The following is a 72,089-nucleotide window of genomic DNA, read 5'->3' as shown; positions in this document are numbered from 1 at the left end:
TGAACTCCTCTGCCAAGTGTCTGGAGACTTTTCTTTAATATAAAACAAAGGATATATCAGAAACTTAAAAATGGAAAAGAAAATGTGTCCTGAAGATGAGAAAATATGATTATGTTTTTCAAGAATTTTGCCCAAACAATTCAGTGAAAAAAAGGAAACTTCATGATCTTAGAGTCTTAGATTCCTTGTTTAATCATAGTCATTTAAGTCTTTAATATTATAATCACAGTTAAGTTAAATATGAATATTTAAATATAAAATTTTGGCCATATCACCAGAACTCCTAGAATTTAAACATCTCTGGATAAAAGGAACATTGCTCTGATAAAGTGCTCTCTCAAAATGCGATTTGAGAATAGAATTACATATTCTTGAACTAGAGTAATACAATTTTCCCCAAATAAGAAAATAATTATTTATAATTGATTTCAAAATAAGATTGTTAGTTCCACATTTGTTGATAGAGATAAGTACTTCTTAAACTATCTATGCTGAAAAGGACCGATTTCTTTGTGTAATTTGTAATCTCTCAAGAACACCTTTGTAAAACACAATAAAAACAAATTTCTAGAAAAAAATCACATGCTTTTATGTCACAACAAAGTCAAATTTCTTTAAAAGTTTCTAAATGCTTATGTTCCATTTCTACACTTATATTGCCATGAACTGGGAACAAATAATTTGCAGACTGACACCATACAACACTTAGTGCTGGTTTGTTACAGTTGTTGACCAAAGAACATTGATGATCCTTACAGATTTTTTGTTATTATTGTCACATTTGTGTTGTTTCTTGAAAATAAAAATATACAATAGGCGATGATTCTTTCCATGGGAATCTATGAGGTAAAATGTATGGTTATTTTGTCTCAAAAAGCTGTACAGCAAACAATCAACACAATGAAAAGGCAACCAACAAAATGAAAGTAAATATTTGCAAAAGTTAGGATAGCCAATATCAAAAGAATTAAATAAGTGAATTTAATATGGCAAATATTTGGAGAAATTGGAACCCTTGTGCGTTGTTGGTGGAAATGCAAAATGGTTCAGTTGCTATGGAAAAGAGTATGGAGGTTCCTCAAAAATTAAAAATAGGGCCTCCCTGGTGGCGCAGTGGTTGAGAGTCCGCCTGCCGATGCAGGGGATACGGGTTCGTGCCCCGGTCCGGGAGGATCCCATATGCCGCGGAGCGGCTGGGCCCGTGAGCCATGGCCGCTGAGCCTGCGCATCCGGAGCCTGTGCTCCGCAACGGGAGAAGCCGCAACAGTGAGAGGCCCGCATACCGCAAAAAAAAAAAAAAAAAAAAAAAAAAAAAAAAAATTAAAAATAGAATTATTGTATAAGCCAGCAATCCTAACTCTGGGTATTTATACAAAAGAATTTAAATCAAGATCTCAAAAAGATATTTGCACTCCTGTGTTTATTGAAGTATTATTTACAACAGTCAAGATATGGAAGCAACCTAAATGTCCATTGACAGATGAATGGATAAAGAAAATGTGTTATATAGATACAATGGACTATTCTTCAGTCTTATAAAGGAAATCATGTCATATTCAACAATGTGGATGAAACTTGAGGACAGTAAGCTAAGTGAAATAAGCCAGTCCCAGAAAGACAAATACTACATAATCCACTTATAGGAGGTAGCTAAAATGGTCAAACTCATGAAGGAAAAAGTACAATGATGGACGCCAGGGTTGGGAGAGGGAGAAGTGAAAAGTTGCTGTTCAGTGCATATAAAATTTCAGTTATGCAAGATGAAATGGTTCTAGAGATCTGCTATACAACATTGTGCTTATAGTTAAATAATACTGTACTGTAGACTAAAAAATTTATTAGGAGGTTGTATCATATTATTTCTTTTACCACAGTTTAAAAAATAAAACCATTATCAGTAATACAAAAAAAAAAAGATTCAGAATAGAAGGGGTAAGAAGGAGCCTTGACTTTCAACTCTATCATAATCTTTGAATTGATATTTATCCTTAATGATAAACAAATAAAAAGAAAAAAGAATAAGAAGAACATTGAAGAATCCTTTGAAAAATACACTTCCTGTATTTAGGAAGGTGGAAGAAATTATGAACATGTTAAAGAAAGAAATGAAAAATATATTTTTTAAAAGACACAAAAAGAATTCCAAGAAATAAAATATATCTGAAATAAGAAATATGTAGGTTTAACAACATATTAGAAAAGGAAAAATAAAATATCACTGAACTTGAATGTATAACAACAAAAACCATAAAAAATATAGCACAACGAGAAAAAAAGAGAAAATGAACAGAGTTTAGTGACATGCTTGACAATATCAAACAGACTAATGTACATACAAATGGGATCCCAGGAGGAGAGAAGGTGTAGGGACAGGACAAATATTTGAAAAATTTCAAAGACCTGTTCCAAACTCTATGAAAAGGATAAACCCACAGGCCGAAAATGGTCAACAAACCACAAGCAGAATAAAATGTAAAGAAAATCACACTAAGGCACATCACAGATTGCTGGAAAACAGTAAAAATTCAAACATCTTAAAAGCAGCCAAAGGAAAACAATGTATTAGGTACAGAGAAACAAACATAAGAATGACAGTAGAATTTCTCATTTTATTTTCATGAACAGTACTAACAACTAGCTGGATCTAATTGATAATCAAAGAACACTCAGTCCAACAAGAGCAGAACATGCATTATTTTCAGCTATACACAAAACAATTACTAAGATAAAACATATTTTAAGCCATAAAATAATTCAATAAATTTCTAAGTATTGAAATTATAAAATAATTGTCATAAACATAGCAGAATTAATTTTTTTAAGATATTTGGAAAATAACCCATTATTTAGAAATTAAACAAAAAAAACTTCTGAATAACCCACAAATCAAAAAAGAAATCAGAGGAGAAAATAAAATATAGTTTAGGCAGACCTAAGTTTTTTTTTTAAGTCTAACAAAAGTTGGCAGGTGCTCCAAAAGCAGTGTTCAGAGGGAAAAATTATTGCATTAAGTGCTTTTATTATAAGAAAAGAGAAAGATCTAAAAATCAATGGTAAACACTTCTTTCTTAAAAAAACTTGGGGAAAAAAAGCAAATTAATACCAAAGTAAGCAGAAGAAAGAAAATAAGAGCAGTAACTGATTAAATTTAAAAGACAGGAGAAACTCAATGAAATCAAATGCTGGCTTGTAAAGATCAATAAAATTCATAAACTTCTAACCAGAGTGATAAGGGAGAAGAGAGAAGACAAAAATCACCAATATCAATGAGAGAGGTGATCACTATATATTCCACAGATGTGAAACACATAACAAGAAATTATTATGAAAACTTTATGCCAATATTTTTGACAGATGAAATGGGAAAATTTCTTAAAAGACATAAACTACCAAAGCGTAAACAAGAAGATACAGTTAACCTGAATAGTCCTATATCTCTAAAGGAATTAAATTTCTACTTAGAAACATCTCCACAAAGAAAACTTCAGACGAATTCACTCATGAATTCCACCAGATATTTAAGGAGAAAGTAATACTAATTCTACAAAGCTCTTCCAAAAAAATTAAGAGGAGATAACACTTTCCAACTCATTCTGTGAGGCCACCTTTAGTAATTAGACAAAGTAATTACAAGAAAAGAAAACTACAGAGTAATATCTATCATGACAATAAATGCAAAAAATGTTTAATAATGTTTAACAAGTTCAGCCCATCAATGTATAAAAAGTAACACATCCAAATGCCCATATGGGACTTATCCAAGGAACGGTTTAACAGTGAAAATCAATGTAGTTTGCTATATAAACAAATTTTAAAAGAAAACCATATAATCATCTTAACAGAAGAAGCAAAGGCTTGAGTCCTGGTCCTGGAAGATCCCACATGCCGTGGAACAACTAAGCCCCGTGCGCCACAACTACTGAGCCTACACTCTAGAGCCCATTCTCCACAACAAGAGAAGCCACCACAATGAGAAGCCTGCACACCTCAACCAAGAGTAGCCCCCACTCACTGTAACTAGAGGAAGCCCACACACAGCAACAAGGACCAAACACAACCAAAAATAAATAAATAAAATAAACAAATTTTTTTAAATCTTAAAAAAAAAAATCCTCAGCAAACTAGGAATGCAAACGAAGTTTCTCAACATGAAAAACTTCCATCACTTAATGTTAACAGTTAATGATACTGACTGAGTGTTTGCCTCCTAGTATAAGGAACAAGGCAAGTTCTATTCAACATTGTACTGGAAGATCTCGCCAGTGCAATTGGGCAAGACAAAGGAAAAAAAAAAAAAGATACTCATACTGGAAAGAAAAAGTAAACCCTCTTTACAGACAACATGATTGCATGTATACAAAATCCAGTGGAATCTATAAATAAACTAAAGCTAATTAGCATGTTTACAAGGTGTTAAATAATTACATACAAAAATCCAGTTTATTTCTATGTACCATTAATAAATAGTTAGAAATTGAAATTTGAAAAATATAACTTACAATAACATCCAGAAATATTAAATACTTAGGAATCTGATAAAAGATGTATGGTATATGCACACTGAAAATGATAATACATTGTTTAAAAATTTTAAAATACTCAAATGGAGAAATATGCTGTGTTCATGAGTCAATAATGTGAAAATGTCAATTGTCCCTAAATTTATCTACAAAGTCAACCCTAATTAAAAATGCTAGCGAGTACTATTTTTGGTAGAAAATAAATTGATTCTAAAATTCATATGGAAATGCAGAGGACCTAGTATGACTGAAACAACTCTGAGAAAAGAACAAAGTTGGAAGACAAATACTATCTGATTTCAAAACATATAAATCTACATAATAGAGAAAATGTGATATTAGTGTAAAGACAAGTATATCAATGAAAACAGAATAAACAAACCCACAGATATATGGCCAACTGATTTCTGACAAAAGTACTGAGTAAATAATGTTTGTGGAGAAATAATGTTCTTTTTAGCAAATGGTGTTGGAAAAATTATATATCTATATGCAAAAAAAAAGGACTTTGATACTCAGCACCAAATACAAATAGTAACCCAAAATGGATCATAGACCTAAATGTAGAAATAAAACCTTTGAAAAATGTTTTATGAAACATAGGAGAAAATTTTTGATTTTGGCATTCAAGACTTCTTGGATACAACATCAAAAGCATGAGCCATAAAAGAAAAAAACTAGTAAGTTTTATCAGTTTAGAAAACTACTTGTTTAATATGATTAAAGTTAAATTTTATTTTAAATCTGCTCTCTTTATTTCCTTCTAGGAAACTATATATCAGACAGCACAGAAGAGGCAAGGTGCATAAGTAAATATTTAATCTCTTTTCTACAATATCAATGTCTAAAGTTCACAAATGGTGAAATGGGTTTACTATTGCATATTTGGTAATCAATAAGCTCACAAGAGCCTAGGCTCAATTTAATCCTTTTACTCTTAACTAAAAATCTCCTAATTAACTCATCCTTTATTGCATAAACCATTCCCATGAACTTCCCCAGAACTCTGTCCAAGGGGGAAGAATTAAACATCTGCACTTGTCTCAAATGCTTTCATTTTCACATGCTTTTTACAGTCTACACTTATGATGAAAATTAATTCTATGGTCAAGGCTACTGAGTTGTTCTCTGTTAGATCAAACATAGACTGTGTTTCTTGTTAGTTCTGCCCTTGTAGTGGTAAGAGTTCAAATATTTTGCAGTCTTCTTATTTAGTTTGTTTACATAAGATCTTGCTAATTTGTCCACATTCCTTGAACTTGCTAACTTCACACACTCTAATTCTACCAAAATCTTCTTGTGCCACTCCCTTTTCCAATTCTGCCGTATCTTCTACTAGCATTTTGATTGAGGCTACAGTGAATTTATTGCTCAAATTCCAGAGATAAATATGTTTAGACTACTGAATGTCCTAATCAATAAACATTCCTTAATTTACATAGGTCATCTTTCTCTCAAATAGTAAGAAACTGATATTTAAGATATTGTAATAGTGTTGTTTTCTAAACATTCGTTGCTGACATGTCAAAGTATAATGGATTTTTTGCATGTTGATCTGTAAAAAGTATCCTTGTTAGAGACATTCTAATAATGCATATATAATAATAATTCATATGTAGATACTTATGTTTTTATGTACAAAATTATATCTTTGAACACTAAGTTTATTTTGTTTTTGTGTATTATTCCTTTTGTTTAAATTTCTTGATTTATTGCACTGGTTAAACCTTCAGTACAATTACTTAACAGAAAGGGTGATAGCAAGCACTCATCTCCCTTTTTTTTTTAATTGAAGTATAGCTGATTTACAATATTATATTGGCTTCAGGTATGTGACATAGTGATTCAATATTTTAATAGATTGTAACCCATTTAAAGTTATTACAAAATAATGGCTATGTTTCCCTGTACTATACAATATATTCTTGTTATTTATTTTATACATGGTAGTTTGTATCTCTTAATCCCATATGCTTATCTGATATCCCCTATCTCCCCTCATCCCACTACTAACCACTAGTTTGTTTTCTATATCTGTGAGTCTGTTTCTGTTTTGTCATATTCATTCATTTATTTTTTTAGATTCCACTTATAATTGATAAAATATAGTATTTGTCTTTCTCTGACTTATTTCACTAAGCATAATACCCTCTAGGTCCATCCACGTTGTTGCAAATAGCAGAATATCCTTCTCTTTATGGCTGAGTAATACTCCACTGTGTATATTATATATATATGTGTGTATATTATATATATGTATATATATGCATTCCACATCTTCTTTATTTGTTCATCTATTGATGGACACAGGTTGCTTCCTTATCTTGGTTATTGTAAATGATACTGCTATGAACATTGGGGTGCATGTATCTTTTTGAATTAGTGTTTTTATTTTCTTTGGATATACTCCCAAAAGTGGAATTGCTGAATCATATAGTTGTGTTTTTAGTTTTTTCAGGGACCTTCATACTGTTTTCTATGGTGGCTGCACCAATTTACATTCCTACCAACAGTGTACCAAGGTTTCCTTTTCTCCACATTCTCACCAGTATTTGTTAGTTGTAGATTTTTTGATGATAGTCCTCTGACAGCTGTGAAATGGTATCTCCTTGTGGGTTTGATTTGCATTTATTTAATAATTAGCAATTGAGCATTTTTCATGTGCCTGTTGGCCATTTGTATGTCTTCTTTAGAGAAATGTTTATTCAGGTCTTCTGCCTAGTTTTTAATCAGGTTGTTTGTTTTTTTGATATTGAGTTATATGTGCTGTTTATATATATTTTGGATATTAATCCCTTATTGGTCATATCATTTTCAAATGTTTTTCTCCCATTCAGTAGGTTGTCTTCTCATTTTGTCAATGGTTTCCTTTGCTGTGCAAAAACTTTTAATTGGGTCCCACTTGTTTATTTTTGCTTGTTTTTCCTTTGTCTTAGGAGACAGATCCCAAAAAAATATTGCTATGATTTATGTCAAGGAATATTCTACCTATGTTTTCTTCTAGGATTTTTATAGTTTCAGTCTTACATTTAGGTCTTTAATCCATTTTAAGTTTATTTGTATATGGTGAGAAAGTGTTCTAATTTCATTCTTTTAAATGTAGCTGTCGGTCTTCCCTGGTGGTGCAGTGGTTAAGAATCTGCCTGCCAATACAGGGGACTTGGGTTTGAGCCCTGGTCCAGGAAGATTCCACATGCCACAGAGCAACTAAGCCTGTGCCCTGCATACTGAAGCCTGTGTGCCACAACTACTGAAGCCTGTGCACCTAGAGCCTGTGCTCTGCAATGAGAGAAGCCGCCACAATAAGAAGCCCACACACCGCAATGAGGAGTAGCCCCCACGCACCACAACTGGAGAAAGCCCACATGCAACAGCGAAGACCCAACACAGCCAAAAATAAATAAAATACATTTACTAAAAATAAATAAATGTAGCTGTCTAGTGTTCCCAGCACCACTTAAGGAAGAGACTGTCTTTCCTCTATTGTATATTCTTGCCTCATTTGTCATAAATTAATTGACCATGGGTGCATGGGTTTATTTCTGGGCTTTCTATCTGGTTTCATTGATCTGTATTTTTGGTTTTGTGCCAGTGCCATACTGTTTTGATTAGTGTAGTTTTGTAATATTGACTTCAAGTTCCTTTTGGGGTAATGGCACATGATACCTCCTGTTCTGTTCTTCTTAATATTGTTTTGGCTACTCGGGGTCTTTTGTGTTTCCATATAAATTTGAAATTTTTTTCTAGTTCTGTGAAAAGTGTCATGAATATTTTGATACGGTTTGCATTAAATCTGCAGATTGCTTTGGGCAGTATGGACGTTTTAACAATATTAATTCTTCTAATCCATGAACATGGATATATTTCCATTTCTGTGTATCACCTTAAATTTCCTTCATCAGGGTTTTATAGTTTTTAGAGTATAGGTCTTTCACATCCTTAGTTAACTTTATTCCTAGGTATTTTCTTATTTTTGAGGTTATATTAAACAGGGTTGTTTTTTGATTTCTCTTTCTGATAGCTTCTTCAGAAAAATCACTGATAGCCTTATGGGTGTTCCCTTTCATATAATTCTTTATTTTTCTCTTTCTGCCTTTAGAATTATTTTAACTTTTGCCATTCTAATTATGATATGTCTTGATGTGAGTCTGTTTGCATTCATCTTGTTTGAGACCCTCTGTGCTTCCTGTACCTGGATCTCTTTTTCCTTCTTCAGGTTCAGGAAATTTTCATCCATAATTTCATCTTATATATTTTCTACCTCTTTCTGTCTCTCTTCTCTTTCTTGGATCCCTGTAATAAGAATGTTGGTATGCACAATGTTGTTGCAGAGGTCCCTTAAACTTTTCTCATTTTTTTTATAATTTGCTTTTCTTTTTGCTGTTCTGATTGGGTGATTTCCATTATTCTATATTCCAGATCACTTATGCTTTCTTCTGTATCACCTAGTCTGCTGTTAATTTCTTCTAGTGTGTTTTTCATATGTTATTTTATTTTTATATCTGATTGGTTCTTTTTTATATTTTCTAGTTCCTTGTTAAAATTCCTTCTGTGTTCATCTATTCTTTCCCTGATTCAGTTAGCATTCTTATTACTAATGCTTTGAACTCTTATCTGGTAAGTTATTTGTTTCATTAGTTATTTTTTCAGGGTTTTTCTCTTGTTCTTTCAATTGCAACAACTTCCCATCTCTGTGAAATTAGGTAAAACTGTTACAGTTTTGGTCTTGAAGAGGGTGTTCTTGTGTGAGTGTCCTTATACAGTCTGCATGTGCTCACTGGCTTTGGTGGGAGAGTTGGATCTGATGTGAGCATGAGTCATGTCTTCCTCTAGGGTGTGCTGGCAGCTATTATCTTGGGAGGTTGTGGGGCTAGAGATGAAGGGGCTAGAGCCAGAGCCAGAGCCAGGTGTGAGCTGGGGCTTCTCTGATCAGTGGCCAACTCCATCAGAGTTGGGATCAGGTCACAAGTTGCTGCAGTAGAAGCCCTGAGGGTCAGGTCCATGCTGGCTCCATTCCCTTTAAGTATGTACTCTCCCCGTTCCCAGCACCAGAACCCTTGTCCCAGAGAGTAGCAGTGCTGGAACAAGATGGGCTGGAGCTGGCACTCGGCATGGGTCTGGGTGTGGACTGTGGAATCCAGGACCACTTCTGATGTGCTGCTTATGTAATATGTGCTTCAGTAATGCTTGCCCCTGCTCCATTCATAGGCTGGGCTCCATTCTGGGTCTGGGCTGGCACCATCCCTCTCAACTGAGCACTCCCCTGGGCCACAGCAGCCCTCGCCCTAGTGTGGATATGTATAATGAAGCTAGCAGGGTGGAGCTGGCACTCAGCTCAGGCTGGAGCACACACAGGAGCAGTTGTGGGAAACCAGCCAGAGTTTTGGGCAGTCTCAATTTGTTTCTTCTGCCTTGTTTCTGGAGTAAGCATGTGTGTTCATGCTCTTCACAAGTAGAGTCTAGGTTTCCTACTGCCTTCTTGTTAGTTCCACTGGTTTCCTAACCAGCTAAGGGAACTCCCCTCCCTTCTGTGTCCCCTTCCAAGGGCACAATTCCTGACCTCAATTCTTCTCCTCCCTTTCTACCTGGTACCATGTGGATTTTTCTTACAGCCTTGGTTGTACAGGAGTCTTTCTGTCAGTCTTCAGTTTTCAGTGAGAATTCTTCCACATATGGATAGATGTGTTTTTGGCGTGTCCTCGGGGGGAGGTGAGTTCTGCATCCTCTTACATCACCATCTTGATTTATTCCCACTTGTCCCATTCTTTATAACAGAGAAAAAGCTTTGTGTATGATTACTTTTTCTTCCTTAAAAGTTTGGTATAATTCTCAACATAATCCTTGAATCTTATTTGGGAAAAGTTTTTAATTTTGGTTTCTTCTTTTAATAATTAGCAAGGAATTCAGTTTTTATATTTTTTCTTATGTGAGTTTTGATAACTTGCATGTCCTTATACATATTTGGGGAATTTTCTATTTAAATTTATTAAGAAAAATTGTTTACAATAACTGCTTTAATTAATTTAAATCCCAAAGATTTTGTGGTTATCTCCCTTTTTCTTCCTTACATTTATAATCAGTGCCTTCTTTTTTCTTTATCAATCTTGTGAATAGTTTATTAATATTATTTATCTTCTGGCTTAAAAATTTTTTTTCTATCCCTCCAACTCTGCCTGTCCTTAGGGACATATTTAGGAACACATTATTATTTCATCATATGCATGAGAACAGCCCTTGGTTTCTTTGACTTTCCATTGCTATGGAGATACTATCACTCTATTTACGGTCCTGATAAAACAAGGAGAAACTCCTTACTGAAACTTTGATTTGTTATTAACTAACAGCATATACTTTTTATAGAAAAAACTGTCTTAGGGGCTTCCCTGATGGCGCAGTGGTTGAGAGTCTGCCTGCCGATGCAGGGGACATGGGTTCATGCCCTGGTCCGGGAAGATCCCACATGCCGCAGAGCGGCTGGGCCCGTGAGCCATGGCTGCTAAGCCTGTGCATCCAGAGCCTGTGCTCCACAACGGGAGAGGCCACAACAGTGAGAGGCCCACGTACTGCAAAAAAATAAATAAATAAAATAAAGAAAAAACTGTCTTAAAAATAATTTTCACAAAATTTGCACATTTTGACCCAATTGTCTCATTATTTTCTATAGTCTTTGGTTTAGATTTTCTCTTTGCATGAAGATAAGTTGAAGTCATTTGGCAACAGATGAGAATTGGGATGTGTATTAGTCCTGATATGCTAAGTTATGCTATGATAACAAACCTAAAAATCCTAATGGATTAAAATAACACAGGCTTATTTTTTGATCATGTTATATGTCCTTTTCTGGTCAGGAGGGGACTTTGTTCATCTAATTGATGACAGATTCAAATCAGTGAAACATTAATTTAAATGCTGTTTGCTGTGGTGGTTGGGAAAATAACTCTGTGGAGGGTCGCTCATTTACAAATAAATGATCTGGTTTTATAATGACATACATCATTTCTGATCATAACTATTTGCTCAGAACTTTCTCAAATATGATCCCATCTGACTAAAGATAAACAGAAGGTGAAATACTCCCAAATGCTCAGAAGTGAGGAGAACCAAAATTATTTGGCAAACAGTACTTGTTGGTTCAAAGGGGTACACTTTTGTTTCCAACCAGAAAAGACATTGAGGAGATAAGAAAAAATAAAGTTCTCACCAATTAATAACTGTGATCTATATTTATATTTTTGTAAAAATGATCTGTATATGTGATTAAGAGAAAAATGGAAGTTAGCAACCATTGCATTATTAATAATTATTTCTGTCAAAGATATCAATGATTTTTTTTTTTTTTTTTTGCGGTATGCGGGCCTCTCACTGTTTTGGCCTCTCCTGTTGCGGAGCACAGGCTCTGGATGCTCAGGCTCAGTGGCCATGGCTCACGCTCCTAGCCACTCCGGGGCATGTGGTATCTTCCCGGACTGGGGCACGAACCTGTGTCCCCTGCATCGGCAGGCGGACTCTCAACCACTGCGCCACCAGGGCAGCCCTCAATGATTTTATATACATACACACACACACACAATACACACACACACATATTAGGTGTTTTTCCAAAATTTTATAATAAATACATTAATTTTTTAAAATAAAGTTAAAATAATAAAGTTGACAGTGAAATTAAGTGTTAAGTTTTTCTGCATATATCTCCATTTTTCTCCTTTCATCATCCTGACTTTAATAAATTTTAACCACTGGGGTGAATATGGCGTAGAGGAAACCCTCAGGCATAGATTCAAAAACAATCAGTGGTCAAGATAATAAAAATTCACTTTCAGTTAAAATTCACTTTCCACCATTACACACAAAGAATATTTGAAAGAAAATACTTTGCTCTATTTCAAGTACACAGAAGGCATTTATAATTGAAATTTGAATTGATATGAGCTCAGGAGAAACATCAAGCATTTTGAATATAATTCATAGTAAAAATTGAGAACTAAAAAGAAATTGAGCTCATGTCTTACATTTGAATGGAAATTGTTATTGATCAACTGCTGCTTAATGAGTAGTTAACACTGTTATATTAAAATTTGGATTTACAGATTTGTCCTTTAATTGCTGACTGAATTATAAATAGTGGGGATTTTCATTGACCCAAATGCACATTCTGTGGGATGACTTTGGAAATTGTGTGACAACGTAATATATGAGCTTGCTCAAAAGAGTGTTATTCTGAAATACAGTAACACAATGCACTAATTTCATAGAAAGTCATATATAGTTGGTCCCTCAAACAGTGGGGGTTAGTGGTGCCCATCCTCCACATGGTTGAAAATCAAAGTATAACTTTACAGTCAGCCCTCCCTATCTGCCACTCCTCCATATCTGCAGTTTCACATCCTCGGATTCAACCAACCTTGGATCATGTAGTACTGTAGTAGGGGTTTGTTGAAAAAATTCTACATGTAAGTGGACCTGTGCAGTTCAAATCCACATTGTTCAAAGGCCAACTGTACCTTTTAATTTTTTAAGGAAAATATTAAATAGTTCCTTCCACACTCAGCTAGTTTTATTCAACTTTCACCTTAACATTAAATTCTGCACCCCTGACAAATATTTCCAAATATCCATCTGATGAAATAAAAATTCACATTTAAGGCAAGACAAGAAAAATTTAAACAGAAAACTTTTTCCCTGCCCATTGGCCTACTCCCTTCCCTCTAGTGTGCTTTGTTCATCTGTACTATGAATTAACCAGACCTCCTCAATGGCAGAAATACCTGCTCAACCATAAAGATCAATTTTCTTCTTCTGGCACCAGCCATGTAACTCCTTAGGAGATAACATTCCTTTCTCAGTCCTCTAAGGGGTCTTTTACATGCAAACATCTTTGATAAACTTTATGTAAAATACCAGTATATCATTATCCTTAAAGATAGCATCTGGTGCACAATAAATTAGTCAGATGACCTGGGGAGATGCTGGGCCACACCTAATGGAAGTTCTTAGCTTAATACTTACTTATGACCTTATTAATGTTACTAGTTATATTTCTTGTATTCTGCCTATTTTATAAGATTACTGTTTCTTGCATTACCAAATGTGTGACTGAGCCTCAGATAAAATGAATGATGATAGCTGACTTGAAACAACTGACCAAATATACAGTCCTATATGATAATTGATTGTAAAAGTATAACTCTAGACATGGGAAGAGGCAACAAAAGGGAACCATTTCCTGGCCATAACAGACTAGGAAGACAGGTAGTCCAGAAGTTTTGGCTACTGTTAACAGGGCCTAGTCCAGTAAAACACATTGAGTGTCCTGTCAATTAAATCTTCACCTGATCTGGGAATGAGCATTCCTAGCACCATGGGACAAAATGGTCATGAAATTCTCCCAAACATTGGTCAAAATTAAGACCAAAATGTAAAGAATTAAAAGATAAAGAATAATGTCCACTATCCAGTTCTATAAGAATCAGATCACTAGCCACTACAGTCACCGACCTACAGTACACCCTGAAAGGTATTCAGGTGAAGGTCAGGATGAAGCACTCTGTGCTCTGAAGAAACTGGCAGAACAGACCTTCAGATAGACAGACATTTTCAGAAGAAATTTTTTTGTGAACCTGTATTCTTACACTTTCCCATACTTAGAAAAGCACTACAGCCATTAATTAAGATTTCTGTTCCTCATGACTAGAAGCAACTTTCAACCAAGGTGTGTGCTTGACTGCACGTACCCCCTTTACTAAGATCACATAGATACTGGCCTCCCCCTTTCCCTCTTCACAGCAGTTCTCAGAGCTCTCTGAGAGACTGTCTCCCAGGTAATAGTCCTCAGTTTGGCTCAAATAAAATAATCCATTTCTTTCTCAGATTGACTATTGATTAAGTTTTCTTCATCTAACCTTTTGGCAAAACAAGCTGGAGCTAAAGCCAGTTAAATCAGTAAGATAGGCTTTAGCCTCTTCATTTCCTTTAATTATTATTTTGTTTTGTGCGTGTATGCATGTATATGTGTGAAATTAGAGAGAATTTGAGTTTACTTATGAGACTGGAATGTTTATTACTGTTTGGAAGTTCATGGACTTTCCTACCTGTAGTCTCTATGACTATATCAAACAGATTTGGATTCAGGTCCTCTGGCTCAGTATCTTACAACCTAGAAAAAGTTACTTAACTTCTTAAAGTCTTATAAGGGAAAAGATACCTAATCTGTTTCATTGATTTGAAAATATCAACATAAAATATATAACATAGCTAACATGGTACCTAAAACAGATTAAGTTGACAATAAATTTTATCTATATATTACCAATAAAAATAATTTTTTATTAATAGGCTGAAAAATGTTCTTAGTGGCTTCTACTGAAGCAAAGAAGATATGAATTTTTTTCAGTCCATTAATATTTACCTTGATTAAAGAACAATACTTAGAAGTCTCAAGTTTCTTTTTCAGAGAAAATGATTGCCAATATATGGCATTAGTTTTTTTTTTTTTCTTTCTTTTTTGGTAGGTAATAAAACTAAGTTTTGATTGGTTTTTTCCACTCTATCTCTGGTGAATAAGGATGTCTACAATATTTCCCTATTTTAAACCATATTTATTAAGTGACTGCACAAATGGCTTATAAAGACATTTTTAAGGCACACTCAAGAAAATTTATGACTACAGCTGCTACTTTGGTTGCATGTGGAAAGAGTCTAAAAAAATCCATTACTGACCAGGGAAAACTTGTCCTGAAATAGAATATTCAAAACTGATTTAGGGGAGGACCTTAAAGATGGTGGAGGAGTAAGACATGGAGATCACCTTCCTCCCCACAAATACATCAAAAATACATCTACATGTGTAACAACTCCTACAGAACACCTACTGAACACTGGCAGAAGACGTCAGACTTCCCAAAAGGCAAGAAACTCCCCACGTACCTGGGTAGGGCAAAAGAAAAAAGACACAAAAGAATAGGGACAGGGCCTGCACTTCTGGGAGGGAGCTGTGAAAAAAGAAAAGTTTACACACACTAGGAAGACCCTTCACTGGCGGAGAGGGGGGCGGGTAGGGGGGAAGATTCAGAGCCATGGAGGACAGCACAGCAACAGGGGTGCAGAGGGCAAAGTGAAGAGATTCCTGCAGAGAGGATTGGTGCTGAGCAGCACCCACCAGCCTGAGAGGCTTGTCTGCTCACCCACTGGGGCAGGTAGGAGCTGGGAGCTGGGACTCCAGCTTTGGAGATCAGATCCAGGGAGAAGACTGGGGTTGGCTGTGTGAAGACAGCCTGAAGGGGGTTAGTGCACCACAGCTAGCCAAGAGCAAGCCCAGGAAAAAGTCTGGAACTTCCTAAGAGGCGAGAGAACATTGTTTTGGGTGCACAAGGAGAGGGGATTCAGAGCACCGCCTACACGAGCTCCAGAGACAGGCGCAAGCCACAGCTATCAGCGCAGACACCAGAGACTGGCATGAAACACTAAGGTTGCTCCTGCAGCCACGAAGAAGCCTGTGTGCAAGCACAGGTCATTATCCACACCTCCCCTCCCCAGACCCTGTGCAACCCGACACTGCCAGGGTCCCATGATCCAGGGACTTTCCCAGGAGAAGACACAGCATGCCTCAGGCTATTGCAACGTCAAGCCGGCCTCTGCGGCTGCAGGTTCACCCCACATTCCATACGCCTCCCTCTCCCCCGGCCTGAGTGAGCCAGAGCCCCCAATCACCTGCTACTTTAACCCCATCCTGTCTGGGTGGGGAACACATGCCCTCAGGCGACCTACATGCAGAGGCAGGGCCAAATCCAAAGCTGAACCCCAGGAGCTGTGCAAACAAAAAAGAGAAAGGGAAATTTCTCCCAGCAGCCTCAGGAGCAGCGGATTAAATCTCCACAATCAACTTGATGCACCCTACATTTGTGGAATACCTGAATAGACAACGAGTCATCCCAAAATTGAGGTGGTGGACTTTGGGAGCAACTGTAGACTTGGATTTTGCTTTCTGCATCTAATTTGTTTCTGGTTTTATGTTTAGCTTATTATCATTGGTAGATTTGTTTATTTTTTGGTTGCTTGCTTCCTTTATTTTATATTTTTATATATACATACATATGTATTATTTTGCTTTCTCTTTTTGTGTGTATGTGTATGCTTCTTTGTGTGATTTTGTCTGTATAGCTTTGCTTTCATCATTTATCCTAGGGTTCTGTCTGTCTGTTTTGTTGTTGTTGTTTTTTAGTATAGTTTTTAGTGCTTGTTATCATTGGTGGATTTGTTTATTGGTTTGGATGCTCTTTTCTTTATTTTTTTATTTTTTATTTTTAATAATTTTATTTATTTTAATAATTTTATTTATTTATTTTTCTTTTTTTTCTCACTTTTCTTCTGAGCTATGTGGGGGACAGGATCTTGGTGCTCTGGCCAGGTGTCAGGCCTGAGCTTCTGGGGTGGGAGATCCAAGTTCAGGACATGGGGCTGGGAAGTCTCTGGTGAACCAAAGTAATATCAAACAGCAAAAACTCTCCCAGAGATCTCCAAATCAACACTAAAACCCAGCTCCACTCAACGACCAGCAAGCTACAGTGCTGTACATCCCATGCCAAATAACTAGCAGGACAGGAACACAACCCCACCCATTAGCAGAGAGGCTGCCTAAAATCATAATAAGGTCACAGACACACCAAAACACACCACCAGATGCGGTCCTGACCACCAGAAAGACAAGATCCAGCCCCATCCACCAGAACACAGGCACCAGTCCCCTCCACCAGCAAGCCTACACAACCCACTGAGCCAACTTTACCCACTGGGGGCAGACACCAAAAACATCGGAAACTACAAATCTGCAGTCTGCGAAAAGGAGACCCCAAACACAGTAACTTAAGCAAAATGAGAAGACAGAGAAATAGGCAGCAGATGAAGGAGCAAGGTAAAAAAACACCAGACCAAACAAAGAGGAAACAGGCAGTCTACCTGAAAAAGAACTCAGAGAAATGATAGTAAAGATGATCCAAAATCTTTGAAATATACTGGAAAAAATACAAAAAAAAAATCAAACAAGGACCTAGAAGAACTAAAGACCAAACAAACAATGATGAACAACACAATAAATAAAATTTAAAAACTGGACAAGGAATGAATAGCAGAATAACTGAGGCCGAAGAACAGATAAGTGACCTGGAAGATAAAATACTGGAAATAACTACTGCAGAGCAATTTAAAGAAAAAAGAATAAAAAGAATTGAGGACACTTGCAGAGACTTCTGGGAAAATATGAAATGCAGCAACATTCATATTAATCAAACTATCAAAAATTAAATACAAAGAAAAAATATTAAAAGCAGCAAGGGAAAAGCAACAAATAACATACAAGGGAATCCCCATAAGGTTGACAGCTGATTTCTCAGCAGAAACTCTGCAAGCCAAAAGGGTAGGCAGGACATATTTAAAGTGATGAAAGAGAAAAACCTACAACGAAGATTACTCTACTCAGCAAGGATCTCATTCAGATTTGATGGAGAAATTAAAACCTTTACAGACAAGCAAAAGCTAAGAGAATACAGCACCACCAAACCAGCTTTACAACAAATGCTAAAGGAACTTCTCTAGGCAGAAAACACAAGAGAAGGAAAAGACCTACAATAACAAACCCCAACAATTAAGAAAATGGTAATAAGAACATATATATCGATAATTACCTTAAATGTAAATGGATTAAGTGCGCCAACCAAAAGGCATTGACTGGCTGAATGGATACAAAAACAACACCCATATATATGCTGACTACAAGATACTCACTTCACACTTAGGGACACATACACATTGAAAGTGAGGGGATGGAAAAAGATATTCTATGAAAATGGAAATCAAAAGAAAGCTGAAGTAACAATTCTCATGTCAGATGAAATAGACTTTAAAATAAAGACTATTACAAGAGACAAAGAAGGATACTACATAATGATCAAGGGATCAATCCAAGAAGAAGATATAACAATTGTAAATATTTATGCACCCAACATAGAAGCACCTCAATACATAAGGCAAATACTAACAGCCATAAAAGGGGAAATCGAGAGTAACACAATCACAGTAGGGCACTTTAACACCTCACTTTCACCAATGGACAGATCATCCAAAATGAAAATAAATAAGGAAACACAAGCTTTAAATGATACATTAAATAACATGGACTTAATTGATATTTATAGGACATTCCATCCAAAAACAACAGAATACACTTTGTTCTCAAGTGCTCATGGAACATTGTTCAGGATAGATCATATCCTGGGTCACAAATCAAGCCTTGGGAAATTTAAGAAAACTGAAATCCTATCAAGTATCTTTCCTGACCGCAATGCTATGAGACTAGATATCAATTACAGGGAAAAAACTGTAAAAAATACAAACACATGGAGGCTAAACAATTTGCTACTAAATAACCAAGAGTTCACTGAAGAAATCAAAGGAACTCAAAAAATACTTAGAAACAAAAGAAAATGAAAACATGACAACCCAAAACCTATGGGATGCAGGAAAAGCAGTTCTGAGAGCAAAGTTATAGCAATACAATCCTACCTCAAGAGACAAGAAACATCTCAAATAAACAACCTAACCTTACACCTAAAGCAATTAAAAAAAGAAAAACATAAAAAACCCCAAAGTTACCAGAAGGAGAGAAATCATAAATATTAGATCAGAAATAAATGAAAAAGAAATGAAGGACACGATAGCAAAGATCAATAAAACTAAAAGCTGGTTCTTTGAGAACATAAACAAAATTGATAAACCATTAGCCAGACTCATCAAGAAAAAAAAGGGAGAAGACTCAAATCAATAGAATTAGAAATGAAAAAGGAGACGTAACAACTGACATTGCAGAAATACAAAGGATGATGAGACATTGCTACAAGTAACTATATGCCAAAAAAATGGACAACCTGGAAAAAATGGACAAATTCTTACATAAGCACGACCTTCCCAGACTGAACAAGGAAGAAATAGAAAATATAAACAGACCAATCACAAGCACTGAAATTGAAACTCTGATTTAAAATCTTCCAACAAACAAAAGCCCAGGACCATAAGGCCTCACAAGTGAATTCTATCAAACATTTAGAGAAGAGCTAACAACTATGCTTCTCAAACTCTTCCAAAATATAGCAGAGGGAGGAACACTCCCAAACTCATTCTATGAGGCCAGCATCACCCTGATACCAAAACCAGACAAAGATGTCATAAAAAAAGAAAACTACAAAAAACAAAAGAAAGAAAATAAAAAGAAAACTACAGGCCAATATCACTGATGAACACAGATGCAAAACTCCTCAACAAAATATTAGCAAACAGAATCCAGCAGCACATTAAAAGGATCATACACCATGATCAAGTGGGGTATATCCCAGGAATGCAAGGATTCTTCAATATATGCAAATCAATCAATGTGATACACCATATTAAAACACTGAAGGAGAAAAACCATATGATCATCTCAATAGATGCAGAAAAAGCTTTTGACAAAATCCAACACCCATTTATGATAAAAACCCTCCAGAAAGAAGGCATAGAGGGAAACAACCTCAACATAATAAAGCTCATATGTGACAAACCCAGAGCCAACATCATTCTCAATGGTGAAAAACTGAAACCGTTTCCCCAAGATCAGGAACAAGACAAGGTTGCCCACTCTCACCACTATTATTCAACATAGTATTGGAAGTTTTAGCCACAGCAATCAGAGGAGAAAAAGAAATAAAAGGTATCCTAATCAGAAAAGAAGAAGTAAAGCTGTCACTGTTTGCAGATGACATGATACTATACATAGAGAATCCTAAAGATGCTACCAGAAAACTACTAGAACTAAACAATGAATTTGGTAAAGTAGCAGGATACAAAATTAATGCACAGAAATCTCTTGTATTCCTATACACTAATGATGAAAAATCTGAAAGGGAAATTAAGGAAACACTCCCATTTACCACTGCAACAAAAAGAATAAAATACCTAGGAATAAACCTACCTAAGGAGACTAAAGACCTGTATGAAGAAAACTATAAGACACTGAGGAAAGAAATTAAAGATGATACAAGTAGATGGAGATATATACCATATTCTTAGAATGGAAGAATCAACACTGTGCAAATGACTATACTACCCAAAGCAATCTACAGATTCAGTGCAATCCCTATCAAACTACTAATGGCACTTTTGAGAGAACTAGAACAAAACATTTCACAACTTGTATGGAAACACAAAAGACCCCAAATAGCTAAAGCAATCTTGAGAAAGAAAAACGGAGCTGGAGGAATCAGGCTCCCTGACTTCAGACTATACTACAAAGCTACCGTAATCAAGACAGTATGGTACTGGCACAAAAACAGAAAGATAGATCAATGGAACAGGATAGAAAGCCCAGAGATAAACCCACATACATATGGTCATCTTATCTTTGACAAAAGAGGCAAGAATATACAATGGAGAAAAGAGAGCCTCTTCAATAAGTGGTGCTGGCAAAACTGGACAGCTACATGTAAAAGAGTGAAATTAGAACAGTCCCTAACACCATATACAAAAATAAACTCAAAATGGATTAAAGACTGAAATGTAAGACCAGACACTTTTCTTAGAGGAAAACATAGGCAGAAAACTCTTTGACATAAATCACAGCAAGATCCTTTTTGAGCCACCTCCTAGAGAAAAGGAAATAAAAACAAAAATAAACGTATGGGACCTAATGAAACTAAAGGAAACTATAAGCAAGACAAAATGTCAACCCCCAGAATGGGAGAAAATATTTGCAAATGAAGCAACTGACAAAAGATTAATCTCCAAAATATACAAGCAGCTCATGCAGCTCAGTATCACACACACACAAAAAAAAAACAATCCAAAAATGGGCAGAAGACCTAAATAGACGTTTCTCTAAAGATATACAGATTGCCAACAAACACATGAAAGGATGCTCAACATCACTAATCATTAGAGAAACGCAAATCAAAACTGCAATGAGGTATCACCTCACACCAGTCAGAGTGGCCATCATCAAAAAATCTACAAACAATAAATGCTGGAGAGGGTGTGGAGAAAAGGGTACCCTCTTGCACTGTTGGTGGGAATGTAAATTGATACACCCACTATGAAGAACAGTATGGAGGTTCCTTAAAAAACTAAAAATAAAACTACCATACGACCCAGCAATCCCACTACTGGGCATATACCCTGAGAAAACCATAATTCAAAAAGAATCATGTACCACAATGTTCACTGCAGCTCTGTTTACAATAGCCAGGACATGGAAGCAACCTAAGTGTCCATCAACAGATGAATGGATAAAGAAGATGTGGCACATATATACAATGGAATATTACTCAGCCATAAACAGAAACGAAATTGAGTTATTTGTAGTGAGGTGGATGGACCTAGAAACTGTCATACAGAGTGAAGTAAGTCAGAAAGAGAAAAACAAATACCGTATGCTAACACATATATATGGAATCTAAAACAAAACAAAACAAAACAAAAACAAAAGAAAGTGGTCAGAAGAACCTAGGGGCAAGATGCGAATAAAGATGAAGACCTACTAGAGAATGGATTTGAGGATACGGAGAGGGAGAAGGGTAAGCTGGGACAAAGTGAGAGAGTGGCATGGACATATATATAGACTACCAAAAGTAAAATAGATAGCTAGTGGTAACAGCCACATAGTACAAGGAGATCAGCTCGGTGCTTTGTGACCACCTAGAGGGGTGGGATAGGGAGGGTGGGAGGGAGACACAAGAGGGAGGAGATATGGGGACATATGTATATGTATAACTGATTCACTTTGTTATAAAGCAGAAACTGAAACACCATTGTAAAGCAATTATACTCTAATAAAGATGTTAAAAAAATAAATGAGGCAACTAAGACTTAAATATTTAATAAATTTAAATAACTTAAGTTATTTAATAAATGAGGAAAATAAGAATTAAGTTACTTGTCCACAATCATGAAGCTAGTAAATGGTAGACTGAGAATTTGAACTGCAGGTGTGGTGTAGTAATGGGAGAAGAAAAAATTTGGTTACAACTCCTACAGTCATGTGAGGGGACAGAGGAGGAGTGGAAATAAACACAAACATATTCCCCCGAAGCACAGTAGTCACCTCACCCTGTGTGTCAAGTACCTAGATCACTGAATTATAACTTCTGGTTTATTTCTCTCTTCACTAAATCATGAGTGCATGTCATGCTCATTTTTTATTTCTTTGCCTTGAATTCTGCTCAGCTAATGGCTACTGAATGGTAATATTTGAAACAGTTAAGCATTCATCCCATATAAGGGTTATCTTTTGATATTTCAAAGCAACCTCTTGAAGTAGTTGATGCCAATTTCAGCAGGCCAATTTTCAGGTCACAATTTTATTCTACTGTAGTACTTAAATGCATCATTGAAATGCAGCAGAGAAGTTCTGACTTCTCCAGTAAAAGAAAGTGAAATATCTGTCTGAAATATGACAGGTATCAAGTTCATTTGTTTATTTTATATTTATTGCATGCAGTCATAATTTATGCTACAAATTCCTTCAGAAGTTCACTATTTTAAAAATCCCTTCAAATTTTTATTAGTCAAATGAGTATTGACATATTTTTCTCATTCTCAATTTTCCCCAATACCTCTTATATTATAAAAATAATTAGGTCCAAATGTTTAAGAAGAGGTTCTTATAGCCATAGGTTTTAATACAAAGTCGTGGAATTCAAGTAGATGTCTCTACAATCCCCTATAGTTCTGCGTTTCTTATTAGTCTTTCTTTCTTTTTTCTTTCTTTTTTTTTTTGATGTAGACGATTTTTAAAGTCTTTATTGAATTTGTTACAATATTGCTTCTGTTTTATGTTTTGTTGGCCCCAAGGCATGTGGGATCTTAGCTCCCTGACCAGGGATCGAACCCACACCCCCTGCACTGGAAGGCAAAGTCTTAACCACTGGACCTCCAGGGAAGTCCCTTTCTTATTAGTCTTACTGGTGATTTTGAATCTACACATATATCAATGAACATTTTATTGAGCTATTTATATGGATGGAGCAAGAAAAAAGTAAAAGACATTCTCCTGCCTTAAGTAATTTCACAGTGTAGTTAACAGAAGCGGACAATACAGTGAATACCATAAGGTAAGGTATGTGAATAAAGGAGTGAGAGGAAAACAGAAGAGAGTTTCAAACTTGATGGGGGTTTTAGGGAAATTCCAAAAAACAAACAAGTAAACTGAGTCTTGGAGGATGAAGAGGAGTATGACAGGTAACAAAAGGGAGTAAAGATAATCTAAGCAAAAGGATCAGAATGCACAAAGGCACAGAGGCATGGTAAAGAAGCCCATGAAACATAAAAGAAAGATGAGATTTTGTGCCATTCTGAGCAGGTAGCTTACTCCCTTACTAAGGGAGTAGGCCTTATCCATTCCTCACACACAAGAGACATTTTTCTCATCTCATTTTGAGCCTTAATCAGAATCAACTTATAAGCAAAAGAAAGTTATAGAGATGCAGGTATCAGGGTCTTCCTATACTTCTGATTTGCACGGGGATGGAGCAGACATGACACCCAGGGAATGGACATGTGTGCTGATTTAAAGGCTCACTCTGCCAAGCCACCTTGGAGGGGCACTCTGCTGGTGCAACTAACTAATCAACTAACAAAAGAACCCTTGATCCTGCCAGCCTCTTTTGTTCTCCCTTCCACAACGAAACCCATACTGACAATCCAAAGTGAGTTTACCAAATAGGCAAGACTTCTCTCTGTAGTGTTCAGAATTGCACTATACATCCTGATGTGGCAACATAAGTCATCGATTCATTAAATACACTGCTGTGTACCAGACCCTGTGTTCAGCACTAGAGCCACAGACCATGGTGGCACTTATAGTTTATTAGGAGATACAGATAACTAAATGAGAAATCACAATCTCATGTGAAAGTAATAGAGGAGTTTTGAGAAGTCAGGAAATGCATCCCAGGAGAGGTTATATCTAATCTGGGACCTGAAGCTAGGAGAAGAGATGCATGGAGAATAGGAAACAATAAACAAGTTTACCAGGTTCATGAGAAAATATTCAAATCATTCACTTGTGGAATCTAAAAAAGCCAAACTCATGGAAGTAGAGTAGAATGGTGATTGCCAGAGGCTGGGGCGGGGGTGGGGGGTGCAGTGTGGGATGGGGAGATGCTGGTCAAAATGTATGAACTTCCACTTATAAGATGAATAAGTTCTGGGGATCTAATGTATAGCATGGTGACTATGATTAACAGCACTGTATTATATACTTGTTAAGAGAGTAGAACTTCAGTGTTAACACACACACACAAAATGATAGTTATGTGATAGGATCAAACTGCTAAGTAACATTACTGTGTCAATCACTTCGCAATCTATACGTGTATCAAGTCATCACATTGTACACCTTACATGTACATGATATATGTCAGTAATATCATGATATAGCTGGAGAAAATGTCTTCTGAAGTTACCTTTATATTTTGAGAGAGACTATAGCTTTTTCAAAATGTTACCAACAGACATTTTTAATGTTTTCTGCTTCAGCCTGTCATGAAAAAGCAGCAGCTGGGAAAAGGACGAATTTGAATCTAATTTCATTTTTTTAAGGTTACCTTTACTCAGAAAACATAAATCTCCCCAGAGAGAAACTGGCAATATCCAATAGTACTTATTATTGCTCCTCATTAATTTTGATTTTTGGTTTCTTGGTCATTTTATTATTCATTTTTCTAAATTATGTATTATACCATGTTCCTGATTGCTTTCCTTTTTATTGCTTATTATTTGTCATTTTTGCTTTTCTTCTTGTATTTTAAGCATGGAATGCACCTGCTTTGTTTCAATAGCCAAACTACCAACCACTATTTTAATTCTGGTATAGATGATTTTTCATTTCTAATTCCAAAGGATGTACTTGTTGACAGGCCAGTTTCTAATAGATGAAGACTTCGCATTTTTCTTAGTTTCAATTAATCTCATCTAGAATATGTTCCTTTTTGCTTTTTCTTTTGATCTGTCCACAGATTAATACCCCTAAGAATTTCATATATATACTACATTTCAGACATCGATATATTTAGTTCCTTTCTGTTTATAATTTGATTGCTTATGACCAAAGTTGTGTAAATTTGTAGTTTATCAACATGAGATGTGATATGAGACATAGATATGGAAGAATTAGAAAGTATTAAAAAATCTGAGTTAGCATTTTTGTGAGCTTTTTAAAGCAGAAAACTAGGAGTTCAACCATTACACACTGAAGTTTTATATACCTACATGCCATGTTGCATTATCTACCTAGAACCAGCTCAAAATTCCAGCAGTGGGTAGAAGTGGGGTATAATTCCCAAGGCTAACTGCCTTATTCCAATTAGTTCATTCTAAAGAAGAGCCTGAGATCTACATGTTCCATAGTTTAGGAGCAGACCCTGAGTATAGGATATTTGTGAATGTTACATGTTAAGATATAATCCAAGGAAATACTGGTCAAGAAGTGAGGAGGTCAGATGGAGAAAAGAAAAAGACTAAGCCATTGTGCAATGGCAAGCAAAGTCTCACAGAGGGTAAATTTGGGTCAAATCCCACAGGAGTCTCTGGAGGCAATGCACATTACATTTCAGAGTCACCCCAGTGCTAGGAATGAATCTCAAGTTCCCATCAGGAAAGAAAAACATGTGAACAAATCATTATATTTAAATAGGAGGAAACTAAACATTAAAGGATAAGAATTCACCACTTTATATCAACATTGTATCTTCATTCTCATGTATTCCCCAGAACTGACTAAAATCACATGTATTTCCTTTCTTGATATTCTATATGTTTAATTTTCTATTAAGCTATAAAAATTACATTTGAGGGCTTCCCTAGTGGTGCAGTGGTTGAGAGTCTGCCTGCCGGTGCAGGGGACACGGGTTTGTGCCCGGGTCTGGGAAGATCCCACATGCCGCGGAGCGGCTAAGCCCGTGAGCCGTGGCTGCTGAGCCTGCACGTCCAGAGCCTGTGCTCTGCAATGGGAGAGGCCACAACAGTGAGAGGCCCGCGTACCACACACACAAAAAAAATTACATTTGAGAATATATAGAAATTAACAAATAGAGTCTATATTTTTCTGTTTTAAATACCCATAGAATATTTTATTTTCTTTAATTTGTCCACATAAAATTATTTCCCTGCTCCTTCTTAAGATTCTCAGAGTGTTCTATAAATCTTAACAATTTTAAAAAGAGGTTTCCTTTACAATTACCCATCCATGTGTAAAGCAAGCAGGTACATGCAATCAACACAGGGAACACCCCTTGATCAGCTGGCATTCCTGAGCTCCACGGGGCTGTAACAATTGGAAAGACAGTTCTTGACAGGCTACCATACCCAGGGAATGACACAGAGAGCAGACTGAAACAATCCCAGTCTTCCCATGAAAAAGGCCTATTTACTTAGCCTGGAACTTTATCCTGAGGGACTCGCTTCAGGTTTCCCATATATTTAGCAGTCAGGGAGACACCATCCTTGCACACACTTGGCCTTGCTATAGATCAATGAAGGTCCCCAGAAAGGAAATTATACACTCATCAGTAGCCCCAATTTTAGCACTTATCACCAGGAAACATTTAAAGATCTCCTAGTCTGGAGGCCAGCAGGAATACAGTTGCAGTCCCATATGACTATATTTATCTACATACTTTAAAAACTGCTGTCTGACAGTCTGGCATCCAAGCAGCCTGAAACTAGGTGCTAAATGAGATTCCACCCCTTCAAACACTGACAGGTCTCAGCACACCCTCAACAACAGAGGCATTTCAAGAATAAATCAGGTATTATAGACAATACAAAGATTTGAGAGACAATCAAGAATTAGGGGAGGGTTGAACAAGAAAGATCATCACCTATATAAGGCCAGTCCTTCAAGACAGAGAGGTAACAGTATTTCCTAATACACAGAAACAAACACAGAGAGCCAAGCAAAATAAGGAAACAGAAATATGTTCCAAATAAAAGAACAAGATGATATCTAAGAACAAGACCTTAATGATACAAATATGAATAAATTTACTTGATAAAGAAAGAATTCAAAGTGATGGTCATAAAAATATTCACCAAACTCAGGAGAAGAATAAGTGAACACAGTGAGCACTTCAACAAAGAGTTAGAAAATATAAGAAAGGATGAGTCAAAGTGGAAGAATATGATAACTGAAATGAAAACTGAGGGAATCAACAGCAGATTAGATTATTCAGAAGAAGAGATCAGCAATTTGGAAGACAGGGTAGTGGAAATCACCCAATCAGAACTACAAAAAGAAAAAAGGATTTTAAAAGGATAGCTTAAGGGACCTCTGAAACAACATCAAATATAGTACCATTCTCATTATAGGGGTCCCGGAAGGAGATGAAAATGAAAAAGGGGAAAACAACTTGTTTGAAGAAATAATGGCTGAAAACTTTTCTAATCAGGGTAAGAAAACAGACATCCAGGAAGCATAGAGAGTCCCAAACAAGATAAACCCAAAGTGATCCACATCAAGACACATTATAATTAAAACATCAGAAGTTAATGATAAAGAGAAAAAATTAAAAGCAGCAAGAGAAACTGTATAAGAGAACCCCCATAAGACTATCAGCAGAATTTTTCAGCAGAAAGTTTGCAGGCCAGAAGGAAGAAACATGACATATTCAAAGTGTTGAAAGGAAAAAAAAACTTACAACCTAGAATATTCTATCTGGCAAAGTTATCATTGAGAATTGAAGGAGAGAGAAAGTTTCCCAGATAAGTAAAAACTAAAGGAGTTCATCACCACTAAACTGGCCTTACAAGAAATGTTAAAGGGACTTCTTTAAGCAGTAAAGAAAAGGTCATAACTAGAAATAAGGAAATATATCAAAGGAAAAAAATCTCACTGGTAAACACATACATGAAGTAAGGGTAGTGATTCAATCATTTATAAAGCTAGTATGAGGATTAAAAGACAAAAGCAGTAAAGTCAACTGTAACTAAAATAAATAGTTGAGGAATACATAAAATAAAAAGATGTAAAATATGAAATAAAATGTGGTGGGATAAAAATGTAGTACTTTTAGAATATGTTCAAAATTAAGTGACTACCAGCTTAAAACAGACTGCTTTATATATAGATTGTTATATAGTGATATAGACCTACCTCAAGAAACAAAAATATCAAACAACCCAACCTATTACTCAAACAACCCAACCTATTATCTAAAGGAATTAGAAAAATAAGAACAAACAAAGCCCAAAGCTAGCAGAAGGGAGGGGATGATAAAGATCAGAGTGGAAATAATGAAATAGAGAACAAAAAAATAGAAAAGATCAATGAAACTATGAGCTGGTTTGTTGAAAAGATAAACTGATAAAACTTTAGCCAGACTCATCAAGAAACAAAGAGAAAGGGCCTAAATAAATAAAATCATGAATGAAAAAGGAGAAGTTAAAATTGATATCACAAAAATACAAAGGATCAATAGAGATACTACTAACAATTATACGTCAACAAATTGGACAACCTAGAAGAAGTGGATAAATTCCTGGAAGCATACAATCTTCCAAGACTAAATGAAGAAATAGAAAATCTGAATAGACTGATTACTAGTAATGAAATTGAATCTGTAATTTTAAAAAGTTCCAATAAACAAAATTCTGGCACCAGATGGGTTCACAGGTGAAATCTACCAAATAAATGGGAACCCTCATTCACTGTTGGTGAGAACGTATATTGGTGTAGCCCATACAGAAAACAGTATATAGTTTCCTCAAAAAGTTAAAAATAGAACAATCCTGCATTTCTACTTATGAGTTTTTAATCCAAAGAAAATAATTACAATAACTGGAAATGATATATGCATCCCTATGTTCATTGCAGCATTATCTACAATAGCCAAGAAATGGAAACAACCTAAGTATCCATTGATAGATGAATGGATGAAAAAGATGTGGTATACATATACAACTGAATATTATACAGCCATGAAAAAGAATGAAACCTCGTCATTTGGTACAACATAGATGTATCTAGAGAGTATCATGTTAAGTGAAATATCAAAAAGAGAAAGACAAATACTGTACAATCTCATATGTGGAATCTAAAAAACAAAACAAATGAACAAACAAAACAGAAAGAGACTCATAGATACAGAAAAAAAATGAGTGGTTGCCAGAGAGAAGGGTTGTTGCAGGGAAGGTGAAATAGGTGAAGGGTATTAAGAGTTACAAACTTACAGTTATAAAGTAAAGAATCACAGGTGGAGGGCCAGGTATGTAATGTACAGCAAAGGGAATATAGTCAATATTGTAATAACTTTGTATGGTGACATATGATAACTAGACTTGTCCTGGTGACCATTTCAAAATGTATATAAATAATGAATCACTATGATGTACACGTGAAACTAATATGATATTGTATGTCAGTTATAACTCAATGAAAAAAATTGTTAAAATTAATTTACAAAAATACTATTTACTATTTAAAACCCATTTTCTAGGAAATGTCTCAAAAAAGCAGAAACAGCCCAAGAGTTTTACTACATAGCACACAGTTTCTTCAGTGTTAGCTTTTTAATTAATGTCACATCAAAACTACTGGTTTTTTTTTTTTTTTTTTTGCGTTACATGGGCCTCTCACTGTTGTGGCCTCTCCCGTTGCGGAGCACAGGCTCCGGACGCACAGGCTCAACAGCCATGGCTCACGGGCCCAGCTGCTCCGCGGCATGTGGGATCTTCCCAGACCGGGGCACGAACCCGTGTCCCCTGCATCGGCAGGCGGACTCTCAACCACTGCGCCACCAGGGAAGCCCAAAACTACTGGTTTTTAAAGAGTCATAAATATGGAAACCTTTTATGTGCCATCTCTAAATGACTACATGGAGATCTAAAATACTATCTTTCCCACTAAAGAGCCGAAAAGGGCCTTGAGACTTTTTTCTAGTTAGCCCTAGCTTTTGACTTTAGTAGAATGTGATACCAATGATCTATACATGAGGAGGTTAAGGCAGGACCCAGTCTTTGCCAACCACTGTGTGAAGAGCAGAAATGAGGAAGCATAATACAGGGCTTCAGTCTTCTATTAGCTCATATGCTAAGATAATTCCAATATTTAATATAGGGACATAGTATAGCACAGTAATTAAGAACATGGTTTCCAGAGCCAGATTGCCTTACAATAGCATATTGTAAGATATTAAAATATCACTACTACCCAAAGTGATCTACATAATTAATACAATCCCTATCAGAATCCCAATGACAGTTTTTTGCAGAAATAGAAAAATACATCCTAAAATTTATATGGAATCTTAAAGTTACCCTAAATAACCAAAACATTCTTGGCAAAAAAGAACAAAACTAGAGGACTGACACTTCCTGATTTCAAATCTATCTACAAAGCTACAGTGATAGAAACAAGGTAGTACTGACATAAAGAAAGACACATAGACCAATGGAATACAGTCCAGAAATAAAATCTTTCCATATGTGGTAAAATGAATTTTGACAAGTGTGCCAAGACCATTCCACAGGAAAAAACAGTATTTAAATGAATCGTGCTGTGAAAACAAGATATCCACAAGCCAATGAAGTTGGACCCTTATCTAACACCATTTACCAAAATTAACTCAAATTGAATGAGGACTTAAATGTAAGGCCTAAAACAATAGAACTCTTAGAAGAAAACATGGGACAAAAGTATTTCAACATTGGAAATGGTAGTAATTTTTTGGATATGACACCAATGACACAGGTAACAAAAGAAAAAATAGACAAATTGGACTTCATGAAAATTTAAAAATTTTATGAAAGAAACGACACTATTAACATAGTAAAAGGTAATCTAAAGAATGGGAGAGGGGCTTCCCCGGTGGCACAGTGGTTGAGAGTCTGCCTCCCTATGCGGGGGACATGGGCTCATGCCCCGGTCCGGGAGGATCCCGGGGACACAGGTTCATGCCCCGGTCCGGGAGGATCCCGCATTCCGCAGAGCGGCTGGGCCCGTGAGCCATGGCCGCTGGGCCTGTGTGTCCGGAGCCTGTGCTCTGCGGTGGGAGAGGCCACAGCGGTGGGAGGCCCGCGTACTGCAAAAAAAAAAAAAAAAAAAAAAAGAATGGGAGAAAATATTTGCAAGTCAGACTAACAGATTAATATCCATAATACATAGAGATCTCCTAAAACTCAGCAACAACAACAACAAAAAAAACCCTGTGATTTTAAAATGGGCAAAGGACCTGAACAGACATTTCTCCAAAGAAGACATATGAATGGCTAATAAGCACCTGAAAGATGCTCAGCATCACTAATCATAAGAGAAATGCAAATCAAAACCACAATGATAAATCACTTCACACCCAATAGGATAACCACATTCAAAAGAATAGAAAACAAGTGTTGGCAAGGATGTAGAATACATATAGAGTGCACCCTTGTGCACCACTGGTGGGAATGTAAAATGGTACAGCTGCTTTGAAAAACAGTATGGCAGTTCCTAAAAAAATTAAAAATGAAGTTACCATGTGATCCAGCAATTTCACTTATGTGTTTATAGTCAAAAGAATTGAAAGCAGTGTCTCAAAATGATATTTTTATACCCACATTCATAACAGCATTATTCACAGTAGTTAAAACGTGGAAGCAACTCAAGTGTCCATAAACAGATGAATGGATAAGGAAAATGTGGGTCATTTAAATTTGTGTCCATGCTTGACCTTATCTCATTACAACTTATGCCTATAACAAGCCAGAAGCTGATGTCGCTGGTCATTTAGTTTATTCCCAGGTTTGCCTCCAATATTTTCTTCTAATTTTGTCTTTTTTAAAAAATCCCTTTCTTCTTTACTCCCTTCCCCTCAGTTTTGTTCTACTTCAAATCTCAAAGCCCAGTCATGCTTGTCTCTTATTTGCAATGCTTTCTCTTTATCTCAAAGTTCCTTATGAAAATATAAGGCCATATGAAATGTACTAGTTAAAATTCATGAAAGAATTAATAAATACAAAATCAACAAGACTCCACTTAGGGAAAAAATTTTTTTTCAGTTATAAAAATTAATGTCTTCTTTTTCATTCAATAGTTAATACCTGAATACCAAAGATTACCAGCAAAAATCTTATTACTGTAAAAGGTATTTAAAAGTTTATATCATAATGGAATATTTTCCACATGAATACAATATAATAGAAAGCACATTACATTCTCAGTCTGCAGAAGTGAGAAGAAAATTGGCACTTTAAAACACAGCTCCCATCAAGTGGGGTTTATTCCAGGAATGCAAGGATTCTTCAATATACACAAATCAATCAACGTGATACACCATATTAACAAATGGAAGGAGAAAAACCATATGATAATCTCAATAGATGCAGAGAAAGCTTTCGACAAAATTCAACACCCATTTATGATAAAAACCCTGCAGAAAGTAGGCATAGAGGGAACCTACCTCAACATAATAAAGGCCACATATGACAAACCCACAGCCAGCATCGTCCTCAATGGTGAAAAACTGAAACCATTTCCACTAAGATCAGGAACAAGACAAGGTTGCCCACTCTCACCACTCTTATTCAACATAGTTTTGGAAGTTTTAGCCACAGCAATCAGAGAAGAAAAGGAAATAAAAGGAATCCAAATCGGAAAAGAAGAAGTAAAGCTGTCACTGTTTGCAGATGACATGATACTATACATAGAGAATCCTAAAGATGCTACCAGAAAACTACTAGAGCTAATCAATGAATTTGGTAAAGTTGCAGGATACAGAATTAATGCACAGAAATCTCTGGCATTCCTATATACTAATGATGAAAAATCTGAAAGTGAAATCAAGGAAACACTCCCATTTACCATTGCAATAAGAAGAATAAAATATCTAGGAATAAACCTACCTAAGGAGACAAAAGACCTGTATGCAGAAAATTATAAGACACTGATGAAAGAAATTAAAGATGATACAAATAGATGGAGAGATGTACCATGTTCTTGGATTGGAAGAATCAACATTGTGAAAATGACTCTACTACCCAAAGCAATCTACAGATTCAATGCAATCCCTATCAAACTACCACTGGCATTTTTCACAGAACTAGAACAAAAAATTTCACAATTTGTATGGAAACAAAAAAGACCCCGAATAGCCAAAGCAATCTTGAGAACGAAAAATGGAGCTGGAGGAATCAGGCTCCCTGACTTCAGACTATACTACAAAGCTACAGTAATCAAGACAGTATGGTACTGGCACAAAAACAGAAAGATAGATCAATGGAACAGGATAGAAAGCCCAGAGATAAACCCACACACATATGGTCACCTTATCTTTGATAAAGGAGGCAGGAATGTACAGTGGAGAAAGGACAGTCTCTTCAATAAGTGGTGCTGGGAAAACTGGATAGGGACATGTAAAAGTATGAGATTAGATCACTCCCTAACACCATACACAAAAATAAGCTCAAAATGGATTAAAGACCTAAATGTAAGGCCAGACATTATCAAACTCTTAGAGGAAAACATAGGCAGAACACTCTATGACATAAATCGCAGCAAGATCCTTTTGGACCCACCTCCTAGAGAAATGGAAATAAAGACAAAAATCAACACATGGGACCTAATGAAACTTAAAAGCTTTTGCACAGCAAAGGAAACCATAAACAAGACGAAAAGACAACCCTCAGAATGGGAGAAAATATTTGCAAATGAAGCAACTGACAAAGGATTAATCTCCAAAATTTATAAGCAGCTCATGCAGCTCAATAGCAAAAAAACAAACAACCCAATCCAAAAATGGGAAGAAGACCTAAATAGACATTTCTCCACAGAAGATATACAGACTGCCAACAAACACATGAAAAGATGCTCAACATCTTTACTCATTAGAGAAATGCAAATCAAAACTACAATGAGATATCATCTCACACCAGTCAGAATGGCCATCATCAAAACATCTAGAAACAATAAATGCTGGAAAGGGTGTGGAAAAAAGGGAACACTCTTGCACTGCTGGTGGGAATGTGAATTGGTACAGCCACTATGGAGAACGGTATAGAGGTTCCTTAAAAAACTACAAATAGAACTACCATATGACCCAGCAATCCCACTACTGGGCATATACCCTGAGAAAACCATAATTCAAAAAGAGACATGTACCAAAATGTTCATAGCAGCCCTATTTACAATAGCCCGTAGATGGAAACAACCTAAGTGTCCATCATCGGATGAATGGATAAAGAAGATGTGGCACATATATACAATGGAATATTACTCAGCCATAAGAAGAAATGAAATTGAGCTATTTGTAATGAGGTGGATGGACCTAGAGCCTGTCATACAGAGTGAAGTAAGTCAGAAAGAGAAAGACAAATACTGTATGCTGACACATATATATGGAATTTAAGAAAAAAAATGTCATGAAGAACATAGGGGTAAAACAGGAATAAAGACACAGACCTACTAGAGAATGGACTTGAGGATATGGGGAGGGGGAAGGGTAAGCTGTGACAAAGTGAAAGAGCGGCATGGACATATATACACTACCAAACGTAAGGTAGATAGCTAGTGGGAAGCAGCCGCATAGCACAGGGAGATCAGCTTGGTGCTTTGTGACCGCCTGGAGGGGTGGGATAGGGAGGGTGGGAGGGAGACGCAAAAGGGAGGGGATATGGGAACATATGTATATGTATAACTGATTAAATTTGGTATAAAGCAAAAAAAATAAAATAAAAAATAAATAAAAATAAAAATAAACACAGCTCCCAAAAGATTAAAATGTCAGATACACAATGTTCTTGCCAATTTGTCCTTCTCAGTGATCATAAAAGGAGGTGGGGAGAAATGGCAGGGAAAGTAGAATCTTTTTTAAGAGGTACTTTTTGAACTATAGTTGACATAAAAATTCTAAACCACAGTAACCTATGGGAGGTACCCCCAATTAACAACCACTGTGTGTAATGAGCTATGCTACTGAGGAGCATGAGTTGCGTTTGTCAATAGCTGAGAAACAGAAAAACTTCGAGTCTCTATAGATTGTTACATCTTTAGGAATATAATTTTATTTGAGTAAAGCTAACCATAGATTTAATAAAGACCACATATATGGTGAGTTCTCTTAATTGAAAAGTTCCTAGTTCTCCCATTTACTATCTCAAGCAGCTTGCAGAAGCTGGAACTCACAATTTGAATTGCCGACTCCTTGGCTTAATTCAAAAGAGACATTGTCCTCTCTAAAAAGTAAAAGTTTTGGTGGAGTTAATTGCAATGAACTCATACTCTCCTACACAGGAGTGAAAAAAGCAAACAAATTCTCTCAAATGAGGTGGTTTTGCCAAGATTGGGCATCACAGAATGAGTAGAAGCAGTTATAAGAAACAAGTAAATGAGGGCTGCTGATTGAGAATAAAGAAACAGAAGATCACTGATGAACTGCTCCCTTCATGTCACTGCCAATAACAAACTGCTTACAGTACAGCACTGCTGGAATTGGACCCCTTGGGAAAGGCAGGAGACTGCTCTGAGGCAGAGTAAGAGAAGGATTCCACCTGGTAGCAATTTAAAAGATACATAAAGAATACAGATACCAATTCATTTGCCCCATTTATTTTATTGCAAACAGTTCACCTAATAATTATAGTGACCTTGAACTAGCTAAGTTTTCTCAAATTTTTTCTTCCTTTGATAAAAATTACAGTAACACATACTTTTCCATGTCTAAGAATTAAACTATATGGTGTACATAGAATGCACATTACTAGTATGTATACATATTGCATGAAGTAGTTAACTGAATAATTAGTTGACTATCTGCTATTAGTCATCAGTTAGGAAAAAAACATTAATATAGTGACGTAGAATAAGCTTAGATTAGAAACAGAAGATTGGGCTCTGCTCTGTTTTTTCACTATCTAACCCTATCAACTCGGGCAAGACAACACCCATTCTTAGTTGCTTCATCTGTAAAATGTAGAGAATGAACTATATGACCACCAATTCCAGATCTCACAATATATGTTTCCAACCATACTAAACATAAATACATTTATAAACAGACAAAACAGACATAAGCATACCATTAAACATAATAGGTAAAGACTAAAAACCTATATTCTTGGCAGATAAATTACAAAGAAAATTAACATTTATTATTTATTTCCTGCTATCCACTAGATGTCATAGATAGTATGTGTGCCATATTAATTTTTCCTTTTATTCATTAGGTGCTTAAATTTAGTTATAAGTTTAAAAGGTCTTTATAACATGGCAATATTAAAAGCCTATAGGTGTGAAGGAGACAAGAGGAGTGAGCGTTTGGTGAGGGAAATGTTGATCTTGACCAGGGCAGTGATTAAATATGTAAACATTACTTAAGCTGTACACTTAAGCTTTGTATATTCTACCGTGTGTAAGTTATATCTTAATTTAATAAAATTTTAATTTTTAAAATATAAAAATAAGACAAACAATAAAACAATTATATGAATAAAAGCACATTTGCTTCTAGTAACGGTGGACTAGGTAATTTAGAATAACCCTCCCACTGAAGATGATAAAAAAAAATGTTAGAGTAAATATAAAAATAACACCTAATTTGAAGCATCAACAATAAAAAAAGAAACTAGTGCTCAATATCATATATAAATATCAATTAAAATATTAAATATTAGCAAAAAATTCAACATAACATTAAAAATTAATGTTTTTTTCCCCAGAATATATGAATGACACAGTATCAGGAAATAATTTATATACTCTATCACAGTATAGAGCTTTGGAAAAAAATTATATGACTATCTTCCTAAAGGCAGGAAAGGCATTTGACAAAGTACACAACTTTAATTATAAAATCACTCAATTAAAAAAAGGCTGGGCTTCCTTGGTGGCGCAGTGGTTGAGAGTCCGCCTGCCGATGCACGGGACATGGGTTCGTACCCTGGTCCGGGAAGATCCCACATGCCGTGGAATGGCTGGGCCCGTGAGCCATGGCCGCTGAGCCTGTGCTCCGCAACGGGAGAGGCCACAGCAGTGAGAGGCCCGCATACCACACACACACACACACACACACACACACACACACACACACACAAGGCTTTACTCTAATAAAACTTCTAAAGTTTTCAACTTAGGGAAGCTAAGGGAAACAGTAAAAACTTTCCTACCAAAGTCAGGAATAAGACAGGGATAGTCCACAATCTCTACTTCTGGTTGACATTAGGCATTTAGACAAAGGAAAGTAATTAGAAGTATATGAATTGCATAAAGAGGGAATTCCCTGGTGGTCCAGTGGTTAGGACTTGGTGCTTTCACTGCCATGTAGGGTTCAATCCCTGGTCAGGGAACTAAGATCCTGCAAGCTGTGTGGCACGGCCAAAAAAAAAAAAAAAAGAAAAAAAGAAAAGGAAAAAAAAAAAAATAATAATAAAATGTCCGATCTAAAAGAAAAAAAAAGAATTCTATAAAGAGGTAAGAATATTTCTTTGTAGTTGATATAATACATATAGAGAAACCCAAAAGAACCAATTAAAAAAAGTACAAGTAATGAATTAGTAAGGAACGAGTTGTAAAATCAACTTGAAAAAAATCAATATACTTTATACTTGAAAACTAATACCATTTGAAGCTATAATGCAGAGATTCCATTTACAACACCAAATAATAAATATCTAAACATAAACTATATGAGGAAAACATGAAATTCTTCTAAATCAGAAAAGACAAAAACAAATGAAAGACAAGTTCTTGAGTAGGAAGGCTTATATCATGAAGATATTGGTTCTCCCTATGTTAACATATAAATTGAAGATTATCCCAACAAAAATATCATTAAAAATTCCTTGCTTTTCCTGCAGTTATGCAAGTTGTTATATGTTCAGTTGAAAGAACAATTAAAAATAGCCAGGAAAACACTGAACAAGAACAATAAGGAAGACTAGCTCCACCAGATATAAAAGCTCCTCTAAATAAACCAGTGTGGTACTGGAACATGAGTAGACAGACCAACAGAATTAAATGGAAAATTCAGAAATAGATGTTATATATATGGATATTCAGTATATAATAAAGACAGTTTCTCAAATCAGTGAAGGGAGAAAAGTGGACTTTCCAATAGTGTTGGAATAATTTGATAGCCACATGGACAAAGAAAATAAATAGATCAATTCTTCACAGAGTATACAGGGAAAATTCCAAATAAATCAAAGAATTCAGTGTAATTATTAAACTATACAATAATAAAAATAGATGAGTGAATTTTCCTATAAACTGGATGTGGATAGACTTTCCTAATTAGAATTCAAAAATCAGAAGAAATGTGGGGAAATGTTGACAAGTTTGTCTACATAAAAGCAAAAACATTGCATGGCCAAACACACCATAAGCAAAGGAAAATGACAAATGACAAGCTGGGAAATTTTATCTATAATTTACATCAGAGAAAAATGTTCCTAGTTTGTTAAAAAAAAAACAACTAAAATGTAGAGGAGAGAAACAACAACAACCAAGGAAACAATTCCCCAAAAATAAAATGCTAGAAGTCCATGAAGAGATATGCAATCTTATTCATAATAAGATAAATACAGATTAGAACTATTCTCAGATACCATTACTCAGCTATCAGTTTGGCATAATTTCTAAATTTTGATAACGTACTCTGTTGGCAAGATTTGGGGAAACAGGAACTCTAATATGTTTCCTGGTGGGACTGCAAAATGATGAAACCCTGTGGAGGGAAATCTGACAAATAACAAAGTAAGCCTTTGCCTTTGACCCAGGAAATTTACCTATGGGAAACTTTTCCAAAGTGTTATTGGTAAACTATTAAAAGACATATGTCCAAAGTTATTCACTGCAGCACTACTGGTAATGGCAAAATTCAAGGAGCAACCCAAATGTGTGTGTGTGGGGGGGTGAGGGCAGGGGGGAACTGATTGCATGATTCTGAATATCCAAACAATGGAGTGATACATAGTGGTTAAAGAAATGAGGATTAGCTCTAAACTGGTAAGAAGTTATTTCTAGAACACATTGCTAAACCAAAACAATAACACACACACACACACACACACAAAACCAACAAAAAACAAGTTGGAGAAAAGAAGGAGGGGAACAGCCTTGTGGAATTTGTTTGGTTCTTGATTCAAACAAACTATTTAAAAAATGAAACATTTGATGAAACTTAAGAGCTGACTAGATGTCTGTGATATTAAGGCATTATAGTTATGTATGATAATAGTATTGAGGTTGTGTTTTAAAAAATCTTGTGTTTTTAAAAATCCCTATCTTTTAAAGGTACTTGGAGAAACACAAATGAAATAATATGCATGGGATTTGCAATGAGTTGGTAATTTTTGTATATTTCCATAATAAAAATGTTTTAAGGAATGCATACAACTAATACTAATCATTCCAGTTTTCCAGAATTGTTTTTTTTAATAAAAAGTAACATCAATAATGGATTTATCAGATTCAACAAACAGCCCCAGAACTTCTCCCTTTCCAAGTTCATACATGTAAATTTCCACATTCTAGAAAAGTAAAAGAAGTACTAAAAAATTATGCTGTTACTTATTTTATAGGTAATGCATATGTGCTGCTTAGATGATCGAGATACTTGCAATATTTTCCTCAATTTATAAAAAATAATTTCCATTTTATCATTTGTTCATGATAGTGCGCTCCTTTACAACATTACCCAAAGTTTATATAAACCATCTAATGCCTTCATTTATTTATTAAACAGCTGCTCACTAGGTGACTACCATTTTCCAGGCACTCTTGTAAACATGGGGTTACTGCAGTGACTGCAATAGACAGCAACCCTGCCTTCATGAACCTTATTCTGATGAGTGTGAGATACACCATAAACAAAATAAGTTTTAAAAAATTATGTAACCACCACCACCATTGGAGAAAAATAAAGCAGGAAATGGAGTTAAATAATGGAGGAGAAAGGGAAGATACACATTTTAAAAGGATGGTAGTCACAGAAGGCCTTTTTTAAAAGGTAGAATTTGTAAAAAAAAAAAAAAAAAAACCAAAAGGACCTGAAATACTGGCACATCTGTTTGTGGATATTGTAGGGAAATGTGTTATGGCAGTGGAAACAGCCAGGGCAAAGAACCTGAAGTAGGAACATACCTGTTACGTTTGGGAAAAAAGAGAGAAGGTCAGACTTCCTGGAGAAGAAAAAATGACAGGAAGAACAGAAAATAAGGATAGAAAGTTAAAGAATGAGTTACATAAGGTCTGTTGATCACTGTTAGGACTTTTGCTTTTGTACCTATAAGAAGGGAGAACTATTGGAGGAACATGAGAAAATGAGTGGTAGAGTCCAAATAATACTTGGGCAAGATCACTGTGTCTGCTTTGCTGAAAACAGTCACAGGTGATGCCAAGACGTGACCCATACAACTAGAGAAATGAGATCCTTCTTGCCTGAGATGAGGATGACTGTGAAAGAGCATGTTTGTGGGGGAAGATCTAGATCTTAACTTGGGACAACTTAGGTATGAGGTGCCTATGGTTTGAGTGTAGAGTTCATGGGAGGGTTCTGGACTAAAGATATAAATATGAGTTGTCAGTATGAAGAAACATTTGATGTCTTGATATTAGATGAGTTCATCGCAGAAAGAATGTAGGTAGAAAAGGATATAAGGACTAAGCCCTGAGGTAATACATCATAAAGGGATCAACAACATGAAGAGAAATTGACCGAAGACACTGAAAAGAAGTGAATAGTGAAGTAAGCAGGAGGCCAGGTGGGTGTGGTATACTGGAAGACAAGTGAAGAACATGTTCTAAAGGAGAAGAACTGCTGTTGGGTTGGTGAAGTAAAATGAGATTGGAAAACTTCCTATTAACTACAGCAAAAAGGACATCACTAGTAACATTGGAAAGAATAATTTTGCAGAAGTAGCAGAGTCAAAATTCTGGCTGAGAGAAGGTGGCTTGGAATAAAAAATTATAGCCTGCTCTTTTGTAGAATTCTGTTGTAATGGAAAGCCAAGAAGTGGGACAATAACTGGAAAGGAAAGTGGCTAAGCTTATACACATACATATTTTTAAGAAAGGAAAAATAAACATGCATGTTTGTGAACTGGTGGAAAAATAGAAAAATCATCATGATGCAGGAGAGAGAGGATAAATCACTGGAGCAATGTCCTTGAGTGACCAAGAGAAGATTGGATCTGGTAAACATGTGAAGACGTTAGCCTGAGGAGCAGGGACATTACCTTTAGTAAAAATGGGCAAGGCAGGGGCTAGGAGTGGAGTTTGTGGAAATTACCTTTTGGTTGCATTTATGTTCCTAATGAAAGAGGTGGTAAGGTCATCAACCAAGAGGGAAGATAGGGGAGAAGGGGATGGAGGTTGGAAAAGCCAGGGGAAAAAAAAGGAAATAGTAATCTAGGGGAACAGAAGGGTAAAAGGGTTAGAAAAATATAGTATTCATTCCAGGAAGCATTAATACTAATTTGCTGCTAGTGGCCATGAATTTGAATTGAGAAGAAAACAAGGTTTAATATTTCTCTTCAGACAACTTCATCTTTGAGGATGCAGTCATGAAACAGAGAGATATAATCAAATTTGAGGTCTTGCAAAGCAAATTTAAAAACATGGTGAAAGAAAGAGGGGAAAGGGGAGGGGCAGGGGGAGGGAAGGGGGAGAAGGGAAAGGGGAGGGGAGGGGAGGAGAGGGGAGAAGGGGGAAGGGAGAATGCAGAGAGGAGAGGGAGAGGAGAGAACAGAACAGAATATGAAAGTTACTTAAAAGGAGTGATTTTAATGTTTGGCCATAGAATTTGAGCTAAGTAAGAAAATGAGAACAACACAGGAGTGAGGAAGAGTGAATGAACTGTAGGTTCCAATAGACCATGTCCTTAAAGTGACTACAAAAGATTCTACCATCACATCCCTTGGCTTCATGTAAACACAAAGAAGAAACAGCCTAAAACACACTTGTCTATGCTCTTAAAGGTACTCCATTATTCCATTGTTCTTCTAGGTAATACTTACCAATGCTTTTTGAATTCCTGTACTCAGAAGATATTTCTGATATTTAATACAAAAAATGTTCTTGGGATAGTAAAGGAATATATTTACTATTTTATAAAAAGAGAGGCAATCAAGTGACATTTCATTAAAACATTAAGATTACAAAAGACATTTTCTCATCAAGTGGAATTTTCCTGCAACAAAGGTGAATTTGTCTATGAGTAGATGAAAAAATTTATATACTACTTAAGAAATAGGTAGCATATAAAGTATAAATTTAATCTTAACATTAAAAATTTAAGGCATGAAATATTTTATTAATTAAATCAGTAATATCTGAGGGGAAATGTAACTTTAAAGTCTGTGGCAACAGGCAGCAGCATGTGGGAAAGAGTTGTTCTAAGAGGTTGAACTGATATTCAGATATAGAAGATGAGAGGAATAACAATTTTAAAAGACTTTTTAAAATAAAAATTTTGAAAGTCTTTTCTAAAAAGTCAGAACTCTCCAAATCATCACTGTAATAGTATAGTAGTTATAATAATAACTGTTTTGAGGGTTCCTACTGTGTACAGACATAACTTACTTCTCACAACAAACCCGTGAAAGTGACATATTTAGAAGATTTACTGATATGGAAACTGACATTCAAGTAGGATTTTTTAAATTTTATTAAAAAAAATTTTTTATTGAAGTATAGTTGATTTACAATGTTGTGTTAGTTTCCGGTGTACAGCAAAGGGATTCATATATATGTGTGTGTGTGTGTGTGTGCATATATATCAAGACATATAGATAGATAGATTCTTTTTCAGATTCTTTTCCATTATAGTTTATTATCAAGTAGGATTTTATTTTGCCCAAGTTAAAATATATAGAAAGTATCAGAATCAAAAATAAAACTTATTACTTGAAAGACATGGAAAAGTTATCTTAAAAAATACTGAGTGTCTTGTCATTAGAGGTTTATAGGTTTACATAGCACAATCACTTATATAGAGAATTCTAAGAAAATATATTTAGTCAGCCTATAAGACCTAAATGATTCTTTATAACCATGATTTTATATGTGATAAAGTACTTTGGCTGAAATAGTACTGAGACTTTTATGCAATGACATATAAAAGCAGACAATACCCCATCAGAGTTTCTCTAGATGATGAAGTCTCCCTAACTATCACAGAATACCTAGTTATATGACATATGTGTCTAGCCCTGAGCCCTGATTCAATCGGAAGTCAAAAGCTCAAGGCAAAAGAACTTGAACCTTGTCAACAACTTGGTTTCACATATATACGGACATAACTTAGGAACTGGTTAAAGGGCATCTGATTAGGAGGCCAGTTGCAGAGAGACCAAGTGGGGGCATTGTGTTGAAGACTCTCTCCACTCTAAAAGTGCTTGTTGGAAAAAAAACATCACTAGGGGTCCTGTCTACTGTAAGAACTTCCCCACCAACAAAAAGCTAAGCAAAGAAGAGGGGGTTCTGGTACCAGCTGAAGGATCAGATGAACACTAAATATAAACAGGAGGGTATGGAAAGAAACTCTAGGTAGCAGGAACAGACACAAGCAGATATATCTGAGAGTAATAGAGTCAAGGGCAACATCAGAGCAGCAGCCAGAGTGTCAGCATACCTAAGTTACTCAGAGCAGCTGTGAAAAGACTACAGGCAGAGGCTCAGATTCTATGTATCACCACCTTCCCTGACACTATGGGGCTTATAGAGGAAGAGAGTTAAGATTCTTCCAGCTGGCAAGGGAAAGCTTCTAATTCAATGGCCCCATTAGCCAGAAATTAAAGTGTCCTCAATGAGGATCTACAAATTGGTCCATCCCAGGAGACATTTGGGATATGAATGTAAGCATTCCTAGGGATTCTAGAAATATATTTGGGAAAACAAAATTTCTGGAGAATATAGGTTGATGTAGTCAAACCATCTGGTATTACTACAGTAAGTACAAACTCATTTATATTCATTAAACTATACCAAGTAGACAAAAAGAGCCATAAATTTTAAATTTGTACAACTCAATTCAGCAAATATTTCTTGATACCTTACTAAGTGAGATTCATTAGACTGGGTGTTTAATGAATTAAGGACAAATAAGATTTTTGCCCTCTAGACACTTAGAATCTAGTGATAAGAAATAGACAAATAAGTAATTAATATACAAAGTAGAATTTTCTAATAGCTGTGATAGAAATGTTTACTAAGTAATATTATATTCCCAGTTTGAGTTATTCCATCCTTTGTGCTTTATGAGAGAAGATTCAAAGTCAAATTGGCATTTGAGCCAAAGAAAAGTAAGATTTCATCAAATGGAGAAAGAAAGGAAGTTATTCCCTGGAAAAAGGAAACAAAATGCTCAAAGACATGGTAGCACAAAGTAGACTGTCCAGAGAAAGCTGGGTAGTCCGGAATGGGAAATGGCAAAATTTGAAAGGTAAACTGGAATTAGACTTTGTAGGGCACTAGAATGCCTATCTGAGATTTTAAATTTCAATCTTTCAATCACGGTGAATAAGCAAGATTGCTTAAACAAGGGAATGGTTTGATCATATTTGTGTTTTTAAAAAATAACATAGGTATATTAACATTTATGTTAAATTTGTGTGTATATATAGATAAATACGTACCTGTTGACTGCATACCTAATCACCTGAATGTTTATAGAGATCACCCTAACAGTAGGTGTTCAATAAGCAATTGGCGTCAGTGTTTGTAGTGGTATTTCCTGAGCATTTTTTGTTGTTGTGGTTGTTATATTCAGTGCCGTTTGACTAATTTATAATATGTATTATCATGTGTTATTTTTACTAAGATTACAAAACTACTGAAAAATAAAAATAATAGTGTGGCTATTGTGAAGAACATATTTATAAGAAGAAGAAAGATTTGGGGAAGCTACTGCAGTGGTCTAGACAAGAGATAATAATGTCAACAAGGAGAATAACATTGGTCATAGAAAGGTGGACTCCTGCAGGTGTAGAAGCTATTAACCTTGATAACTGGATGTGAATGATAAAGAGGGAGGAATCAAAGGCTCAGGTAAAAGAACCTTTCAAGGAACGGAGTGAAGAAAACCAATAGAAGAGATATTCCAAAAGAAGTCAGTCGTCACTCAGGTTGTAGAGTTCTAGAAATTGAGACCAAACTTTGTGAGAAGGAAATCTTTATCAACTTTTGAGAGAGTGTTTTCAACAATGGTGAGAAAAGTTGTATTTGGGTCAAGTGGTGAATGAATAGGTGTTGTGCAGAGACTTGGGCTGAAAACTACTTTTTAATAGAGCATGTAGTTAAGCAAAGTGAGATTAGCTAATAACTTGAGCTAAAATCAGGATGAAGAAAGGTTTTGATTTAGGGTGAGAAAAGTTAAACATTTGTAAAAGGTAGGGAAGTCCAAGCTACAAGACAGGAAATTGATGAAACAATTTTCCAGAAAAGGCAGGAGGAGATGGGTGCAAGAAAAAAGACACACGTGGCCTTGAAAAATACCTTCTTGGGCTTCCCTGGTGGTGCAGTGGTTGAGAGTCCGCCTGCCGATGTAGGGGGCACGGGTTCGTACCCTGGTCCGGGAAGATCCCACATGCTGCAGAGCGGCTGGGCCCATGAGCCATGGCCGCTGAGCCTGCGCGTCCGGAGCCTGTACTCCAACGGGAGAGGCCACAGCAGTGAGAGGCCCGTGTACCGCTAAAAAAAAAAAGAAAAAGAAAAAGAAAAATACCTTCTTCCCAGAGAAAGAAAATAAGAAAACACTTAAGAAAGTTATGGGTACATTTTGAGGCAGATGTTGTGGATGTTGAAAGAGTTCTGCCTGAGAATGTTTATTTTCACACTGAAGTGGGTTTCAAGATCAGTCAATGAGAATGATGCTGTGGGATGAGTTTGGGGCCTGAGGTGAGTGGTACGTTTATAAAAAAAAGTGATGTGAAAAATGGGAAATGAAGGTAACTAAGATTGAGGAAAATATTTTCCCAGTAGTACTGAGATCCCAACTGAAATGAGGGAGTTGGGCTTTTTAATAACTTCAACTAGAGTTGTTCTGTGAGACTGGAATAACCTAGAAGCGGGAAGATGAAGAATGCTGACCCCTCCCTTTGGCCAGGAGATCTGGGCCTCCAACTCAGAGGGGAGGAGGAAAATGCTGCCTTTTACATGAAATCACTATTTAAACACCTATGGGCATTTTTCTTAATAATTGTTAGTGCTTTTTCTTATTATTTTCATTTGCTTGAGGAATGAACTATACTGAAAAAAATGAAGTGGTATGAGTATGTAGTTAGTAATAAAAGAGTCTGTGCTCCATAGGCAATGTTTTCAGATACATCACTTGAAAAGCACAGAATCAAGTCTCATTCACTGTACTAACTTAGAAAGGAGTAATATACTGGTTTGGTGATTTCCCAGGATCACTTATAAGCACACAAATTATAAATATATTGATCCCAAGCATAACAAAATGACAATTCCTTAGACTAGGATCAAAAAACCAGAGAAGTTTCATATTGTCACTACAGACTCAGTATGCCAAGTTTGAAATAATTAGATTGTGTCAATTTTCCTTAATCCAGAAGAGGAATACACATGATCCTCGATTCTTTCCTTTGGTCATCAAACTGTAAATATCACTTCAATGTACTGCTTATTAGCACCTCTGTGGGAGTGTCTGATAGAACATAAGGCAGAAGGACATAACATCAGCCACTTCTGTTAAAGGATGTGTAAAGTTGGGTGTGAGTTAGAAGGTGAATTCAGGGGCTAAACTTGTTGAATAATAATCTAGGAATTGCTTTGTGGTGGGGGGGGATAAAAAAGCACAAGAATAATATGTTCACTGTATTCTGCTCTGGAATATAAACTAGCTGTCTCTAAAACAGCTCATCTCCCTCCTGAGTCTGCTTGCCTCTGGATCTAGCAGGAAGAGGAATGGAAGTAGCAGTGATCTGGGAGTCAGGACCCCACAATTCTGGTCTTTGCAATGTCACTATTTGACTTACTTTTAGTGAATTAAAAGTTTCCTGATACCAGTTTTCATATGTTGTTTCTACACATCTATATTAAGCGAATGAGACAAGTGAAACACTATAGTATATTAAATGTATTTTAACTCTTTCAAATAAGTAGCAATGAATCCTTCCAAGTGTGTATTGCCACTTTGGTCTATAATCCTAATTTGAGGAAATGGAAAAAAATTGCCCAGAATCACCCCTTACAAATGTTTTTTCATGCCTTAGCAATATGATCTTGGCAATTCATCTAACATATATTGAGCCTTTGTTATATACTATATTCCATGTGAGACAAGATATGATCCCCCCATCATAGAGATGACACTGCAAAACTTTCTTTTCCTATCCACCTAAACATGTACACAGCTAGCCATAATACAAGTAGAATGCAGGTAGACTTCTAATAACAATAGTATAAGCAAAGACTGGGAGGATCAAAAAAGGAGACATACATATGGATGAGAAGAGTGAAGAAAGGCTTTGGGTACTCAGTAGAATTCTCTAAACAAAAATAGTAGAAAGGACACTGCAGGTAAAGGGAACCATACAATCAAAAAAAAGCAGATGTAGAAAGGAATGAGTAATGGTGAGAGAGGGGAGTTGTCATAACATTAAATACTTCTTTAGCACTTAACCGTGCTTGGGGCATTGTTCTTAACCCTCCCATCAGGAAAATGAGGCATGTGGAAAAATGATGAAGTCAAATACTGGAAGCCACTTAATATTCTATATAGCTTATATATTTTACTGTATGAAAATGGTGAGTCAGTTTTGCGTAGAATGGAACTGAGCTTCAGGACAGCTCATCTTGCAGTAAAGAAAAATCAAGAGATACAGAAACTAATAAGAGGTTATTTTATTAGACTGTGAGAGAAGTAAAGAGGACCAGATGAGGACTTTGGACCTTGGTTTTCCAAATGAAATAGTTGGAACAGACAATATCAAAGGTCCCTGTAACAACCCAACACGATAATAAGAACCTGGAAAGAGAGAGAAGTGGGGAGCAGTGGCCTCCCCTCGTAAGGTAGAGGTGCTACAACATCTCTAAGGCAGTTCAGTGATCTCACTCCAGTCCTCCCCCTCCCACCTTAGACCCACTATGCCTCTCATTCAAAAACGTCAAGTTCCCAACATTGTTTATGACCCTTCTGTGTCAAGAGCCTTATCCAGCAGGTCCCTTCAAACTTTCAAGCCCTAGTCAATCTGTTCAGCATTTTTCCTATGTGCCAGACTTACAGCTTTTGTTAGAAATAAAGAATAAAAGTACATGTACAATCCCTTTTCCTGCAATATCACCTGGCATGTCAGTGTTCTCCCACTTTCCCAATGTGCCAGTGTGTATTTGGATCTTTATGTATCTGACATTCTAAGTGCAAATATTTGTTTTGTGAAATTTTGCGTATTCATGTATGGAGAAGGGCAATTAGGAATATCTAGTAAAATGAGGGTAATAAAAATCTACAAGTTGGATGGAAACAGAGGTAAGGGTCAATGATTAGTATAACCCTTAAGTGCCTTAAGTGCCTCTTGAAAAACCTGTTTGAACATCACTATGCATAAGGTATGTCTATTTTGAGGAATGCATAGTCCCAGTGGTTCATCATTCCAGGTTGTATTGATTCTGAATTATCAAGAAGCTAAGCTTATACGTCACATCATGTGCCAGAATTATTTGGTCTACTGAGTATTCTTTCTTCCAAGCTACAATTATGTGTTATAAACTTTTCCATTTAGGTGTAATAATGTGCTTTCTGATGCAGCTAATTCTGACATAGGAGGCCAGTAAAGGGATATCTTATAGAAATGGGCGTAAAAGAATAAATAGAGGGACTTCCATGGTGGCGCAGTGGATAAGAATCCACCTGCCAGTGCAGGAGACACGGGTTCGATCCCTGATCCAGGAAGATCCCACATGCCGCAGAGCAACTAAGCCCGTGCGCCACAACTACTGAAGCCTGCGTGCCTAGAGCCTGTGATCTGCAACAAGAAAAGCCACTGCAATGAGAAGCCCATGCACCGCAATGAAGAGTAGCCCCTGCTTGCCACAACTAGAGAAAACCCGCATGCAGCAACGAAGACCCAACGCAGTCAAAAAAATAAATAAAATCTTTAAAAAGAAAAGAATAAATAGAAAATTATAGCACATCATATCTTCCACAGAGTAGGTAAATAGTAAAATTTATTTTTTGGTACTAGGTTCACAGTGGTGATCGTATGTCATTTTCCAGGTATGAAGGTACTAAGTAAATTAATTAGCATTAAATTTTAAGAAAAATAAAAGTTTAAATCTTGATTTATTCTGGGGATTTGAGATATTTTCCTTTGATGAGTAGTTGTAAGTGGCAAAACCAACACACAGGCCATTTCACTTCATTGACACCTGGTCAAATGCCTAGATGCTCCCACCACTTTAAATAAGTAACCCCAGAAAGGACCAAGAGGGAAGAAAAGCTCACTGCTGAGCTAAGCTATTGTTTTCAGATTTAGAACAAAGCATCTCCAAGTTACCTCTTATTAACAGCCTTAATTTTTGCCCCCTTTGTTCCAGATAGTACAAGTTTGCTCTGTTATCACAGTGGCATTTTGTGCTTGTGGAAAACAAATCACGTGCAACAATCAATCTTTAGGAGAAATAAGACAGTGATAAAAAAGTGCTCAGGCTAGTACTTATGATAGCACCAGTTAAGTACGTGAAAGAATCTCTGGAGTGGTTGATTGCAGGCAGGCATTAAGTGGGCTTTTTCTGACTTGTAAGAAGGTTTGAGGGGGTGCTGTGGTGACTAAGCACTCTGCTCCCTGGTACACTTAACATGCAGCCTAACAGGATGAATGCCTTTAGTGAGAAACAAGTCAAACTTCATCAACTAGCAAACTCAGAATTCCAAGCTAACACGTCAAATCTTGTTGTGTTTCAATAACGGTAAATCAGTCTCTGAACAACCAGTATAACTCAAAAGCCAATATCAGTGCTAACCAATCTCTTAAAAAATATTTTATCTTATTGTGGCAGGAACATTTAACATGAGATTTACCCTCTTAAATTACTAATAAATGAGCGTAAAATTTCAGTTAAGCAAGATGCATAAGTTCTAGAGATCTGCTGTACAACATTTTACCTATAGTCAACAATACTGTGTTGTACACTTAAAAATTTGTGATCTCTCTTAAATTGTAAGTTTGCTCAGTTAGTCACCTTGAACTGAATTTGAGTCTTCCTACATATATACATAAAGCATAAGATCACAAGTTAGAGAAAGATAAAATTTTTTCTAAATAAATTTGAAATTTTCCCCTCACCTTAAGCCAACAGAACAATTTATTAATTGCATTCCAATGGGTCAATGAACATTGATAAAAGCAGTAATTAACTGCACCTGGCCCATTAGCAAAAATGATAACCCAGTCACACAGACCTTCATCTCCAATGCAGAGAGGACCACAGTTCTTCCTTCCCTGCTAGGTTCGCTGTGCCAGTTGAAACAATCAGAACTTGGATAATTGAGTTACACAAACACTAATCTCATCCATGTGTTCTTGGCTTCCTCATCATCATACCCAGTGTCAACACATAACAAACACATGCTCTTGGGAGGGTGACAAAAAGAAATCTAAACTGGTATATTTTAATGCTAATGTGAAATATAGCCATAAGCAGAACCATAAGTTAAAATACAAATTCTGACACCAACGAAGTCTTTTAAAGAGCAAGATTGGTGTAATCTAGATAAGGCAATAGAAAGTATAAATTTTAAGCAAGATAAAGCATTTTCTTCTTGATATAACAAATCTAGTATAATCAGCGGTGCGGAGTCCCTGCTGCAGTTCTCTGTGTCCGGTCGGTAGGATGGCGCCGGGCCGATGCGGTCATAGCACCGAGAGCAGACGGGCGCTAAGCCCTTCCACCGTCCCCCGACGTTTATCCCCAGTGGCGGGCGATGGGGGAGGCCGAGCTTTCTGTTTCGTCTGCGTTCCTTGCTCCCTCGCATCACAGAGGCGTGCGCCTCCGTCTTTCTAGGTCTCCCGCCCTGTTCCCGAGTGCCTGCTAGAGCGTCTTCTCACCGTTTTCTGTCACCCACGGGCCCGGGGCGGGTAAGGGTAGGGAGAGGGGTAGAAAGAGATGTAGCGTGACTGCGGATGGAACTCGCGAGCTTCGTTGGCTCGCAGCACCGGAAGTGTTGGGGGGACGGAAATGAGGGGGCGGAGCCAGGAAGTGAGAAGGGGCGGGGGTTTATGAGGAGGCCAACGGACCTTTTGGGTAGATTTGCACTCAGGGCCACCTGAGGGACTTGGCGGTATCGCTCAGCTGTGTCCCCTCCCCTCTCAGGGACACGGCTGTCGTCTGGGAGTAGGGAACTCTGTGCGGAGGGGTGGGTTGTCGGGAGGACATTTCTCTGGCTGTGCTTGAGGCAAGGTGTGGAGAGGCAGGGCTGGGGGTGGGGCTGGGTCGTCAGGGCGTCTGAGAGGGAAGGCTCCCCCACCCCCCACCCCCCACCGCCCGTCTACACTGGCTGACTGGACACTAAGATGGCTGCCGTTACCATGGCACCCAACCCTGTGCAGACCCTTCAGGAGGAGGCAGTGTGCGCCATCTGCCACGGACCCTGTGTCCATCGGCTACGGGCACAACTTCTGCCGAGTGTGTGTAACCCAGCTGTGGGGAGGGGAGGATGAAGAGGACAGGGACGAGTTAGACCGGGAGGAAGAGGAGGAGGACAGAGAGGAGGAGGAAGTGGAGGCCGGTGGGGGTTGGGACACCCCCATGCGGGATGAAGACTGTGAGGGCCACATGGAGGAGGAAGTCGAGGAGGAAGAGGAGGGTGTGTTCTGGACCAGTGGCATGGGCGGGTCCAACTGGGAAAACATGGACTACGTGTGGGAGGAGGAAGACGAGGAGGAAGACCTGGACTACTACTTGGGGAACGTGGAGGGGGACCTGAGGGGGGAGGACGAGGAGGATGAGGAGGAAGTGCTGGAGGAGGACGAGGAAGAGGAGCTAGATCCCGTCACCCCACTGACTCCACCTCCAGCCCCTCGGAGGTGCTTCACCTGCCCCCAGTGCCACAAGAGCTTTCCCAGGCGGAGCTTCCGCCCCAACCTGCAGCTGGCCAACATGGTCCAGGTGATTCGGCAGATGCACCCAACCCCTGGTCGAGGAGCCGTGGGAACGAGCAGGGCATTTGTCCCAAACACCAAGAAGCCCTGAAGCTCTTTTGCGAGGTGGATGAAGAAGCCATCTGTGTGGTGTGCCGAGAATCCAGGAGCCACAAACAGCACAGCATGGTGCCATTGGAGGAGGTGGTGCAGGAGTACAAGGCCAAACCGCAGGGGCATGTGGAACCACTGAGGAAGCACTTGGAGGCTGTGCAGAAGATGAAGGCCAAGGAGGAAAGGCGGGTGACAGAGTTGAAGAGCCAGATGAAGTCAGAGCTGGCAGCTGTGGCCTCAGAATTTGGGCGGCTGACACGGTTTCTGGCCGAAGAGCAGGCAGGGCTAGAGCGGCGCCTCCGAGAGATGCACGAAGCTCAGCTGGGGCACGCGGGAGCAGCGGCCAGCCTCCTCTCGGAGCAGGCTGCCCAGCTGAGCCGCCTGCTGGCTGAGGCCCAGGAGCGGAGCCAGCAGGGGGGCCTGCGGCTGCTCCAGGACATCAAGGAGACTTTCCATAGGTGTGAAGAGGTACAGCTGCAGCCCCCAGAGGTCTGGTCCCCTGACCCGTGTCAACCCCATAGCCATGACTTCCTGACAGACGCCATCGTGAGGAAAATGAGCCGGATGTTCTGTCAGGCTGCCCGAGTGGACCTGACGCTGGACCCTGACATGGCTCACCCGGCCCTGATGCTGTCCCCTGACCGCCGGGGGGTCCGCCTGGCAGAGCAGCGGCAGGAGGTTGCTGACCATTCCAAGCGCTTCTCGGCAGACTGCTGCGTGCTGGGGGCCCAGGGCTTCCGCTCTGGCCGGCACTACTGGGAGGTAGAGGTGGGCGGGCGGCGGGGTTGGGCAGTGAGTGCTGCCCATGAATCAACCCATCATAAGGAGAAGGTGGGCTCTGGGGGGTCCTCTGTGGGCAGCAGTGATGCCAGCTCCTCTCGCCATCACCACCGCCGCCGCCGGCTCCACCTGCCCCAGCAGCCCCTGCTCCAGCGGGAAGTGTGGTGTGTGGGCACCAATGGCAAACGCTACCAGGCACAGAGCTCAACGGAGCAGACACTGCTGAGCCCAAGTGAGAAACCAAGGCGCTTTGGTATGTACCTGGACTATGAGGCCGGGCGCCTGGGCTTCTACAATGCAGAGACTCTGGCTCATGTGCACACCTTTTCGGCTGCCTTCCTGGGTGAGCTTGTCTTCCCTTTCTTCCGGGTGCTCTCCAAGGGTACCCGTATCAAGCTCTGCCCTTGATCAACCTGCCACCCGCAGGGGCCCCTCTGGTTAGCACTGGGCGGGGGGGCGGGTGGTGGTGGAAAGTAGCCCATAAGTTTGGGAGCTCAAAGGCTCCTCTATTTGTGACTGCGTTGCTTCCTGCTCCTCCTTGACCCCAGGCCCCTGCTTCTTCCTCTAGGAGCCTAATGAATGCCCCCAGCCTCCAGCTCAGTCTTCTCATCTACTAAGTCTGTCCAACAGGTCTGCATGGGTCCCTGATGAAAACAGTTGCCTGGTCTTCTCTCCCTCCCTCTGCCCAGGGATCTGAGTTTTTGAGTAGGGGATGAGGGGAGATTGTAATCTCATTATTAACTTCCCTTTCCCCATCCCTGTTCACCTTTCATGTCAGTTCTGAGACTGGAGGATTTGGGCAAGACTCATGACAGCCCTCATTTCTAATTCCATTTTCTGATGTAAATTTTAGCTAAGGGATTTGGAAGCTTTTTTGGGGGAGGCAGGCTGAGAAAAGGGTAGACCTGGATAATAAACAGTCTACTCTCTGGGGGAAGTACGAAGGATTCTAATTTTTCTTCCATCCCCAATTTCTACCTCCATAGACTGGCCAGAATTTAGCTTCAGTGAAAGATCTGGAATGGCCGACATGATCGAAACTCCATACGGTCACATCACCCAATAAATTATTCCTCCCCCCACCCCTTCCTTTTTTTCAGCACTTAATCTAGGAGCAAAGCTCCTCCCCTCCCCAAACCCTCAGGTCTTTTCACTGCCAGGCTCCTTTCCCTTTTGTTCAGTGGAGTTCCTTTTGTCAGGTTTCCAGCCTCTCTTCTTGTGCTTAGTTCCATTTGGTGAGCCCTGGAGGGGAGCCTGGGGACAGGGATTTGAATCCCTGGGAGGAGAGCCTTGGGCAGAATCTATTTTTCTAGTAACCCTTTGCCTTCTGTCACTTATCAGCTTTTGTCCTCTGCTTTGGTGGCTGGGGTCAGTTTATGCTCCTGGGGGAAAGGGAAGATGGGTTGTGTTGCGGAAATAAAAAGTTTATTTGCTGCTTTAAAAAAAAAAACAAATCTAGTATAGAGTAACAACAGTTTTTGAGTGCATTTTGAAAAAGTAGTGTTTTGCTGCAATCTTTAGACTCTTATAGACAGGGAACACTGTAGGTACATGATTCCTATGATATGTAATTTAAACAGATGAATGACAGAATTCACATATTCTGCATATTGAAGACATCTATAATACCAAATATTACATGAAATAAAAATGTTATTTATCTGTCATATTTTCAGAGAAAATAAGTCAGGTAGTAACCATTTGTGAGCAGTTCTTGTTTGTAGCAACCAAATTAAAGACAAATTTTGAAATAACCCTCAACAAACTTTTTATCTTCAACTTGTAAGAACATCCTTGAGGTTTAAATAAATGGAATAGCTTAAGAATTTAGCAAACTCTGCTAAAAATACATAAATGTCTTTATACTTATTTAATGGGAAAACTAGATTACTATAACATAGCAAAATTTAACACTAGTACTAGATAATAACTTGCTTGGTTGGATAGCCTCATAAAGCCTAAATAATTATTATGATTTTGGATTGGTTATTATACTATATTAGGTACAGAGGGGTTTACTCAGGTAAGCAGCTTTTCTTACTCTGAGAAATCAACACAAATATTTTACCCAGGTGTTGTACTTTATACAATGAGTAAATTAAATAAGAACATATGATCAACATGGCCAGCAACCAACACAAAGGACTAATTCCAAAATTTTTCTGAATAGGAAAACCAATTGCTCCATTTAAAAATATTGAACTGTTTTTGTTGTTTTGAGGTCAGACAAATCAAGGGCTGAAGTGGTAGAAGTTGTGATGGAAAGATGAAAAGAGGATGTTTATAGAGTCCCTGTCAGAAATCTTCTAAGCTTCGTTATTGATGTATTATTACTAGTAACAGTAGATATTACAGATATGAGAATTTGCTTCGAGTGACAGGTTATCTAGAGCCTTTAAGAGAAAGTTTGTTTTGTTGTGCACCCTGACCACCCAAGCTGATTGTGCTATAGTATCTCTTTCATGCTGCTGTTAGAAATCACTAGGGTCTGAATAGTCCACAGAAATTCAGAATCCACATGTAATAAATCAAGAAGATGTTTTCCTTGGGCTTTTATTTTCTGTTTTGTTTTTATGTTACTACTTATTCATGAAGCACTTTGGTCTTCCCTGAAACCCAGGACAGGCCGAAGGAATCACCGTGAATGGCTTTAATACTAAAGACATACAGAAGGACAGCAGAGAAAGGTGCTTCATATATGAAGCACTTTAAAGAATTGGCCAAGAATATTTTAAGTCTTGTATCAATACCAATTAATGCACATACCATACTGCTATAGATTGCACACATTAAGGAATATAAAAATAAATTAATAAAAGTAAATTAATGTCTCAATTAAAAATATAAATAAAACTTCGTGTAGTAATGCATCCAGTTATGGGCTTTTATTTATGTGAAATATAAATGCCTGTCCCTCCATGGTATTGATCTCTCCCGAATGTTGGCAGATTTTGAAGGGCCATACCTAGCTGCCAGTTGGAGAAAATGCCCTTTCCCAGGAGATTTACCATGAAATCAGTGCTGTGGGTTCTAAATTTTGTTTCCATGAAGCTATAGAAGAGTTGTACCAAAATTAGGTGTATAGAATTCCATTTTCAGCAGAATGATGGGCTGTTTATCCTGAACTCTTCTGTAATTTTTTAAATGCTACATGAAATAGTTCTAAAACACTTTTTAAATGCATAGATATGCTGACAAAAAATAAGGACATATTCTGTGCTAAAAACAGGAATTCAGAACATAACCAGAGGCCAAGCTTATACAATTTGGGGGACTAAAACCATATACTTTGCACAGTTTTAAAATATGCAAGGTGATCATTTTTATTTAAAGTGCAATTCATTTGGAATTATACCTGCAGGCTAGCAGAAGCAAATACAAACCCAGTCCAGGGGACAATTTCAAGTAAATCCTTTAAGAATTCTTCTAATAGAGTTCTAAGTATAAGAGCTCACAAACCAAAATTACAACATACAAAAGATCTCAGAAAGAAAGCAAAAATGCAGGAAGGGATGGAGGTTAAAGAGAAAGAACAGTTTGGTAATTTTTTAAATTATGGTCTGAATTATGGTATAAATAGTAATAATATTGCTTACGTGGGGTTAAAATTTTTTTAATATAAAGATAAAATACTGAGAAAATAATAAAGCAGCATGCAGTCTGGTAAACTGACAATTAGAACCAAGTACTCAAAGATCTATATTCTTCATATTCTTTGGTACTAGTATAAGGCACTGATAAATTTTATATTATATAAGTTAGTTTCACAGGGCAATATCAAAAGAAATGTTTAAAAAAGAATTTAACTTTCAAATTAGAAAAATGAGGGGGAAATTCATCAAATTATAACAGATCAGAAACAATAAAGAAAAAAGAGAAAAAAGGAAAATTCACAATCTATAACAGTAAAGATAAATCTAAATGCATCAAAAAGACATGGTAACTGTATAAATATCAAACTCTCTAAAAAAATGGAGAGATAGTACTTGTTTAAATGTTGGAAGACACAATGCTGTTAAGATGTCAATACTCCTCTAAATTAATCTATAGATTCATGCAAGCCCAGTCAAAATCCCAGCAGGCTTTGCTTTAGAAATTGATAAGCTGATTTTAAAATTCATATGGAACTGCAAATGGTCTAGAATAGACAAAACAACTTTGAAAAACGAAAACAAAGTTGGAGAACTACCACCACCTACCTTAAAGGCTTATAGTTATAGTAATCATCACAGTATGGTACTGGCATAAAGATAGAAAAACAGATCAATGATACAAAATAAAGAATCTAGAAATAGACCCACACATGTATGATTACTATGATTAGTTTCGAAGTTGCCAATGAAATTAAATGGAGAAAGAATAAGTATTTAGCGAATAACTGGATAACTATATGCCAAAAACAAAAACAAAACCTCAGCCCTTGCCTCATACCAAAAAATAAAACTAAAAACTTTGAAATGGACTATAGGCCTAAATTTAAGCAATAAAATTGTAAAAGTTTAGAAGAAAAAATAGGAGAAATCTTAATGGGTTTGACAAATATTTCTTATATAAGATATAAAAAGTATAGTCTATAAAAGAAAAATGAAATTGGATTTTCATTGAAACAAAGCTTTTGCTCTCCAAAAGATACTGTTAAAAAAATTAAAAGTCAATTCACATACAGGGAGAAAGCAGTTGCAAAACAAAAATCTGACAAAGGAATTACACCAAGAGTAAATTAAAAACATTTACAATTCAATATAAAGAAGGTAAATGACCTATTATAAAAGTGGGTAAAATATCTGAACACACTTCACCAAAAATAAGACATACATACAGACAACAAGTGAGATACGATGACACCTCTACTAGAAAGTCTAACATTAAGAAGACTGACCATACCAAGTGCTGATTATGATTTAAGGCAGACAGAACTCATACACAGGTAGTGGTAAGGTAACATGACACAACTACTCTGGAAAACAACTTGGCAGTTACTTAAATAGCTAAACATATGCATACCAAATGATTCAAAAAAATGAAAGGTCTACACAAAAATTTACAGGGAAATGATAAAACATCTTTGTTTGTAACAGGCCAATACTGGAAACATCAACCAGTAAATAGATGAAAATTTTGTGGTATGTCCACACAATTGCTTATTACTCAGCCCTAAAAAATAACAAACCATAATATTGACATCAACATAGATGAATCTCAAAATAAATTATGTTGAGAGAGAAAAAAAAAGGAATACACACTGTATGAGTCTATTTACATACAACTCTAGAAAATGCAAAGTAACCTAGAGTTGCAGAAAGCAGATCAGTAATAGCCTGACATGGGAAGTGTGGCATTTCTAGTAAACTTTTGTGGGTAATGGATCTGTCCATTGTCTACATCGTGGTAATGATTTTTTTTTAAAAGGGATGTAGGGCTCCCTTGGTGGCGCAGTGGTTGAGAGTCCGCCTGCCGATTCAGGGGACACGGGTTCGTGCCCCGGTCCGGGAAGATCCCACATGCTGCGGAGCAGCTAGGCCCGTGAGCCATGGCCGCTGAGCCTGCCCGTCCGGAGCCTGTGCTCCACAATGGGAGAGGCCACAACAGTGAGAGGCCCGCGTACCGCAAAAAAGAAAAAAAAAGTCATGCCATGGGTGATTAAATCTATTATTTTTTTCATCCAATGAAGGTTAAATTGGGTAACTTTCATATTAGATGCTCCACCCTGCAAGAAATCTTGTTCAATATCTTGGAATAAAAATGTGCCTTCCTTTTTTTTTTTTTTTTAAACAATCTGATTTTCATGCTTTTATCCTTTAGAAGTAACTGATGTACAACAAAAATTACACTGAGGCACTGAGGAAGAAATGATCTTTAAGAAGTATATAGCCTAAACTGATCACAAAATCACCACATATGGTGAGGAAAGTTATTTTTCAAGGAGACCATGCAATTTAAAAAGAGTGAAAAGCAAAATCAGATGAAAACACTTCTAGATGAATCAGGCTTATAAACTTAGAAGGAAAGGGAAAGTATTATCTCAATTTTAAATACTCTGGATTCAAAAGAACTCCTATCTTATACATTCTGCATTTATCTTTAACTTTTCGTAATATCCCCTATTAATTCAAGGACTCAGAATTCCAATGACAAAATGATTATTTGGTTTACTAACACTTATCAAGGTAGTAGTAGGGCAGAGTCTCTCCGATAGGGGCCCAGGGACACTTGGAGGTATGAAGACATAATTTTAGCATTCTGAGTTTTCTCTGAAAACTTTAAAATGTTTCAATTTCTGAGATAATCCAGAAATTAAAAGAAACATTCTGGGACAATTAGGTGACCTACAGGTTACTAAAGATCGCAGTGCCTGGGTTTTCATTTGTTTTTATAATTGAGGAAGAGCCAATTAATACTTCTTTAATTTTCCCAAGCTGATGAGAAAAGAACAAAAGAGATTTAACACATAAAAGATATAACCCTGCCCCACCTCCCAAGTGAAAGCTAACTGACTCCACAGTAGTTTAAAACAGGAAACAGTGGAAGAATTTAGATATCATAAGCCATGTATCAGGAGAGGCATGCTGAACTCAAGATATAATACCAAATAGATTTAATTTCAGCAAAGCAGTATCATGTATCACATCGAGTTTATATTATTAATTTTCCTTTGTGGTTTTATAGACTTTGTTTATGTTTAATTTCTAAATTTGCTTTGATTTTATGGTTTTGTCACATTTATAAAAGTAATTTAATTCTATATTTGCACACATTTAAATAAATTACAACAAAAATAATTCCTTGCTATGTCTTCAGTAGGCCTTAATAATTTAACAGGTGAATAAAATCAGTTGTGCAGATTCATGTACACTTTTCTTTAAAGAAGTCCATCCATTAGTCAAGCTTGAGAAACATCATAATAGGTGGATATCTTCTCATGTAGAACACAGTAATTTAACCTTTTTCTTACTGCCATGATTATAGGATTTATCTTCTCTAAATACCATAATGCATAAATTTTAAGTTATAACATACAGCTATAAATTAATATGTGACAGTGACTTTGTGATACATCAAAATCGTATAGGAAGCCTTGCCTTGATATTCATTTTGAGGTTCTTGCAATTATGGTGTACTTAAGAGCAGCTGCATGTTTTGTGAAATTCAATTTCGTTCAAAAATGTTTAATGGATGCTTGCTATGTGCTAGTCAGTGAAAATTCATCAATCAAAAGATACGTTCTAGAGGACACACATGTAAGCATTAAATGTATGAGAATCTGCTGAGGAACACTAAGATCAGAGTAACTGGAAATGCTATGCTCAGGGTATCTAAGATAAAGGTAATCAGAGAAGCTCATGTACACGTGGCCCCTACTTGAATGTGACAGATCAAAGACTTCCCATAAAAGTTGACATCTAAATTGAATTCTGAAGCATATGTGTAGTAATTAGCTAGGCAAAGGCAGTTTTAACTGAATGCATGCATTTAAAAGGACTTCTAAGAGAGAAGTAGTCTTCACAGAGGTTTAATATGAAGCTATTAATACTTCCTAAATATAAGTGTGATTAGTAATTTTCCTAGGTTTTGAAATATTTTCAATTTTTATCACTTCAAATACTGTATCTCCTTATTCTATATTCTCCCTCTGTAGTTACTATTTGATGTTTACTGAATTTTCTCATTTTATCTTCCTTATCTCATAACTTCTTTCATATTTCCCATCATTCTATAGATTTGAGTGACATTATGTATGATTTCCTTAGTTCTATACCCCAACAGACTAGTTTGCTCTTTGGCTATATCTAATTTGTCATTTAATCTGCCTACTGCATATAGATGTCTTTTTTTATTTCAATACAATTTTTTATTTCTAAGAGTAGATTTGGCTCTTTGTCAAAATAAACTTTTTCCAAAACATAATATTCTTTCATTATGGTTTTCATGAGTGTCATTTTAATAACTTTAAACATAATTACTTTATCACCTCTGTGAAACTGATCTATTACCTTAAAGTCTTATAAGAGATGGGAATGATTTATGTTGCAAATACTATCTCTAATATTGGGATATTTTTCTGTATTTGTACTTTTTAAATTGAGCTTATTTCAATGTAAAATGTCTATTTTCATGAGAGTCCTATTACCCTGAATTGTGAGCAATATTCCTACAGGGTAATTTTGTGTTTGCTTTTATTTAGATCACTGAAATTTCACTATGTCAATTATACTGAGATGTTAATGTCTCCCTGGAGGTAGGAAAAAAAATCTCACCTACAAAGGCATGAGATACATACAGACATCACATTCTTTTTATCCCAATACTGTATGCTAAAAGACAAGGGGACAAGGTCTTTAAAATTTTGAGGGAAAACTATTTTGAATATAAAGGTCTATATTCAAAAACAAAATAAAAACATAAAGACTCAAAATTTACTGTAAGTTTCACCCTTCTGAAGAATTTTCTTGCAAGTGGACTCCCATAAAAATGTACCAAAAAAGAAGAAAATATGTAGGCTATAAGAAGCAGTGGCATGAAACCAGGAAATCCCATGGGAAGAAAAATTTTACTAGAATAAGAGTTTCATACCAGTTCTAGAAAGCTATGTTCAAAGTAGAACAGAAATTCAATGAGTTCCAGTATAAAGTCTTCAAGCAAAATGATGGGATATAGTTGAAGCAGCAGTTATCATTAATAAAGAGATGAATGGTATTATGGATATAGAGAAGAAAACATATTTCTTGTCAACAGAGATAAAGCTGATAAAAAATGCCAAGAAACAGAACTGAATAAGGCAAGAAAGAAAAGCATCTAGAAATTATTGGAGTGACCTAAGAAAGAGAGGATAATGGCCTGAATTAGGAGACTGGCATATACACCAGGAGCTGTGCAGAGAAAACTGAAGAGATATTAAGGAGATAGCATAAACATATCCTATTGACTGATTGAATGTAGGGAAGATGGAAGAGTGACAGAAAAGGAGTTGAGGATTATGTCAAAGTTTCTGTTTTAAATACCAGAGATGATAGTTTCATTCATTAAGATAAAAAATATAAAAAGAGGAACATTGAGGCAGAAAATATAAAGCTGGGACTTGGTGGCCTATTAGTGGTCACTGAAGCCAATTGGCAGCCATGATAGTCACCTTTTATTGCCCCCATCATTCATTGCTCAAACCAAAAATAAGTAAGAGTCCACAAAATAAATATGGGGGGTGGAGTGTAGAAAAGTCACATCCATCTGAGATTTTACAATGAATGATCAGAACTCTGTGATCAGCATTTCATTCTGATGAATAGAATAGAATGATAGAATGATTCTATAGAATGATGAAAGAATAATAAGTTGATATGTGTGTTAGTATTTCTTCTCTATGTTAAGAATTTTTGTATGTGTTATATTTCCTCTTTTGTCATGGCTTCTGGAAAAATTGAACGTTCAAATATAACATTTATGGTTATTCTAATATCCTACACCTATATGAGAGACTGCTTTTATACTTCAATTTCAAAAACTCAGTGATACTTTATATGAGAAATTGTGTGTATGTAAAAAGTTTAAACTGTGGGTAGGAAAAGAGAATATGTAAAATAGTCAGTTACTGTAACAGGCAAAAATTTCTGTTCATTCAGAAAATGAATTGTTGCTCTTTCTAATGCAACAATTCATATTCTGACAAAAGAAATCACCTCTTCCTTCATATATCTAAGTTATTAAGAAATTGCCACTCAAAAATGGTCATGAAGAGCCAGAGGCAAAACAGGAAACTAAAACCATCTTAGGATCTTTCTTAGGCTTATTAAGGAATTAGCTCATTGACTCCTACAGGATGCTGTTCGGAGTTTTGGCTGGTTCTTCAGGCTGTGTACACAAATATGGTTTTGGTAACTGTACATGGTACACCCTGAAATGCTGGTTCCTTCTCTTGTCATATCCAGGTATAAAGGTAGACATGCCTGAAAACTGGCATGTAAACGGGAATTTGACATCTATGTAAGGGCATTGCTGGATATCTTTCCAAACTAGAAGAAGAAAGATCAACTCAACAATATTTTCCATTTTCACAGACCACTTTATTTTTAAGCAGATTCGTTCAATGTATCTACTTAAACAGTAGGCATATGTGTCTACAGCAGGAACTTTGAGGTCAGAAAGCACTGATTTGAATCCTAGCTTGGCCACTTGCTGGCTGTGAAATTCAAGGTAATTTTCTTGAGCTCTCTGAGCAAAAGGTTCACAATCCATAAAATACAATGTAGCAATCATAGCATTCCTGTCATTAACTCTCAAACTCAACATTTGTTCTAGAATCAGTGCCAGAGGTTAATGAGTACAAATTTTGCTTCTTTACTATTGGACTTTTGTCCCTACCTCTACCAGGTAATACCTGGCACACTTATTCATTTGTAAATTAGTCTCCATTGCCCTCCTCTAACTCCCTGCTTCTATCACAAGTATATTTTATTAAAATTGAATTTATTTCTTCTTTAATGGACTCAGCTTTGAGGTTAAATGGTTTTAGCTGAACCACCCAAAATCATATTCTTACGGCTTTACTTCCAGAATGAGCTTGGAAACTTATGTAGGAGGAATCTAATATTTTGGACTTAGTTTGTCAGTTTTTACTATCTATGTTATAAAGTGTAACTATAAATTAATAAGATTAATTTTCTTGTTTTGCTTGCACTGTGGCTCTAAATTCAATTCAAAGAACATCAAGGGTAGTTTGAGGAACTGAATAAGTGCTATAAAATGTGTAAGAGTTCATGGCGAGTATATTATATAACACTTATGAGATCTATTTGTGTGTGGAGTGCTTATAAAGCCTCAATACTTCATAATAGAAGAAATTGATATTTGCATGATACTTACTATACATAAATGAACATATATATTCCTCACAGCAATCCTATGCAGTTTAATCCTAAGTAAAATTAGGAAATACAGAAGTTCAGGGAGTTCAATTTTTCAAGGAGTATATGGAGAAGTCAGGGCCTGACCCCAGGCATTCTAATTCCTACCCCCATGCTCTACCTAGTATAATTTGTAAACTGCTTGCAACACCTGTTATTCCTAACTATAAATTGTATGCTATTATTTTGATTCTAAGGTTAAGAAAAAACTAAGGCTCAGATAAGCTCAACTACTTGCTAAGGTCACACATTTACTTCCCAAGGAGAAGGAGATGGACTGAAGCTCAGGTTTTCCAAATTTACTTACAGAGCTTACTTTCCTTGAGAGAAATGCCAAAAAAGATTCACATTCAACATGGCCCCAGGATATTTGTGTCTTTCGGTTCTAAACTGCCGACAAATTGATGGTTTTTGCTATGGTTTCACTTTAATATTACGAGCTGAATTGAGATAGAAATCTTACAAAATATGCTGGGAATAAAAAAATATATTAAGCATTACAACTTTTTATTTAGTGCTCACTATGCAGCATATGGTAGGCTCTTTGTGTTAATTACCTCACTTAATTCTAGCAACAGCCTTATGAAGTTGGTACTATTGTTACTGACCAATTTACCAAAGAAGAAATTGAAGGTCAAGATAGCAATAAAATTTAGAACCAGCATTTGTCTCCTGTGATCTGACTCCGTTGCACATGCTCCTCTTAATCATTACTACATTTTTGTAGCTGAAATTTTTATTGAGATAATTGTAGACTGACATGCAGTTTTAAGAAATTATTTACCCACTTTAACTTATACTCATTTATATGTGCTTGTGTGTGTGTGTGTTAAGTTCAATTTTATCTCCTGGGTAGGTTTAGTTAAAGTACTGAACAAATCTAATACCACAAGTGTCTTTATCAGTTTGGGCTGCTATAACAAAAATACTCTAGACTGGATGGCTTAAAGAGCAAACATTTCTCAGTTTGGGGGACTGGGAAGTCCAATATCAAGGTCCTGGCAGATTTAGTGTCTGATGAGAGCCTGCCTCCTAATTTATAGATGATCATCATTATTATCACAACTTAAAGTATTTTTTGAGTTGGAAAGGTAGATATTCTCTAATCTTGGAATCAAATTTTAGGCCATGTCTACTTGTTGAATGCAGATCTCTTTTGGAGTGCAACACTACTGATTATTAAGGGTCTTACTGAATACTATTCACATGGTCCACATAATGTCTTCCTCCTTACAACCTGCTTCAGAATCAGCCTCTTTGGAGATGTTCTGAGGAACTTCATAGCAAACAGACTAGAAAATCAACATCATCCCCTACCCAAGTCCCTAAAACTAATTATCTCTTCACTTTTTTTTTTTTTTTTCGGTATGCGAGCCTCTCACTGTTGTGGCCTCTCCCGCTGCAGAGCACAGGCTCCGGACGTGCAGGCTCAGCGGCCATGGCTCACGGGCCTAGCCGCTCTGCAGCATGTGGGATCTTCCCGGACCAGGGCACGAACCCATGTCCCCTGAATCGGCAGGTGGACTCTCAACCACTGTGCCACCAGGGAAGCCCTATCCCTTCACTTTAAATGATCTATCAGGCCCTACTGCTTTCCATGACTACAGAATTTAATAATGAGAATAAGGAGTAAATCTTTTTTATTTTTTTACTTCTGACACTGATTCATCAACTATTTTATTTATAATTTATCTACAAAGCACATTTTTTCTACCAGTATGCACTTCTACAAGCCTTTGTCATTTTTCATCTGCTTGATTCCTTATAAGGTGTCACTGTTTAAAAGGTTTCTCAATAAATTGTGGAAAAATTCATTTCTCCTTCATGATCTCATTTCTATGCCATAAATTATCTCTGTAGATAATGGATATGAAGAAATTATATTTTATAGCTATGGAAAATAAAATACAGAATTTGATTCACTTAAATATTATGTTTGGAATTAAGTGAGGGAGCATTTTGTTTATTGTCAAAAAACAAAAAGATAACACAATGTTGCTGCTGTTCAACAAAATTTTAAACTGAAAATGTAAGTGGAAAAGTGAAAACTACCATTACTGGGACATCAAACACTAGTCAGATATTGCAACATGCTGGCCTTTCTAGAACATATACTATGGAGAGATCATTCTGAAATCTGAGCAACCTTTCTCATTGCCATAATGTCATATAAACATTCTGACATCTTGGGAAAGGTAGAAAAAAAATGTTTTGAAAGATTCAGAATTTACTCAAAAAAAGGCAAAAGTACCTAAAAGAGATTGTTTCAAAATAAATTTTAAAATCAGCCAACAAAATATCCTAATAGGAAAGTTTAAAGTAGTGTTACATTATTTATTTTATTTGGAGTCCAAAATATTGTGTGCAAAATTCACCTTAATGCCAAAGAAAATGAAAATTTTCCAAGAGTTCAATCTATGAAAATATGGAAGATATCTAATTGTAGTGGCAATATATTATAAAGTCAATGTACAGAAACTGACTGTTTCTATACAATAATAATGAAACATCTCTAAAACAAATAAAGAAAACTATTTCATTCACAATAGCATCAGAAACAACAAAATACTTAGGAATAACTTTTACCAAGGAAATGAAAGATCTGTACAATGCAAATTATAAGACTTTGCTTAAAGAAATTGAAGAAGACACAAATGGAAAGACATTCTGTGTTCATAGACTGCAATAATTAATATCATTAAAATGTCCAGACTACCCAAAACCATCTATAGATTCAATGCAATCCCTATCAAGATTCCAATGACATTTTTCACAGAAATTGAAATTACAATTCTAAAATGTGTATGAAACCACAAAAGATCTTGAACAGCCAAAGCAATCCTGAGAAAGAACAAAGTCAAAAGCATCACATTTCCTAGATTCAAACTATGCTACAAAGCTACAGTAACCAAAACAGCATGGTACTCATGTAATAACAGACACTTAGATCAGTGCAATATAATAGAAAACCCAGAAATAAACCAACACATATATATGGTCAACCAGTATTTTACAAGGAGGCCAAGACTACTCAATGGGGAAATGATAGTCTCCTTAATAGATGGTGTTGGGAAAACAGGATGACCACATGCAGAAAAATGAAATTTCACCCCTATTTCATACCACTCACAAAAATTAACTCAAAATGATTTAAAGACTTAAACATAAGATCTGAAACCTTAAAACTCCTAGAAAAAAAAATGTATGGAAAAACCTCCTTGACACTGGTCTTGGCAAAGAAATTTTTGGATATGATACCAAAAGCACAAATGACAAAGCAAAAATCAACAAGTGGGACTACCTCAAACTAAAAAGCTCCTGTACAACAAAAGAAACAACAAAAATAATATAATATCAACAATAAAAATAATATCAATAATAACCACCACTACTCCCACACTATCCAGACTCCTGTCATTTACTAAGCATATTTTATATGCCAGGTAAAGTAAGGTCACTTTGTAAACATATAATTTTCAGATATTATTTAATTAAATCTTCTTAATATAGGATAAGCATTTCTCACCACTTTATGGATGAGGAATCTGAATCATAACAAGAAAACTCTCTAAGATCACAAACAACTAAGACGTGGATCTAGGAACTGCACTTCTGACTTCAGAGTCTAAGTTGCAATGAGCTTCAAGGTCGAAAGGAGTTTCCCCAAGGCCACTTAACTAATGCGTGGAGAGCTAAAGTTAGTCTGGTGTTTCCCTCAAACTAGGGAGGGCACGCTGCAAAGGATCCAGATCAGAGTCAGCTCTCCAGAGAAGGAAGAGAATGGAATGCTAATGGAAACTGGACAGTGGGATCCAAAGACAAACCTCCCCTTTCCAAGTTTGCTTGGGGACTCTGTCCTCTCTGAAAACCAGGCCACTAACACCATGAGGGGCCAGCCTATGGATAGTTATAATATGTAATAGAGACTTAAGCTGAAGATAAAATATAACGAGGAAATGATTTCACAATGCAACTCTTATTACTACATAGCTCTGGTGGTCTAGCTGTCAGAAATGCCTGAAGCAAAAACAACTAAGTCAAAAGAACTTGGGATAACGACAAGGGGATCAAAAGGAATGGAAAGTCAGAATCTTTTCTGATTCCTAAGGCATTTGTGGGTCACTAGTGTTGAAAAAACCAGTTGAGTCAATGTAGGCAAGGCAGGGCTGCCTGCTAAGCACATAAATGCAGCTGCTGCAAACTCTAACTAGACTTTCTTTGGCTCATCTGAACCCTTTGAGAAGCCTGGCCTTTCTTCTCACCAGGTCCTCGACATGACCCAGATCTACAGAGTCTTTAGCATTTCCAACATGTTTTACCTCTCTTCAAGGAACCAAAGATTTATCTCAGAACTGAAAAATAAAATTAGTACAACAAAAATGGTCTGTGTTACTTTCCACTATCACAGGGGATGAGGCATATCTTTCACCCCATATTAGCTGCCTACCCCCACTGTATACACTCAATAAATACTTAGTATATGAATGAAAAATGTTTAAAAAGTGAATATATGTGAAAAATACAGAAAGATCATACAGAAGACAGAACTGTATATAAAGCCAATTTCCTTTATTACCTCCTTCAGAACACAGTTTAAAAGGAAACTTCTGCTGTCACTCAAAATGAATAATCCTTTGGAACTGCTTCTGGAAGGGCTTGCTACCCAGAATTCCTTGGATGTGATTGAAAATGCAGAATTTCAGGCTCCACCCAGATCCACTCAATCCAAATCTGTAATTTAGGTAATTTGTATTCACATTAAGGCTTGAGAAGCTAATATGTTTTCAAAGCCTGGTCACCACCAACTTAGAATTCCTTTCTAACATCCTCCCCAACTTCAGATTTTCTCAGCTGGAATCTCTAGGTGGGAGCTCAGGAGTACACATAGCAACAAGTACCCTCTGTGATTTCAAAGTGATTAATGTTTGATAATCATTACTTTAAATAAAATTTAGGTGTATCATTTTCTATAGATCCAACAAAATAATATCATGAACATAAATGAGTTTCTCAGAAAAAATTTCCAACCACTTATATTTTTTTTAAATCTGAATTTGGTTTGGTATAAATAAGTAGACTTGATCCATTAATATCCAATTTCCTGAGATGTGTGTGTGGGTATTAAAGCCTAGAATTAAAGTCTAGAAAGTCATAATCATCATTCAGATATATGAATTAATAAAACTGTAGGTAGCAAAGACCAGAAAGAGAATAGAGCACTTAGCAAATATATTCTGCAACAGAAAGACTTGCAAAGAAGAGATCCTTCCTTTAAAAACTAGGTTAAACTCTACTGCCATAATCAACATAACTATATAGTACCTATTGGAACACAACACATAATGTTGGTTTCTTCTACTTATATAGGAAAATTCCCAAATGTAACTAATAAATTGTAATCCTCATGTGCTGTCTTCCATAAGGTTAAAGGGAATAGGCATTTTCAAAGAGAATATGTGCCTAGAGGAAAAGATAAAGGAGAAACGACACTATGGTTTAAATTGCAAAGAGGAGGAGGGTACCACAGAAGATTGGCACATAACCTGAGACTTGAAAACTCACAAACCAGAACAGGAAATACTTCAGAGATTTAAGAACTATAATCTATAGTCCATTCTATATTCACATGGGTTTATCAGTGAATGTGCTCTGGAAACAGAGCTGGCTTCACATTACTTACAATCATAAAAATTATACAGATCAGAAAGGCTGCATTTTTAGAGGTTTTTAGCCTCATTTTGTGATTTACTGGAACATGTATCTAGAAAGTTCTTATACTGCTAACTTCATACTTGCAAGCTGTAAAACATTCTTTATACCCAAAGATTTCAAACATTTGATTTACTAAGAATATAACATTGACATAGAAATTACTTTTAGTTATGCATAAGTAAATTTGCTTGACAGACATACTAATGTATTAAGTTATTGGAATATGGTATGGAAAACTTTCAAATAAAATAAGATTTCAGATAAATTCTCAATTCATAAACTTACCCATGAAAAAAATTTCAAAATATGAAATTGTATGTATCAAAAGATTATGCAACTGATTTTCATTTCAGAGTTATATTTTTGGTTATTCCAAGTGTCTATATCACATTATTTTAAGTGTAAATGTTTTCCAAAAATCCGTATCACAAACAACTTATTTTGAAGTTAAAACTGTTTTATGAGGGGCTTCCCTGGTGGCGCAGTGGTTGAGAGTCCGCCTGTTAATGCAGGACACACGGGTTCGAGCCCTGGTCTGGGAGGATCCCACATGCCACGGAGCGGCTGGCCCCGTGAGCCACAATTGCTGAGCCTGCGCGTCTGGAGCCTGTGCTCCGCAACAGGAGAGGCCGCGATAGTGAGAGGCCCGCGCACCGCGATGAGGAGTGGCCCCCACTTGCCACAACTAGAGAAAGCCCTCGCACAGAAACGAAGACCCAACACAGCCATAAATAAAAAAACAAAAAACAAAAAAAACTGTTTTATGAGAACTTCTTTATGTTTGAAAATTATCATTGCTTAGGAGAATAGAAATCAATGATGTCTAAAATACTATGATTTTCTTTTTTCATTTAAACCTCACTTCAAAATTGCAAAATATAAGCGTCTTATAAGATCACCACAGGAAATCAATTTAGTTAAGAAAAATAGATATGAAAATATTCTACCAAAATTGTATAAGCCTCAAGCCAGAAAAAGAGTGTTTGAGAAAAAAAATTCCATGATGTTCATAATAAATCCTGAACATAAAGATGACCTGTCCACCTATTCTAGGAATTTACAATAGTTTATCAGTCATGCTATAATCAATAGCATAGGGAAGCTCCTAAAGCTCTTTAAAGAAACATACAGGTACATAAATCTAAGATGACTCAAATGGGAATGGCTGCAGTTAGACATAAAATGAGAACAGCCACAAAAAAAAAAAAAAAAAAAAGGGAGATGAGGCAGCTCAGAGAAATAATCTGAAGTTGAACAGATAAGTCAGATTGAAAAACCAGACAAATCAATATGGAAGACTTGATAGAAATTATAAGAAAACCTGTTTAAATGCAAAGGAAATTATTTTGTGTGTGGTACAGATAAAAGATTTCTGTTCCATTTTCTCTTTTTACTTTTCAAGAGCACATAAAGCAATGAATTCCATTCTTTCCAATTTCCTGTGTATGAGAGAAAAAGTTTGGCTACTGTGAAACAGGCATCTTTTCTGTCCGTGGCTTACATAGTGCTGTGGATATCTTCCCTGAAGTTTTACACTGCAGTAACCAAAATATCCTTGGCCAGAAATAGTTCATAATACTCCCACAGATTTCATCTCACCAACATCTTTAGGCCCAGGTTCCCACTAGGGCCTAAAGTATGAGCACCAAACAGTGTTTTTCTATTGTCTACCGTACTTTTAAAGCAAACCCCAGGAATAAAGCAGTCATTTTCACTTTGTAGTTTGTATTTATTTTAGTTTGGCAAAAGATAAATACTAAAATATAGTAACAGCCAGAAAGGCTTTCATGTTCACTGTTCAGTGCTCACTGGATACCTGAAATTAGAAGATAGTAATTTTTCAATAAAAATATACTCAAGGAAAATCATCTACAGTACAAAACTAATATGTACTCTAATTTTCATTATACAAAATCACTTTTCCCACATAAAATTAGCAATGACATGGATTGATCTTGTTAAGTATGTAATTTGAAAAAAAAAT

General features: G+C 36.6%; 1 protein-coding gene across 1 annotated transcript; it reads left to right on the top strand.

The window, feature by feature from the left end:
• Positions 1-52,037: 52,037 nt before the first annotated feature.
• LOC308615327 (E3 ubiquitin-protein ligase TRIM41-like) lies at positions 52,038-53,937 on the top strand (the record flags this gene model as incomplete). Its single annotated transcript, XM_081230663.1, is given in 3 exon segments — positions 52,038-52,105; positions 52,107-52,666; positions 52,669-53,937. Coding segments are annotated over 3 exon segments (1,866 nt in total). The 3' UTR covers positions 53,907-53,937.
• Positions 53,938-72,089: the final 18,152 nt, after the last annotated feature.

This window comes from Mesoplodon bidens, assembly GCF_964165515.1.
Source record: "Mesoplodon bidens genome assembly, chromosome: 1".
NCBI classification, from domain to species: Eukaryota; Metazoa; Chordata; class Mammalia; order Artiodactyla; family Ziphiidae; genus Mesoplodon; species Mesoplodon bidens.
Note: the sequence above shows the minus strand (reverse complement) of the source record. Positions and strands in the feature narration are given on the sequence as shown.